This window comes from Lactuca serriola, chromosome 7 (genome assembly GCF_051521515.1).
Source record: "Lactuca serriola cultivar US96UC23 chromosome 7, Lser_US96UC23_V15, whole genome shotgun sequence".
In the NCBI taxonomy this organism is placed as follows: domain Eukaryota; kingdom Viridiplantae; phylum Streptophyta; class Magnoliopsida; order Asterales; family Asteraceae; genus Lactuca; species Lactuca serriola.
Window position 1 is genome coordinate 27,847,380 of NC_136414.1, and position 71,907 is coordinate 27,919,286.

The following is a 71,907-nucleotide window of genomic DNA, read 5'->3' on the forward strand; positions in this document are numbered from 1 at the left end:
CTGGCGTTTGCTCGTTGATTACCAACTTCCAAACAATTGTCTTAATGACTTAAGATCTTATGTCCAAACTTCAGATCCAATCATAATGGAATGTGTAAAGCCATAAAATTGCGAACTTTATGGCCATGGATGGCTACAGTGAGCCTAACACCAAGATCCTAACTCAAAATCAACTATAAGGCTCCAAAACTCTTGCATGGAAGATTCTTAAAACCCAAGATTACATTTTTATGATTCTAAACTCGCTATTATGCTTGAAAGGGTAGTTCAAACCTCTAGAGCATTCCAAACTCACAAAGATCAAGTCTTTGGGGCCAAAAAGAACATAAACTAGCCCTAAATCAAGATCTAACAAATAAGTCATTACGATTTGAACTTTATACCTCAAAATGATGCTCCAAGATGTCAAGAGTCCATATCCACAAGCTAGAGAGAAACCACAATACTCCAAAGATCTTCCTTCTCTTATCAAGAACACTAAATGATACCAAAAAGATGAACCAAGGCTTCAAACTCTCATATACACTTAGGGCTTTCGAAATGAGGATGGAGGTTAGAGGCTAGAGTGGTGAAGGGTTTTGAGGCCATAATGTTCTTTAAATAGGGTGAAAACCCTAAAATTAGGGTTTGGTCTCTGCGTGCAAACGCATGACGTCCATCATAGAACGTCGGGCGTTTGAACGCCTAGCATTCTATGACAAACGCCTGGCATTTGGACCAAAGGCATCGTCATCGGAATGTTACACTACCTTTCGATGCTACCATCGAAACCTAACTTTAACCGAACTCATGCACCCTAATGGCGAACAATTCATTGCTCCCTTAACTATCACTCCAGTACCTCACTGCTATATTTCTGAAACCCCCAAAACTTTTCCTGACCTCCACACAGGTAGGACCATCCTGAAACATAACCACTAGGACCCCACACTACAATCTGAACTGAGAACCGTCCTATTGGTCCTATATTATCCAACTGATATCCTTGAGAGACAAATTCCTTAACCAAAAAGTAATGATAAAACAATTCTTCAACTCTCAATGTGAGCCCCGCCCATTTTCTAACCTGATACATGACCCATATCTCGAAACCCAAAGATTTACACTTACATTTTATCTGAAATATTCTAATTACATGGCGACCTTCCACTAAACTGAAATATAAAATCCTCAATCTATTGTTGTAACTGATAGCCTCACACCTGATCCAATAACCAGGCTCCTACTGAGATTCTAACTGATAAAGGCTACCCTAGCTTATACATAACAGGAATACCAATCACTGGCCACAGAGTTGATTTATTCTAAACGTAATCCAAAACCTTGCCCAATCAATCTCCATCGGGTCCCACCCGTACTATCATAAGCATACGGGCCTCGCCCACGGGTCTCACCCAGACTGCATAATCGAACGGGCCTCGCCTAAGGATCTCACCCAATCGAGTGTTGTATAGGTGTAACCTCGCTTCGGTTCTGACGATCCTCATACCAACTAAGAGTAATCTTCCGACAATACTGTCTGCCTCGACCCGAGCATGCACTGATCATTCCCCAATCCCACGACCACTCCCACAGTAGCCTACCTCATTCTAGTGAATGTTATGATCCCATCGCGAACTAACAACACTTCCCTGACAGCCTATCATCTTTTGTATGCTACGACTACCCCGTAGTCTTACAACATTCCTACATTAACCCACCAACCTTGTGAATGTTACAGCTGCCCCGTAGTCTTACAACACTTCCATACTCCCATGGGCCCAACCCATGGTTTTACAGTCCATCTACCAAACCAAACATAATCATTATGAGTCGGACCCGCTTCTGACTATACCCACTCAAAGGTTCGGGTTATGCTTCGACTCCTAAAGCATTAATTTCACATAATCATGGAAAGAGACTCTAACATAAACCTCAACCTGGATCCATCCACATGCCCACCATGCATCACTACTGATGTTCAAGGAAACCCGAATATCCATCCTTGTGTAACCTTTAGGCCAAACGATTCTCCCTCACTTGGATTCGACTATGCTCTTCCAATCCACAAATAAACATTTCCTAAATTCCCAGTGAGCTTAATAATCTGAAGTACTTCCCATGATACAACTCCAAATCCTTAAGCCACCTCAGCTTGTGGCATAAAACAATAGCCCTTTACCAGAACGGACGGATCACCAACCCAACTACCCACTCACTGAAGGATCTTTGCATTCTAACCGTCTTCAACCAATATGATTCTAAAATTCCTTTGTTAATTCTGGTGCAAGTGACCATCATCATCCACTCGCCACCGCTCCTTCCCTAGTAACGGTAGCGCTCAGACCCAAGAGTCCTTCGATAAACAACTGCCAACCATATTGAGCGACACAAGTACTTCTAAGTCCTGACTTTGTTGTCCTTAAAAGGGATAACCAATTTCCATGCGATCTTTTCCTTGAAGATTCTTATGTGAGGACTACCCTTACAACCTGAGAATATCGACCCGACGGCAACTCACTTGCACTCAAAACCCATTTAATCCTTTGTATTCCAAATCTATCCTGAAATCCAAAAGGCAACAAACTTGCACTACAATTAGCTCTGCCCTAATGTTGGACCAATCATGCCAGCCCGACTATTGATAAATAATATCATTTGTTAACAGATGGAATGCAGAAGGACCTTTTAATCCATTAGACGTCTAGAATCCTAAAAAGGCTAGAATTTGTTCAATCTTTCTTTTTTAATTTACACTCCTTTCCTTTTAAAATTGAGTTTAAATCATAGAAAAGCATTGCAATTCAGTAGTGCCACCAATGGTTTAAAGAAAAAGGAAAAATAATAAAACTGGTTAAACTTCAATGTTGATCAAAATATAATGGTATATTTTATAATCTCCTCATATTTTTTGTAACATTCGTAATTTGTTAAGTTTCCTTTTAGCCCCCTAACGCAAAATCCTTTTCATTTTGGTCCATAGCTAATACGCAGGGGGTACTCTATGAGTACGCTTAGCGTACTAGCTCTTTTTTGGTCGCAGGCTTCATCCTCGTGCGCTGGGCGTATGTGGGAGTACGTTGGGCATACACAAGGATTGGGCAAACCTTAATTTTTAGTGTTTGAACCCTATTTAAACAACTTAAACCACTTTTGGACATTCTATTGATCAACCTCCATCACCCTATACCTTAAAAATGAAACCTTAAGTCCCTCTTGTGAGTTTTGAGCTTGAAAGTGAGATTTTGGAGGTGTTTTAGTGAAAGAAGAAGAAGAACTCTTGGTGGTTGCTTGGGAGTAGCTTGGGCTTGTAAATCCAGATTCATCGTCATCATTGCAAGCCATTGAGGTATAAAGTTCTCTATTTGATGGTTCATTATGCTAGATCTAGTTTTGGGACTTCGTTTATGCATTTTTGGGTATTTGAGCTAAAGATCTACTCCAGAAGCCATGGATGTTAGATCATAGCTCCGTGGAGGTCGTGTGTTCATAAAAATGCAATTTATGAAAGATATTGGTCCATGCAAGTGTTAAGAACCTTATTAAGCTTCTTTTTGAGTGTTGGGCCCCATTAAGTCATGCATGGGTGTAAAGTTGCCAACTTTACGTATTAAGTCACCCTTTAAGATCAGATCTGAGAGTTTGGCTAGAGGTCTCAACTGATTAAGTGCTTAACAGAGTGGACTGATATTATGGGGAGTATGTTGGGCATACCTAACTGGTATGTTGCGCGTACTGGCCTCGGAAGGAGTACGCTAAGCGTACAAGCTGAGTACGCCCTGCGTACTCAGCATGTGGATTTTCGGTGTAAGCCTTATCTTGGGCTTTTAGGGTTTGGGCCTTGTTGGGCCATTGAAATTTTGACTTTGGGCCGTGGATAAACTATGGATTTTCTTTGGATTAGGTCCATAATGATTTTTTGGCCCAATTTTAAAGTTGGGCCTTATTGGGCCTTGCAATGCCATTTAAGGAATTTGGGCCTTTTGAGTAGTCGGGGTTGGCCTTAGTTTTGGGCCAAGTAAGGAAAAGGGTAAAATGGTATTTTACCCTGGAAAATTGGTCAAGTAGCTTAGATTCTTGAATATGGGTTGAGATCCAATTATTAATTGGATATTATTTGATGATGTTAGCGCTGAGATTTTTTTAGACCAGCAGACAAAGATTTATTTTAGAGATTCAACAGCTATAGGTGAGTTTCCTCACTGTGTTTAGCGGGTCGAAGACACTAATGTCGACCCACGATTTGATATGTTAGGATGATAGTTGTCTGCGTGACTCTTGCATGTGTTATGTGTTTATATGTTTACCGGGCGGGGCCCGATGAGTAACCTATATGTTATTTGTCTTTGTGATTATTGCATGCGTTCATATGATTATATGTTTATTTGTTTGTTTGTATACCGGACAGGGCCTAATGACTGACATATATGTATACCGAGCAGGGCTCGATGACGGGTGGAGCCCATTATATGTTTGATATGTATGGTATATGGTATTTTAGAGAACTCACTAAGCTTTGTGATTACGATTTTCAGTTTATCTTTCATGTACTTCTGGTTCGAATGGGAAGAGCCCGGGATGATTGCAGTGCACACACCACATCGTTCCGCGTTTTTATATTACTCTAATGTTCTTGGATGTTATCGATACATTTTGATTTACCATGGTTTTATGATGTTGATTGGATAATGATTTTAATTAATTTAAAATTTGAAATTTTTAGTCTTGATTTTTGGGATGTTACATTTTGGTTTATTTGTTATGTGTTCTAATTTTATTAGAGTCGGAACTCGGATTCTTGAATTTCAGTTTTTGGCAAATTATATGACGGAGTTGACTTTGATTGACTATAACTTGCTATTTTCTCCTTCATATATATCTTTTTCTTCAACTTAATAAAAAGGCATAAATGGAATTTAACAATGTTTATTTTTTTAATTCCTTATTGAATGCCACAAGAACAAAGTACAAGCAAGATAAGGTAGCGAATGACAAACTCTTTTTGTCCTTTTTTTTAACTTGTTAACCATTAATCTGAAAAGTTGTTTTATTTTTTTATTGTGTTTAGAGTTCCAATGTGTTGCAAATTTGCATTCTCCTTAACTACCTGAAATGCAATTTTAGCAGACAAGAAAGTGAATTTAAGATTATGCCTATTTACCATATATGTTTTATTGCACACTATTCATATAACTATTCTTGAATTGACCATAAAAACACTTGAAGTCCCACTAAATTTACCAATACTCTTAGCCTTACACCCAAACTGATTAGTTAATTAGATGAATAAAATATACTTATAGATTTTCTTGATTTTCTCACTATAAAGGCTAATTAGTTAATAATAGAGTTTAAAGATCATCATATCATAAGGGGGACCATGTTAGCAATGTTTCTAAACACAAAGCCTCACCTGGTTCGGAGTCCAAGATAAGATGCATATATTGTTGTTAAGTAGGTGCCTTTTTAAAGGTTGCAACACCAATTCGCATGTGCCTGTTTAAACAATACATGCCATTTATTTTATTCACATCCCTTGTTCTTTCTTTTTCATTACCAAACCTAACAAATCCATACCATTTTGAACACGATTACTTTAAAATATAAATGTGTAATTTAGATTATATATAACCATGAAAAAGTTCGTGTCCTTAAGAATAGAAGAACTAAAATGGGTTATATTGCAATTTCCATTCTTTTTGGTGATGGAATGAAAAACAAATACCCTTGATAACCAGAGAAAATGATGAATTTAAGTGGTGATGATGGTGTTAAAGGTGGAGGAACATGTAAATGAAAGTGAACCCTTGTGCTACAAAAGCCATATATATCATCACACATTAGTATCAAGGAAGATATAAACTGCAAGAAGCATGGGATATGTCTGAAAATAGTTGAGAGGCCCTAAAAGGGTTAGGGATTAATTAATGATTTTGAGAAAAGGCATGTTGAGACAATTAAGTTCTAGTACTAGAATTGTGCAGTTAATGGAGAAAAGGCATGTTAAGACAATGAATTTTATTGGGGAGAATAGTAATGTTGTCGGACAATCTACTTTACTTTTTTTATATTACAATGTAATTTCATCTTATACCCACAATAGCATTGCAATTTTATTTCCTAACCAATAATAGAACAAACTTGGTTCTTTACTAAGAATAACAGCGTACTTAAAAATCGTTACACATAATAGAAAGTCATCCGGTAATAATATTGTTCCTTAATGTTTTAAAATACCCAAATTACCCTCCATGGGTCGTGCTTAGCACGGGTTTGAAAACATTCCTAGTATATATATATATATATATATATATATATACACACACACACACACAACGTACTTAAAAATCGTTACACATAATAGAAAGTCATCCGGTAATAATATTGTTCCTTAATGTTTTAAAATACCCAAATAACCCTCCATGGGTCGTGCTTAACACGGGCTTGAAAACATTCCTAATATATATATATATATATATATATATATATATATATATATATATATATATATATATATATGTGTGTGTGTGTGTGTGTGTGTCAAATTTTAAATAAATAATTGTATTATAGATATTACCCGCTTACTATAATTTTGCAACACATTAAAAAATTAAAGTGATGGACTAAACTAAGAAATAGTTTTTAAAGGACAAATTCTATAAATAAAGATTTAGTTGAAGGTCTCTTTATGTAATTAGGCTTTATCATGAACGCAAAGCTTGCATGCGTTCTTTCCAGGATTTGGAACTCAAGAACACAGGCGCGCAAACGTCATGCACAATATGGGGCTTTTTCTTGTACATTATTATTGAGAATTTCCCCAAAACTATACACGTATAGGAAAATTCGCTTCGATTTTCTGGACTCTTTCGATTTAACGAAGAGAGTCCAGAAAATGGGACGCACGATGATATATTTGTCAGTTGCATAATTGAAACAAGAATTAAAATTCTGAATTGTGTTCGATTTGAATGTTCCTTATCTTTTTCGATTTTTTATTTGGTATCTTTTTGCATTAATTCATTCAATTGTCAACCCTTAGGGTTCTTGTTCAACCTAAGTACTACTGAACCTAATGATTTGACCCAGAGTGATTACCAATTTCTGTTGCGATGCCGCAAAAGGATTCATCTAAGTCATGTGGATGCTTCGGCTCTCTTTTCGGAAAGAAACCTTCAGGATCCGGGGTAATATTCTTTAGGAGATCTTGTAATTATACATTTCAAATTCTCTTAGCTGCTTGACATATATATGCTCATAAAATTAGTTAATTTCTAAGTCGTCCCTGACCTTTTTTTTAATATTCCTGCTGATTAAATGCAATTTAGTATGATCAGATATAGATTATAACCTTTTTTGTTGTGAATTCCATAGTACTAATCTAATGCACATAAGGTGTTTGATTTAAAACCCAATGGGTTGATGGTTAAATTTGTACTAGTACTACTATTCACTCGGCTGATTGACTTGTTATTGATCTGAAAGAAAGGGAAAAATCCCTCGGGGAGGAGTAGAATCATTCGGGCAGCAAGTAATCACCTTTTGAGCAGTAGTAAGAAAAAGTCTGGATCACCAAAGAAGGCTCAACCTTCCACAAATGAGGTGGTGCAGAAGTCGGATGGTGTAGCTGACAAATTGATCACAACATCTGAGCTTCAAAATAAGATCATAAGCTTTAGAGAGTTGCTCAATTTGCCTCCTTGTATCAGTTCTTTAACCATTACAGAGGTATAATCATTTCTATGATTACATAGCTAAAAATGAAAATGAAAATGCAACCTATTTCTATCTCTTATTTGCAGTTGGTGAAAGACACGGTGAAAGAACTTCATAATTTACATCCTGATGTTGTGCAATGTGGTTCAGTGTCAATGTCAGATTCAGGAGCTATGCCTAAGGTTTGTTAATTGTTAAAATAGAATTGTGAATTTGTATAGAGTTGAAAGTTTTGGTTTATAATTAATTGACCTTGTAGGTAAACACACACAAAACTCTTTGCTAGCATTTCGTGCCATGTTTGATGCATAGTAATCAACCGGTTCTTTGAGTAGGCAATCAATGAGCTTTGTGAATCTATCAAGTCTCTTGGGAAGCATTGGATGCAAAGTGATGAATGGATGATTAGATCCAAGAATGATGATGAAGCTAATGGCGATTTGGAAAGACATGGTAAGTTAATTTTTTTTGTATTGAAATAAATGCAGCCTTATAGATTCTCCTCCTGTGATATGGTTTTTGTGGCAATGGGAATTTCTGTAGCACTAGATTTGCTTGATGACATAATTAATGTGGCACGAGTGAGAAGATTTAATAAAAAGGATACGGATGATGATGATGATGATAAAGAAATAAAAGGAGATGTTGACTCACCTTCTAGTTCATATGGAAAGTCTTTCAGAAGGTCGAATGTTGACAAAGAAAGATGTTCATCTTCACCAACAACCCCAACTTCAGTTCTTCCTGAGTTTCCAAATAACAAATCTGCAAAGGCATGCTCAAAAGTTACATATTCTCCACCTGTTCTCTTAGGCTACATTTGTTACACATGACATGTCTAGACAAACATTATAGGGCTATTTTCGATGATGAGTATGAGGAGGGCATTCACGTCTTTTACGCAGATAACATATCGAAGATAAATTCTTTGTCCTACCCATAAAGGTCGGACAGAGACTTGCTCTCGATTTGTTGTCTATGGAAAAAGACGAGAATGTCCTTCTCATCCCGGTCATTGTCCAGGTGTAACAAATGCAGCCTTATAGCTTAAGTTGAAGGTGTTGTGAAAGGAAAGGCTATTGATATATTTAAGTGTTTGTGATTGCAGATGGATCCTCATGTGGTACACGTAAACATGGTGTCTGAAGTAGATGAAGATGATGGAGATTGTGATAAAGATGAAGGGAAGAATAAAGATGGAAATGGAAATGGAAATTCTGATGGGCTTGTAAGAGCACATATGGAGATTTCTGTACCACCATCTGTGTTAAAATCAATTGTGGATGCTGAGAATATATTGATTCCTGCAGCAGCTTCACCATCATCACCTTCTGAAAGACCATCAATTTCAGCAGCAATCATATCGCCACCACAACAACTGTTGGTTTCAAAAGAAAGTCAGCCACCACCACAACCAAGTGGCAAGTTGGAGATTTCACCACCACCGCCACCGCCACCGCCTCCACCACCACCACCACTAGATCTCTCGGTGGGAGAAAATGATACAACAACACCAGAGTTGCCTCCGCCTCCACCATCAATGGCTACAAGTAATACAACATCACAATCAGATCCACCACCTCCGCCACATTCACCAACACCTCCACCACCACCACCGCCACCACTAGAGAAACCATCTATGGCTTCTTCTGATGATTCAACCCCACCTCAACAAGCTCCATTGACAACACCATCACCACGTTCACCTGCACTTTCATCACCGCCACATATGACTCCAGGACCACCACCTCCTCCACCAGCTCCCGTGGCATCTGGAAGCAATCCACCACCAGCTACATCAGCACTCCCACCACTACCACCATCGGCACCAGGCAATGCCATGCCTGCATCCCTAGGATCACATCCTCCTCTACCACCTCCCACAGCATCCGGAAACATTCCACCACCACCACCATCATCGTCTAAAGGATCAGTGCCAGCACCACCACCAGCAGCATCTGGAAGCCTTCCACCACCACCACCGCCATCGTCTGGAGGTTCAGTGCCAGCACCACTACCACCAGGACGACAAGGCAAAGGGGGTGGTGGTGGGGGTGCTCCACCACCACCACCTGCGGTTGGTGGTAGTGGAAAATTGCTACGTAAATCAGTTAGTAAACTGAAGAGATCATCTCAGATGGGATGCCTGTATCGTCAACTAAAAGCAAAGGTTGAAGGATCAAATTCAAAGGCTACAGGTAAATCACCACAAAAGAAAGGCAGTAAAGTCGGTGCTTCTGGTGGAAATGGAAAACAGGGATTGGGAATGGCTGATGCACTAGCAGAAATGACAAAAAGGTGAACCAAACCTTAAAAAAAACATTTATAATTTAATTTATAAACTTATGTTCTTTAACTTTTGTTGTTTTCAGATCATCTTACTTTCAGCAAATCGAAGAGGATGTAACAAAATATTCAGACGCCATTAAAGAAGTGAAAGTTGCCCTCGCATCTTTCCAAACATCAGACATGAACGAGCTCATAAAGTTCCACAAATACGTGGAATCCCATCTTGAGAAACTAACTGATGAAACACAGGTCTAGACTCTTACAATTAATTTAGGTCCCTTTACCCATAATTGCGTATAAGTTTCAGGTTTCATATTGCTTTAAAATTACAAGGTTTTGGCAAGGTTTGAAGATTTTCCTAGTAAAAAATTGGAAGGATTGAGAATGGCGGGAGCTCTATACTCAAAGCTAGATACGATTTATACAGATTTACAAAATTGGAAGATAGAGCCTCCTGTGAATGACCTTCTTGATAGAGTTGAGAATTACTTCAATAAGGTAACGTCTAATAATCTCATATTCTTGAAGAAACTAATTTTGGTTTATATTGCTAACATGTTGAGAGTTTTGCGTGAAGATCAAAGAAGAAATTGATGCACTAGACAGAACAAAGGACGATGAACTCAAGAAATTTAAAAGTCAAAAGATCCATTTTGATTTTGGTATACTTATTAGGATCAAAGAATCGATGGTGGATGTTTCCTCAGGCTGCATGGAATTGGCACTAAAGGTATTTCTCTCTTTTACATATTGTTGAGAAAAAGAAAACAAAAGAAAGAGAATGAGGGCCTGTTTCTTTTTTCCTATTAAGGGTTGTTTCTTTTTGACTTAATCCGGATGGAATGATTTAAAGAGTTAAGTGAAAAAAAAGTTGGTTTAATGTATAACACACATTAGTCACAAAGAAACAACATCAAAATTTTGTGTTTGATCATACTCAAACCAATGATGTCATTTGGTATTGGAATAGGAAAAAAGAGAGACAAGTTCATCCAAAAAGAATGAAAAAAAAGAGACAAGTTCATCAAAAAAGAATAGCAAAAAAACGGATTCGGGGAAAATCCTTTGGAAGGCATTTCAGTTTGCGTTTAGGGTCTACTCGTTTGCAGGCGGACAAGACGAGCGTGCTGAAAACTTAACAAAAGAGATCGCACAACAAATACAAGCCGAGACTTTGCACTAGTATTTATTATTACTCTATGGGAAACAAGCTTTAGTTGACATGTATATATATATATATATATATATATATATATATACATTGTAGCACAATATCGAGCCATTTGAGGTGCTTGATAACACTCACATAAGAGCTTTGGGGTTGAGCAATGTGTTATGCTAGGTTTATGTGCATTGTGTCCTATATGTAAACAAAATTTTGGACACTCTTGTGTATAAAATTAACTTTCATCATCATAATCTACACTTGATGCATTTGGTTGCGTCTATTTCCCATTTTTGGTGGTTTCTAACCTATCAATAACAATTAGGGGGTGTTTGGATGTGCATCTCAGTTTTCACTAGTGGTGTCCAAGAATATCTGAAACTAATATATATATATATATATATATATATATATATATATATATATATATATATACTAGGTAAGTCACAAGGTCCGTGCTCAGCACGAGCCGAGAAGGGCGATTTTGGTATTTAAAAAGATTAAAGTAGAAAGTTATAATTACATGGATTTTCAAAGTGCCATATCTTGATATCCCCATGGTCTCTCGACTCCCCAAGCTTAAAATGATCTGAAATGGAACCACAATCTTGGATCTACTGCTTCCCCTTTGATCCACCATCTTGCTATACTCTTCACTTGCTTGAAAAATGGCTTCACAACACCAAAATGCTCTCCAATGGCCTCCAAAGCTCTAAGAACACTCAAGGGAGGATTAGGGCTTTGTGGTGGCTGTCTAAAGATGAAAGGGAGGCTGATATCTAGGGTGTTATGTTCTTTATATAATGACATACCCTAAAAAGTAGGGTTTAGGGACTCTGAGTGTACGTTGGGCGTATGCCTCTTTGCACCCGCGTCCATTCGCCCTTATACGCTGGGCGTACCCTCACGCCTACCACCTTGCATGCATGGTACTTACTTGCCAAACATTTCCATTCAAGGACGAATTCTGCCAACAACTTCAAAGTACTATAACTTCCTCATTCTAAGTCCGCTTTCGACGAACTTTATATCCACAAAAAGGTGGCGGGAAACCCTATACTCCTAGCCACACCTCCAAGTCTAAAAATTTCCGAATAAACCCAAGACTCATAAAAGACCGACTCGCCCCTACCCTTTGGCCTCCGAGACCACAACCGAATACTTTCAAAATCGGGTGTTACACACACACACTCCAAACTATATATATCATTTATGTACCTAAGCTTAGGTATAGAACCTCTTAAACGACATAGTTTTAAACAAAACAAGTTCAATTTCATTTTTCTCTTAATTTTGCTTTAATATATTACCATTGTATTGAGTTAAACTATGGAATGAAAAAAATCAATTATATATATTTTTATTGCAAAAAAAAAATAATAATTGAGGTTTATAGGGAAAGTAAAAAAAATATATTTTAATGAATATAACTCAAACGTTTTTTTTCCTTTAATTTAAAAACGATATATAATGAGTTGTGAAAACCTTGACTAGTTATTGAATGTTCTTTTTTTTTTTTTTTTTAAATCTTCTATTGTATTTGTTTTTATTTAAATTTAGCAAGGTTGAATAAATGGTGTTGACTTTTAATGTTTTAAGTTCTTAGACACAATGAAGATAAAGTACATAAATTCGAACGGTTTAGAAAGTCACATGATTAAAGAAGAATAGCAAGCGAGATATCATAATTAGTTTAGACATAATTGATCAAAAATACATAGTTTGGAGGGTTCTATATATCAGTTTAGGTACATAACAACCACCCATTCTCTAACTATATATATATATATATATATATATATATATATATATATATATATATATATTAGATGTGCGCCCACGCAAAGCGGCGGATCAATCGTTTTTGTTTTCGAATAATTTCTTAGGGGAAATATCATTAGATTTTATTGTTGGTTATTATGTAATAAAAAGTTACCAATTTTAAATAAAATATTTATGTTTATACCTTATGTTTTTACATGTTTATACTATTGATGTAAATTAATTAATATTGATGTTTGGTTTAAGAAATGTAAATTAATTTATACATATGAATTTAATACTTTAAATTTTTCATTTTTCTTCAAAATGAATTTCTTAATTACTTTCCTTAATTCAAGTCTTCAAACTTTTGGCAAATATTAATGAATTATTTATGCATAATTGATTTGTACAAAAAGTTTTGTAACTTATACCTCTTAAAATTCAAGATATGACCAATATGCTTTATAATATAGTATATATATATATATATATATATATATATAGTTTTAATTTTATTTTATAATTATTCAGATTAAACAATTAAGGATACTAAATGGAGTTACATCTCAATGGTTCTTTCCCTTTTTATTGCCTCACATACAATATGTATTCCTTTTCATGGGTTTATAGTGGTTTCGGTTACAAACCCGATTTTGGCCTTTACCAAGTCTTGATGTTGTATTCTTTTGATTAGTTTCTTACCCATATCCTCAAATAAATATATTGATTCCTTGTAAGAAAAAACAAATACATATAAGGTGGTTCAAATTCAAGGTCTAGTAATCCCCAGTAAAATATAATGATATTTATTTAGTAGATATAACTAATATGCTATTAAGAGTTGTTTGATATGCCTCTTATTGAGTCTGGTAAGCGGTTGAACAAGATTTGGTTGAGTCGTTTGATACCACAATTAGAAGACTGATTTGATTCTGTAACATTAATGTGACTCTTACCACCGTTTGATACCACAATTAGATGACTTATTCGATTCTATAACATATGATGTGCTTCTTACTGGTTGGTAAGAAACTGAGTTTGCTTTATTTATGTTTTGATTCAATCAACAACTATCAAATAATCATAAGTTGTGTGTGAGATAAGAATTGTAGATTTATATATTGAACTTTTAGTATATATCTTAATACGTAACTGAATTTATTATGATAACGGCCGGTGGCACGTGTAAAGATAAACTAGAAAAATAAGAGGTGTCATGATATATCAAAATGCACAGAAATTTCTGTTTTTTTTAAACAATTGTTTATTATGTGTAAAAAGACATTGGTATATAGTATTTAAAATAAAAGATAGTAAATTTATAGTTGATTTACAAATTCCTTTTGAATTTGGTATATGAGTGAGTCTAGTCCGATTGGGAAGTTGTGAAAGACATTGTATCTAGAGCCCGGGCCGGCAGTGCACATACGGCTTACGTGACCGGTGAGTGGTGGCCCTACCCACACCAATTCGTAAAAGTTAAAACTCAAATTTCATCCCTTCCCCAACATTCCACCAAATCTCCCTCTTTCTCTCTTTCTTCCTTTTCAAATTGGGGAGAAAAACAATCCCGAAAACGTTCCTGTTCTTCTCCCCACACACTATCAGTTACAGACTTCGATTTGATCGTCTTCTGTATCTAGATACACACCCACACCAACACCAACACCAACACCCACACACATATACACATATTTATACATCTATATTAATCTATAATAATGTCGGAAGAAGAGAAGTTGTTGAAGGATGCCAAGAAGTTGCCATGGGAGGATCGATTGGTACACAAGAACTGGAAGGTTCGTAACGATGCCAACATTGACCTTGCCGCTCTCTGCGACTCTATCACCGATCCTAAAGATCCTCGCATCCGTGAATTGGGTTAGTCAGTTTCATTTCTTATTAGGGTTTTTAATTTTCAAATTATTTTCGTAAATTGTTTTTGTTTCTTCACTTTTTGGTTATGGTAGATCTAAGTTCTCACGCTTTTAACCTCGATCCGTGTAATGTGTGTCGAATATTGCTTTTTTTGTTGATTTTTTGGTGGGGGTTTGATCAGGGCATTTTTTTAAGAAGACGGTTGCTGATTCGAATGCGCCTGTACAAGATAAGGCGCTTGATGCCCTAATTGCTTACTTAAAAGCAGCAGATGCTGATGCTGGAAGGTTTTTACCCATTTCGTCTATACTTTTTTTTATTATTATAAGTTGTATTCCTACATCAACAACAGTTCATGCGCAATGAATATGATGCTCCTATATTAACGTCACTTCTTTAAGGACTCATTTTGTTAGTTTGTCTGAAGTATTTCCTACTGTTGTGTAGGTTTGCCAAGGAAGTTTGTGATGCAATTGTGGCAAAATGCCTTACTGGGCGGCCAAAGACAGTGGAGAAGGCACAGATGGTGTTTATGCTTTGGGTGGAGTTGGAGGCTATGGAGGCATTCTTGGTATGCTTAATGTAAAAGTATTGCATGTTTCTAATTTGTAAACGTTGTTATTTTCCTTATTGAAAAGTTTGTTGATAGGATGCAATGGAGAAAGCAATAAAAAACAAAGTTGCTAAAGCTGTTGTTCCTGCCATAGATGTCATGTTTCAAGCCTTGAGGTTTGCAATTGAGTTACATATAATTTCTGTTTAGGTTCTCTTGTGATTCACTGTTTCACTATACTGAAAATCTTGTTTCCCAATACCAGTGAATTTGGTTCAAAGGTTGTGCCACCAAAGAGAATATTGAAGATGCTTCCGGAACTTTTCGACCATCAAGATCAAAATGTTCGTGCTTCATCTAAAGGGTTAACACTTGAACTTTGTCGTTGGATTGGTAGAGACCCTGTTAAATCCATATTGTTTGAGAAAATGCGAGATACAATGGTATGATGATAAATTATTATTATTATTATAATTGCTTCCACTTAATGTTCAAATTTTTAAAAAACTCAATTTTCTTTTTCTTTTTTCTTAGAAAAAAGAGTTGGAGGCTGAACTTGCCAATGTCACTGGCACTGCAAGGCCTACTCGTAAAATAAGGTTTGTTATCCCTATACAAATATGAATTTAATAATTAATTTACTTTTAATATGACAACAATAGTTACAAATATATATTTTTAACTTCTTGTAAGATCTGAGCAAGACAAGGAACCAGAACAGGAAGTTGCAGCTGAGGCTGCAGGCTCTGGCCCTTCTGAAGAATCTGCTGCTGAGAGTATGTGATCAAAATAAACTATTTGTGATATTTGTACATTTTCCTGGTTATTCTTTTTTAAGCAAATTGAATGAAATAGCAAAACATTTTGCTCATGTTACCAATATAGACTACATGTTCTATTTTTTTACCAATAATAGCAACACAATTACGTTTTGTTAATGATAACAGCATTATGCAACCTATATTAGCAATGCACTTACATTTTTGACACATAACAACAATGTACTCTTTACTCATGATAGCAACATACTTACGTTTCATTACTTATAGTAGTAATTTGTAAAATATAAAGTTCACTGGTCATTTTGGTTAAAAAATTGAAGCATGTTGCTATTATGTGTAATGAATTTGTAGTCATGGTTGGTTTATAATTTCATTTAATTTTTTTTGCTGATGTGAAATTGTGTGCCAGTTCCTCAGGAAATAGATGAGTATGAACTTGTTGACCCTGTTGATATCTTAACACCTTTGGAGAAGTCAGGGTTTTGGAATGGAGTGGTCAGTGTTCCTTCTCTATGTTTTATAAAAAATTACTTGATTTATATATATTCATTTATTATTTTTATATTATTTCTAGAAAGCTACTAAGTGGTCTGAGCGAAAAGATGCTGTTGCTGAATTGACCAAGCTTGCTTCAACAAGGAGGATTGCTCCTGGAGATTTTTCAGAAATATGCCGTACACTTAAGAAGGTAATTTAAAAGTCAAAATAACCATAATGGAATAAAGTATTTATGAAAAATGGTTTTAATTATTTGCATGGTTTAATTCCTCTTCTTTTTGCAGCTTATTACGGATGTAAATATTGCTGTAGCAGTAGAAGCAGTCCAGGCCCTTGGGAATCTTGCATCGGGATTAAGAACAAATTTTTCTGCAAGTTCACGCTTTGTGTTGCCTGTTTTACTTGTAAGTGTACATTCTATCATGTTTTTAAATTGGATAAATTGCAGGAAATAGCAACATAGTATACTTTTTTTTTACCAGTATTGGCAATACGCATTTTTTTTAAAATATCTACAATAGCAATATACTTGCATTTATTTACCCATAACAGCTACATGTTTATTATTTTTCTACCGAAAAAAAGGAATATGTTTTGTTACATTTGAATCTGTTGCCTTTTGCTATCATTAACTTTGATTTTAATTTTAGTTAACAAGTTGTCTTTTATAGGAAAAATTGAAAGAGAAAAAGCCTACTATGACTGAGGCGCTTTCTAATACTCTCCAAGCTATGCACAAGGCAGGGTGTCTGACTCTTGCTGATATTGTTGAAGGTAGGCATTATACTTCATCAAAGTTGAAACCTTTTATGGAGAATATGCTTTATTCATCATACGTTTTCATTTCTCATCGTTTTATGTCTATGTTTCTACAACAGATGTTAAAGCAGCTGTTAAAAATAAAGTTCCACTTGTGCGTTCACTGACATTGAATTGGGTAACACATTGTGTTGAGACTAGCAACAAGGCTATCATTCTTAAAGTGCACAAGGATTATGTTCCCATTTGTATGGAGGTTAGTAGTTTTTTGACAACTTTATTTACGTTTTATTTCTTAGAAAAGGTTCTTTACTGAAACTTGTTTGTGTTTGTAGTGTCTGAATGACGGGACACCTGATGTGAGGGATGCTGCATTTTCAGTTTTGGCAGCAATAGCAAAGGTATAATATATTAATACCATCCATTCTTTTTTTTTACTACTGACAAATGACAATACTTCTTTTTACTGTTGGTGCAAATAATAATAAACTTATCTGTTTCCTCTTTTTAGATGGTTGGCATGCGGCCTTTGGAGAAGTCATTGGAGAAACTTGATGATGTCAGGCGAAAGAAGCTCTCAGAAATGATTGGTATTTCTGGAGGTGGTGCTTCAACCGCAGGAGGCTCAGGTTTTTAAATTGCTTAATTTTGAATTTTATTTATAACTAGATTCTTTTATGTTCCTTTTAAGAGTCGCCCTTCCTTTTTTGCAGCTATCCCATCATCAGGTGGAACTGCATCATCTGTGGAGGTGTGTATATTATGTCATTTCTTTAATCTTTATGTGCAATATATTAGTAACATGCTATTTACTTTTGTACGTGCAGGCTTCTGATGGAGGCTTTGTTAGAAGGTCAGCAGCAAGTATGCTTAGTGGGAAGAAACCCGTTGCAGCTGCTGTGAGTTTCATCAATTTTCCGTCACTTGAAGCATTTTATTTGCTTTCTTGGTTTTGATATATTTTTTTCTTTTGCTTTTAAGCCTGCTGCTAAAAAGGTGGCTTCTGCAAAGACGGGTGGTGGAAAGAAAGCTGATGGTCCAGCTCAGACCAAAAAAGCTGCTGAACCTGAAGATGTTGAGGTGAGTTATTTACTTCTTACTTGCACAAGTACAACACACATGTACATGTATATGTATAGTTGTATACATCATGTCTTTGTCTTAATTAAATACCACGGCTTGCTTGTTGCTTGCTGCAGCCATCTGAGATGACCCTTGAAGAGATAGAAAGCAGAATAGGATCTCTCATTCAAGTAGACACTGCTAAGTTGAAGAGTACTGCATGGAAAGAGCGACTTGAAGGTATCATGTTTGTGTAATTGTGATAAATAAGAAACAAGGATGTGATAAATGTCATGCACTTTCATTGATTTGTTTATCGTCACGTTCCTACTTTCATTGCTTCCTATTACAGGTTGTACTTAAAAAATCTGCCCAATTATAGCAATGTCATCCAAATAATGAAAGTAATATGCTATAATTGGGTATATTTTCCAATGTACGATTCTTTAATAAGAAAAGATTGGAAGTACAATGTTGTTATTGTAAGGAAAGAAAATGGGATTCTATAATATACAGATATATGAAAGTACATTGCTATTTCTTGCACCCAGCCCTTTCTCTTAATACTGAATATGGTAAAGCGGATTTGGATGTATTTCATGTTTACCATTTTTTCTGTGCACTTCACAAGTAGCAATATTTACGCTTTTTTTTCCCTGCAGAAATTACAAAATTAAAAGAAGACATTCAAGCACTCCAGGAACTTGACCAGTCAGTTGAGATTTTAACCCGGCTAGTCTGCACTGTTCCTGGTTGGAATGAGAAAAACGTGCAGGTACTCTACTTGTACCTTCATAAGATTTAAGAACATGAAATGACACACCTTGCTGTTTCTTCTGATCTGACCAAATTTATCAAATGTTGTTTTTCTATTGTAAATTGCAGGTCCAGCAACAGGTCATTGAGATTGTCACCCATATAGCTTCTACAGCATCAAAGTTCCCAAAAAAATGTGTTGTACTTTGCATATCAGGTAAAGTAAAAAGATGACAGATTTTATAAAAAAAATGATGGCTTTATGAATTTGTTTCACATCTGAACTTTACCTTTGCATGGTCTCAGGAATTTGTGAAAGAGTGGCTGATATTAAGACTCGAGTTCAAGCCATGAAATGCCTAACCACTTTCTCTGAGGCCGTGGGCCCAGGTTTTATCTTTGAAAGGGTAAGTAAGTGTATCAAATTGTATGTTCTCCCAGTTCAATAGTCTGACATAAAATCTGTTTAATTTATGTAGATGTTCAAGATAATGAAAGAGCACAAGAACCCTAAGGTTCTTAGTGAGGGTCTGCTGTGGATGGTGTCTGCAGTTGAAGACTTTGGTGTTACACATCTTAAATTAAAAGATTTAATTGATTTTTGCAAAGATACGGGTTTACAATCAAGTGCAGCTGCTACTAGGAATGCCACCATTAAACTTATTGGTGCATTACACAAGTTTGTTGGCCCTGATATCAAAGCATTCTTGTCAGATGTCAAGCCTGCCCTTCTTAGTGCAGTAGAGGCAGAGTGCGAAAAAAATCCATTTGAGGTTTGACCGTTTTGACAATGTTTTCTGTTTCTGCTCTTTATTTATTTATTTATAAAATAAAATGTTATTATTTCTTTCAGGGGGCGGCTGCAGCAAAGAAGACTGTCAAGGCATCAGATTGTGCACCATCTGGGTCTGGTGGTGGGTTGGATGGCTTGCCACGTGAGGACATTAGTGCAAAGATAACACCAGCTCTTTTGAAAGGATTGGAGAGTTCTGATTGGAAGGTGTGACGTCTTTATTTATTAATTTATTTAAGGACTAAATACAAGATATAACAACATACTTTGAAAAAAATCTAGCTGGACAGATTTTTCAAACTACACTGCTGTAATAGGAAGAAGCGAAAGTAGGATGCTTTAATTTTTAGTAAACAAATCAATTGAAGTATGTTGATATTTCCTTATTAAATAATGAAGAATGAAAAATCCACTTGACTTGAATCAAGTTAACACTGCTGTTGATTTTGTCCAGATGCGTTTGGAATCTATTGAAGCTGTAAATAAAATTGTGGAGGAAGCTAACAAGCGTATCCAGCCTACTGGAACCGGTAATAATTTGCATTGATGAGTTGAAACAAGATGCAAATTGTTTCATGTTTTTCACTGTGCTGTGCTGTGGTGTGTTGTTTTTTTCAGTGGAATTGTTTGGGGCTCTTAGAGCTCGGTTATATGACAGCAACAAGAATTTAATCATTACCACTTTGACCTGTATAAGTGGTCTTGCATCTGCTATGGGAGCTGCAGTTGAGAAGTCAAGCAAGGTCCATTTAATATGCCTTCCATCTACGCTTAAGTTTATAAGTATGCCCGGTCTCTTTAAAAGCAAGTGATCTTAATATGCCTTGATATTTCTTGCAGGGAATTTTGTCAGATGTTTTGAAATGCCTTGGTGACAACAAAAAGCACATGAGAGAATCTGCCTTGGCAGCTTTGGATTCTTGGGTTGCTGCTACTCACCTTGATAAGATGGTCAGTCTCTTTGTTTTTTTCTTCTATATTTTATATTAGGTAAAATTTCCGAAAACAGCAATGCACTTTGCTCTTTCCTGCGAATATAGGCAATGTATTATACCATAATAGCAATTATAATGGCAATGTACTGATGTTTTTTCACCAATAATAGCAATATGTAACAAAGTACAAAATTTTCTACCCCTAATAGCAAATAGCAACGCGCTTAAGTTTTTTTAATTTTTACCATGATAGCAATGTACTTCCGTATTTTTTAACTAATTGTAAACTCAAAAGAAATATGCCTGCATTTCCTTGCACATAATAGCAAGATAATTAAACTTCTCTACACGCGATAGCAACACCCTTGTTATGTATTTTAATAATCTAAGAATATATTGCTATTTTTGGTAGACATAAGTACATTGTTATTGTTAATGAGGTATAGTATGTTGGTATTCCTCGTTACTTGACATCTATGTTATTATCTTGGCTTTTGGTTGGGTCTTTTAGGTACCATATATTACTACATCTTTGACTGATGCTAAACTTGGTGCGGAAGGACGCAAGGACCTTTTTGATTGGTTGTCTAGACAACTTACTGGAGTAGCAGAGTTCCCTGATGCCATTCAGTTGCTCAGACCGGTTGCTGCTGCTATGACGGTATTTAATTATTAACAGATAAAAATATTCAATTATTGATATATTTAAACCTGATTATGTATTTTATGTTTGTTATCAGGATAAGTCGGTAGATGTTCGAAAAGCAGCAGAAACATTCTTTGGAGAAATCGTGAGAGTCTGTGGACCAGAAATGGTGTGTAAACTTTTTATGTTTTCATCTTTTTTGTTTTCCTTTTACCATTTCTAAAATCTGAACTGATGATGTTTTGTTTTCATTCACTTTATTTAGGTCATGAAGAATGTAAGAGATATCCAAGGACCTGCTTTGGCAATTGTTCTTGAACGAATGAAGTCACATGGTGCAGTTGCAGGTCTGACTTTATAGATAGTTTTTGGATTGGATGGGTTAAATGCAAAAAATAGCAACCTACTTTTGTCATGGCAATGTCATCCAAATACAAAACAGTTATTTCGGTAGATTTTTCATAAGAAAAGAGACTGAAAGTACAATGCTATAATTGGGTAGATTTTTCAAAGTACAAAAATGGAAAATGTAAAAGTATAATACTTTAATAAAGAAAATGAAAGTAGGATGCTATACTAGTTACTACACAAATGAATAAAAGCATGTTGCACATTTAGTGTGTTTTTGGATCTTGTCTGTCTTGGGTATGACTGTATGATTTCATTCTTCTTGAGGTTGATGAACATGAACTTATGTATATCATCCACATTCAGATGTACATGAAAGTGTAAAAACAACAGCCCCATCTTGGCAAGCAGCAAAAACAAAGGTTGGAAAGTCTAATGGTTATGGATCAAAACAAGGAGGCAGAGCTGTATCTTCGGTATAATATACATATAGCTTTTATACTTTATTCATTCTGATTTATAAAAATAGTTAATCATATTTATTGTTTTATTTCTGTGTTTAAGAGAGGAGTACCAGCAAAGGGCTCAAAACCAGAGCCTATAATGTCTGTTCAAGATATTAACATACAATCACAAGCATTGCTAAATGTCAAAGACTCTAATAAGGTATTTGCATACAGATTTTATGCCATTTGGCAGTTTAAGAAGGATCAAACATACCCTAGTTATAATAATAATAATAATAATAATATATAATCTACGTGCAGGATGAAAGAGAGAGAATTGTGGTTCGTAGGTTTAAATTTGAAGAGTTGCGATTGGAGCAGATTCAGGATCTTGAGGTTGCTAATTTGATATCTATATAATGACATTGTTTTGGTGGTGGTTGAGATTCTCAAAAAAGTAATTAAATTTCTTGAAACAGAATGATCTGATGAAGTACTTCAGGGAGGATTTGCACAGGCGGCTTTTGAGCACAGACTTCAAAAAACAAGTTGATGGAATCGAGATGCTTCAGAAGGTATGTTTTCCATTCCTTTTTTATTATATTTTCTAAGTTAAAACTGACTATGTGGGCCCACTCATCTAACTGAATTATTCAGGCACTTCCATCGATTGCCAAGGAAATTATTGAAGTCCTAGATATATTGTTGAAGTGGTTTGTTTTGCGGTTCTGCGAATCCAACACATCTTGCCTACTCAAGGTGAACCTTTTTTTTATTTATTTATTAAAGTTTGGTTGGTTTTCTTATGTAGTAAACTTACGTGTATATATATATTTTTTGAAATATGGTTATAGGTTTTGGAATTCCTCCCGGAGCTATTTGAGACATTGAAAAATGAAAACTACAGCATGAATGAAGCTGAAGCTTCCATCTTTCTTCCTTGCTTGGTTGAGAAGGTTAATACTGAGCCTAGATGTGCTTAAACTATACGGATGTATCATGTATTGTGTTTTACATAGAAAACTTATGTACTAATAACTATACTTTGGTGCATGCAGACTGGTCATAATATTGAGAAACTAAGAGAAAAATTGCGGGAACTAATGAAGCAGATCATACAAAGTTATTCGGCTGCTAAAACTTTCCCATATATTTTGGAAGGTCTGCGCTCTAGAAACAACAGGACAAAAATCGAGTGTACTGATCTTGTTGGTTTTTTGCTTGATAATCATTACACCGAGGTACATATGATAGTCCCTTCAGTTAATGTGTCACACTCACACCTTATAGGCTTATAACTGAAGGTTACTCATGCTTTCCATGATTATGGTGCAGATAAGTGGACAGCTGAAAAACCTGCAAATTGTTGCAAGTTTAACGGCAGAACGAGATGGTGAACTTAGAAAGGCTGCATTAAATTGTTTTGCTTCTGGTTATAAGATTCTCGGTATGTTTAAGCTTCCTTAAGGAACAGAAACATGTAGAAATGAATAATAGTTTTTTTTTTGTTGGAAATGTCGAATCTTATTGGAATTTTAATTTAAGGTGATGATATCTGGAAATACGTTGGGAAGGTGAATGAAGCCCAAAGGAGCATGCTAGATGAAAAGTTTAAGTGGAAGGTACAAAAAAAAGACTATTTGTGGAATAGGAGTAATTTATTTATATAATTACGTTGTTAATTCCGTATTTTTTTATAGTTTCGAGAAATGGAGAAAAGAAAGGAGGGGAAGCCAGGTGAAACAAGAGCTGCTTTAAGGCGTTCTGTTAGGGAAAATGGGTAAACATCCACTTTTTTTTTTTTTTTTTTTTTTTTTTTTTTTTTTTAACACCAACATAAATAACCATTTTTATTGCTTTTATTTTATATATATTTTATTGTGCAGTTCTGATGTTGCTGAGCAAAGTGGTGAAGTCACACGATCCATGTCTGGACCAGTTTTTAGCAGGTAGTGTTGTCCTTGTGTTTTATTTTAACTTTCTTCCTGTTCTGTTATTACTTTATATTTTTCCTGAGGTGCTTAATTTGTGGGGTTTAGGGAAATGTATGCTCCTCAAGAACCTCAAATGGAAAGACATCCACTTGCACGTCCATCTGGAGGTGTAATTGGCCCTACAGACTGGAATGAAGCTCTAGATATTATTACATACGGCTCCCCTGAGCAGGTTTTAAAATCTGTTTTCTTTACATATTTATAGTTTCTTTTTGAGATAATTAGATATATATATTGAAGTTTATAAAATGTTGATTTGCAGTCTGTTGAAGGCATGAAAGTTGTGTGCCATGAGTTGGCAGCTGCAAGCAATGACCCTGAGGGCGGTTTAATGGATGATTTAGTCAAAGATGCTGACAAACTTGTTTCTTGCTTAGCAGCTAAGGTAAATGTTCATAACTGGATTTATTGTACTAGACTTGAACCTCATGTTCTTCTTTTCTTGTGTATGCATATGAATATATATAAAGGTGGCAAAGACTTTTGACTTCAGCTTGATGGGTGCATCTTCTAGATCTTGTAAATATGTTCTCAACACACTCATGCAGGTATTTTATCTGATTCTTTCTTTTACAATAATAGGCTTTATAGATAACAGTTTAGGTAGAGTGTGTTAAGTCCTTTTTTTTTTTTTTGTTTTGTTTTTTTTGTTTTTGCAGACGTTTCAAAACAAACGACTTGCTCATGCTGTGAACGTGAGAACACTGGACAATCTGATCACAGAGCTTTTGCTTTGGCTTTTAGACGAAAGGGTTCCAAGGATGGATGATGGGAGTCAACTTCTGAAAGCCTTAAATGTTTTAATGCTTAAGATATTGGTGAGATATTTGGGTTGTAATTACTAGTTATATTTTCATTTGTAGTAATTTGTTTTGTTGTGTAAATGCAGGATAATGCAGAGAGGACATCGTCATTTGTGGTGCTAATAAGTCTCCTAAAACCATTAGACCCTTCTAGATGGCCAGCTCCACCATCAAATGAATCTTTTGCCACCAGAAATTCAAAGTTCTCTGAGTTGGTTGTCAAATGCTTGATCAAACTGACAAAGGTCCGTAGGCCATCTTTTTCTTACTTGTTTGCTTTCCGGATTAAGTCCATAAGTGCAAAAGAAACAACACAACATCTTCACTTACTCTTCACATGCAGGTTCTTCAAAATACGATATATGAGGTTGACCTTGATCGCATCCTCCAAAGCATTCATGTATATCTCCAAGACCTTGGGATGGAAGAAATCAGGAGGAGGTTTGTATTTAATATCTACTATGTCTCTATGATATGATATCTCAAAGCAAAATTGCCGAGCCTGAAAATATCAAACATGCATACATACTTTTTTCCTTGTATCAATTTACACAATAATGTAGTTTATCTTCGATGACTACCTACTTTAATGATGCAGTTACATTTTATTATCCATAATCACAACCAACTTGTAACCAAACCCATAATAGCAAGCAACCCATAACAATAGCAATGTACCTAGGAATGTAATTATGTTTTTACTATGGTCAGGTGTAAAAGATATAAGTAGGTTGCCCTTATTGGTAAAGAGAGAGATAGTAAATGAGCATATGTTGATATATTAGTAAAGTAGATTGATATAATTGGGGTTTGTTATTACTTATTAATATAAATAATATAGAGCGGGAGCGGATGACAAGCCTTTGCGGATGGTGAAAACGGTTCTTCATGAGCTTGTAAAGCTTCGTGGGACAGCAATAAAAGGTCATCTTTCCATGGTCCCAATTGACATGGAACCCCAACCCATAATCCTTGCCTACATTGATCTTAATCTTCAGGTATGTATTCTATTCTCTCTTTAATTTAATATCAGCATCTTAGTATTATTTATTATGTATTAATTGTAATTGTAATTGTTGTTAGACATTGGCTGCTGCCAGAATGTTGACCCCTGCTGGCCCTGTTGGTCAAACTCATTGGGGTGATTCCATGGCCAATAATCCAATGCCTGCCACGCATTCCGCAGATGCCCAATTGAAGGTCAGTTCCAGTTCCATCCCCTCTTCTGCCTTGCCTTGTTTATAATGAAATGAAATAAATAGCAACATAATTTCCTTTCCTTTCTTTTTATTATAACATCTACTTTAGTCTCAATTATCACAATTTCATCTGTACACAAACCAATGTTTTTCAAAGTACAATGCCCTAATAAGATATTTTTTAGTACAATACTATGTTTGGGAAGATTTATCAAAGTAGAACTAGGAATAAAACTGATGGTAGAATTGTGTAGGATAAGTAAATTGAACGATTTTTTTTTTCTTTCTTGTAAATAAATTCATATTTGTATTTTTGTGTGTGTGTGTGTTGTGTTGGCAGCAAGAACTTTCTGCGATATTCAAGAAAATTGGAGACAAGCAAACATGCAGTATCGGTCTATACGAACTATACCGTATAACGCAATTGTACCCACAGGTTTGGTTTGATCTCTCTCTCTCTCTCTCTCTCGTCATTTTAGTTTTTGTCGAATCCAAATGTTTTGTTGGTTTGGTTTAATAATGGTTGTTGACACATGACAGGTTGACATATTTTCTCAACTTCAAAATGCAAGTGAAGCTTTCCGGACATATATCAGAGAAGGTCTAGCCCAGGTCGGTCCGCATCACATGAGTTAATTTGTTTTAGGTCTATTAACTTGACAGAAAAGCCAAAAGCAGTGTATGTAAATGAAATATGTATGTAAATTTTACAGATGGAAAAGAATGCAGCAGCAGCCGGGGGAAGAACTCCTGCCAGTGTTCCTATGATGCCAACACCACCACCTTCTGCCTTAAATCTTTCATCTCCAAAATTAGGACATCTTTCACCTGTAAATACAAATCATAATAATACTTTAAATGAGGGAAGAGCTTCTGTTGTTGTTAATACAAATTTCACCCTCCCCCCAACATCATATGCTGAAGACGACCAACGCAATATTGACAGATTCCAATCCGGAGGTTCCTTCCCTCTCTCTCTCTCTCTGCCATACCATTCAATTCAATTTTATTTATTTGTTAAATATATACAACTTAACTTGAGTTGATTTGATTTGATTTGATGCAGTAGGAGTGAGTAGTGGGATAGACGCAATAAGAGAAAGGATGAAGAACATGCAGTTGACAACAACTGAAGCTCATATACAACAAACAAACGGGAGTTTGAATTCGGAGCATCAGTCTAGTAATCCAGCAGTGGATGAGGTAGATATTAGTAGCACCACAGCCAATAATCCTCCTCCACCTCCTCCCCCTCCTGTTCCCCCGGTTCATAGTGGAGTGCTTCCCATGGATGAAAAGGCATTATCTGGGCTTCAAGCACGAATGGAAAGGCTCAAAAGCGGATCCATTGACCCTCCTCCTATTTGAGAAAAACTAAACGAAACGAAACGAATCCAATCTATTTTCTTTTTTTATGGTATCATGCATTCAATGATACAAAGCAACCACTTGCGGCCAGGTCAGGTCAGGTCAGGTGGGGTGGGTTTTAAAGGTGCTACTGCTACTGCTACATATTTTGGGGTTGTATTAAAATTTTCAAGTGGAGGTCCAAAGATATATGTGTAAATTCTTTTCTTGATACCCAAGTTGAAAGTCCAAAAATTTAGGTTTTGTCTTTTGTTTGTGTGTTTCTTCATCAATCAATGACTTGTTTTAGGTTGGTTAGTGTGAGAGTATGTATGTTTGCATTATTATATTATATTTGCTGTCTAAAACATCTTCTTTTCTCTTGTCTTGTCTTGTTTCTACTTTCTACTTTGTATGGGAGAAGTGAAATTCGATTCTGTAGCATCTTGTCTGTCTTGTAGTATATGTTAATATTTAATCCTCGGAGTTTCAAAAGTTATTGGTGCTCATTTTAATCTTCGCCTCATTATTTCACTATATCTTAAACATTCCATATAAGTTCCTGAATTTTACTTGCCCAAAATATGCATATTTCTGGGCTGCTTTATCAACTTCTCATTTCTGATTTGTCTTATGGACTTTGTAACTTTTGTCTCAATATGTTAAATTCACCAGCTCATAATAAACTATCTTAACCATCAGTGACTGTTGTTTTGTCGTCCTTATCAATTTTATGGCTACTTGTGTGTATATATATACACTAATTATATACCATGTTTTTGGCTATTCAACACTCCATATGCAAGTTTAGTACGTTTCTTCATGTTTTTGTGCCTAAGATCTCAATGTGCCATCTTGTGGATTACTATTTTATTCCTGCCTTGAAAGTTGAGTGACCATTACATACCAACAAAATACATATTTACAGAAGTGAACTTTATATTTATATGATCCACAACAATTTTGAGGAACAAGGATTATCATCATGCTATTCACTTTCTCCTGTTTCTTTAAATTTACTACAAACATTTAGATCTTAGGCACTAAGATTGAACATTTATTACAAACTCTAAGATTGAGCAACACACTTTAACTTGACACTTTTTTTAAACAAAATTTCGTTAAAGATAACACTAATCCTGGTACTCTAATGTACTTATCAATCTATTTATAGAAGAGTAGTAAATGAAAGTTGTCATTTTTAAGAATAAAAATAAGTTATTATAAAAAATGAATACAATACTATTTTGATCATTTATTTACTTTCCAAATCCTTTGTAATTTATACAACCCCAAAAACATTAAGGATAACACACCCTAATGTAGACTCACGGACGGCAGGGCACATACTCCTTACGTGTTACCATGCACACACCAATTCCTAAAAACTCAAATATCATCCTTTCCCATAAATCTCCCTCCTCAATATATGTTTATTCCTTTTCAAATTTGGGGACATAAACAACCCCAAAAACGTTATTGTTCTTCTTCCCACACACTACAAGTTACAGACTTCGATTTCATCATCCTTTGTATCTAGATACACACACACACACACACACACACACACACATATATATATATATATATATATATATATATATATATATATATATATATATATATATATATATATATATATATATATATATATATATATAAATCTGTAATAATGTCGGAAGAGGAGAAGTTGTTGAAGGATGCCAGGAAGTTGCCATGGGAGGATCGATTGGTACACAAGAACTTGAAAGTTCGTAAAGATGCCAACATTGACTTAACCAACCTCTGCGACTCCATCACCAATCCTAAAGATCCTCGCATCCGTGAATTGGGTTAGCCAGTTACATTTTTTTTCATCACTTTTTGGTTATTGACTTATTGTAGATTTTATGCTCGCATGTTTGAAACCTATATCCATGCAATGTATATTGAATATTCCTTGTTTTGTTGATTTATGGTGGGGTTTTGATCAGTTGCCCTAATTGCTTTCCTAAAAGCAGCAGACGCTGATGCTGGAAGATTTTACCCATTTTGTTTCCATCTATGATTTTGATTGTACTAATTCCTAAGTTAACAATAGTCCTTTAACAACAAATATTGATTATGATGCTTTTATATTAACGATTCTTCTTTAAGGACTCATTTCTTACATGAAGATGCATAGTATTTGAAGATGTTATTAGGTATTTTGTAGGTTTTCCTAAGAAACTTGTGATGCAATTATGGCAAAATGCCTTATGGTGTTCATGCTTTGGGTGGAGTCGGAGAACGTGGATGTATTCCTGCTATGTTTCGTGTAGAGATCATATTGCATATTTTGAAATTCAGTTAGCAGCAATAAAATCTATCTATCTTATTGTTGTGCAGTTTTGATGTTACTGATGTTGAGCAAAGTAGTGAAGTCTCACAATCCATGCCTGGATTAGTTTTTAGCAGGTCCTTAATTATGTTTTCCTTTTCTACTTTTTTCCTTTTCTATTTCTACTTTTTCATTTTCTCATTGCAATTAGTCTATGCTCTTATTCCTTACTGCTGTAAAACCATTATTTGATTAAGTAGTTGGCTTTGTAGTTTGTTATATCTTTTACTTGACACATGTAATCTGCTTAATTTGTGGGTCTAGGGAAAATTATGCTCCTTTAGAGCCTCATATGGAAAGGCATCCACTCGTGCCACCATTTGGAGGTGTAATTAATGAAGCTTTAGATATCATTACATATGGTTCTCCTGATCAGGTGTGAGTTCATCTGATCTTCTTCACATCTTAGTTTGTTCATTTTGATTTGTAAGCAAATTAATTTTATTGTTTTCTATTTTGTGTTCAAGCGAGAGGCTCCAGCAAAGGGATTGAGACCAAAGGCTTTAATGTCTGTTCAAAATGTTAACATCCAGTCACAAGCTTTGCTAAATGTCAAGGACTCTAATAAGGTATCTTTAAAGTTGCATAAATATTTCATTTTGTTTGACAAATTAAAGGATCAATGCATATTTTTGTTATCATGACATTTTATCTACTTGCAGGATGAAAGACAGAGAATTGTGTATTGTAGGTTTAAATTTGAAGAGTTGCAGTTGGAGCAGATTAAGGATCTTGAGGTTGCTATATATTTATAATGACATTGTTTTGGTTGTCTTTGAGAAATTTAAAAAAGTAATTAAATGTCTTAAAACATAATGATATGAAGAAGTACTATGGTCCCAATTGACATGGAATCCCAACCTATAATACTTGCCTACATCGATCTTAATCTTCAGGTATGTACCTATTCTATTCTCTCTTTAATGCATCTTAATTAGTAAACACTTGCGTGTATTAATTCTTTTCTTTTTAAAAACTGTTAAGACATTGGGTACTGCCAGAATATTGACTGCAGTTGGCCCGGTTGGTCAAACAAATTGGGGTGATTCAAGAGGTCCAATGTTGATTCCATCACAAGTTGATGGCCAATGGAATGACAGATTCATGTTGTATACTGATTAATTTAGAACGAAAAGATTGTATTAAGAGCTGATTAAACTGTTGACTAGTAACATGAATTCGAAAGGGAAAATTTTTTGTTGTTGGGATAAAATCCTTTGTTTGTGATCTTTGATTTCTTTTGGTTCGTATTAATTTCTATAAATGTACTAAATATACTTTTATTTATTTATTTGTTTATTTATTATAGGCTTATAGCAGCTTTGTATTATTGGTTCTTTCTATTACAAGATTATTAATTGAAAAATCTACCCAGTTGTAGCTTTCTCATCCAAATACAAATAAATTTTCTTTCAAAGTAAATTTCTCTAATCATAAAAAAATGAAACCATAATGCGCCTTAACAAGAAAAAAATTAAAGTATAAAGCCACAATTTGATAAAATTTCAAATTATTGTAATATGATGTAATGTTGTAATATGATGTTATGGGAGTATAATGTTATCTTAAAATGTATTTGTATTTTATAAAATTTGAAAATTTTAAGATATGATGAGATGAATAAAAAACATCCATTAGTAGGTCAATTGACCCATCTTGTTCTTATTAAAGATTTATTATATTGATGTAGTCTTTATTTTTCCCCAAACTTTTATTGAAAATGCAAAATCTTATATATGATGATCATCTTTTGTATGTATTTCCTTGATAATGACTTTTGAGGGGAACGGACTCTCGTGTTTGTACACCATTACCATTGAACTTATTTTTGATGTTCAAATAATATCATTATGACTAGCAATTGAGAATATCTAAGGTTAGCTTTTCAAGAATAAGTAATGATGACAATCATAGCCACTCAATCAAACCACCAAAATCAATTCAAATAAAAAAACCCAAAGTTTCATTAATTCAAAATCTAGGGTTCCTAAGACCTAAAATCCAAAGTTAATGGTATATAAACCCACAATACAAAGTCAAAGAGTTTAATAACTCATAATCCAAAACAAACGGTCTAATGACCTATAATCTAAAATACCAATAGAATCCATAAAGCCAACAAAGGTTAGCTAAGAAATATCAAACATTTCTCAAGATCTCAATAGTTCAAATGGGATAATTCTACCACAAACAACAATAATGCATATGCATCTATACCACAATCCAATCAATTTATATAGGTTCAAACTCAATGATGTTTAATTAATTGAGCTCATCAATCACTACCACATAACATGTCTATCCAATTACTGCTCGTTCCAAAAGGAATTAGAACTAATGAAACCATCATACTAGTCTACATAAGGGATAGCTAGTCCATACATGCACCTGCTAAGGGAATATCTCGACCCATCTTTAGGAATATGTTAAGAGCTCGTTTTAGGTAAACCCATGAAGGGAATATCTCAACCCACAAAGGGAATATTTCAAGTAAATTTGGGTACTCGGGTCTCAATCCCATCCTAAGTGAATGCACATTTAGGAGGCTCCAAAACTCTTTCAAAACAAGCACATGATTTTCTTAATACAAAATGATAACTCTAAACCAATTTTCATGAATGAAAATAATACATGTAGTATACCCATTGCACACAAGGATATAACATGTGATATCATATGAAAATCCAAAGTATCAAATCAAGATAAGGACATGTACTCCATGTAACCTCACATTAAGCAAATGCCAAGCTTCCTTACTCTTCCTAGGAAATCCTCACCTATAAAATACCATTATGTCATTAAAAAATTAACTAAATACCCTACCAAAGGTGATTAACTTATTTTTACAAATTTCTTATTATTTTTCAAACATATGTAAAATTTATGGAAGTAACTAGAGGTCAAACAAATGAAAGGTTAATGAGATATGAATTATTTTTGTTTTGGACAGTGAGTAAACTTGTTCAGGATTACTAACAAAGGGCTTGATCCACCGAGGTTTGGCCCAACTATGGAAGAAACTTTAGTCTTTATGTACGTAAACCTCCCTTAACTCTTCCAAATGATCTAATGGATAAACTAAGTCTTTGAACTAACTTTGATATTCCACTACATCAAATTTTAATTAAGACTTAATAGATTAAGGTCTTAATGCTTCACAAGTTCCTTGAAACACTTGTTAAAATATCAACTATTCATTAAGGTATAAGTTTTCAAATAACCACATAGATGTTTATAATTTATTTTCTCATGACTAATTGATCATCTATGATCAATCCAAACATGATCTGAACATCATTTCAATTCTACTTATATTCTCATTTTATGGTTTTGTTCCTCATTACATGATTCCAAGCTTATCAATGGAATTGAGAGATTTAGATCCAACTATAATAGTTATAAGCTCACATCAACACTTAGTTCCTTTTAAACCTTCCAAAAACTTATAGTTTACATCCATTGAATTATTTGATTGTATCAAAAAATTTATGTGAATAAACTGAACTTATAAAATCATGGCATTCCATTCCAATGGTGTATCACCATTGGAATCATCATTTGAGCTAAAGATTACTTAAGATCTAATGGAATCATATAAGAATCAATTCATAGACACATAAATACTATCTTATTAACCTAGAATGATATATTTGACTTCAAACTCATGAAACTAAGATTATATACAACTTATAAAATCTAGAGTACAATTTCTCATCAAGTTAGGGCTCTGAATTCCCAATTACACCATTGGAGGTGAAATCAACCATTTCAAAGCGGAAATAGTGATGTCTTGATGATCTACTGTAAGTTTCTAGCGTAAAATCATACTAAAATCAAGGATAGAGCTTAAAATTTAGGATTTGGTTTTTACTCCAAACCCTAGCTCAAACTATAGAGAAGAAAATAATGAGATACCCTATGATACTCGACACTTTAATCCTAGTTTGTCCTTCTCCAGTCTCCTCCCAAATCACTCTCTAATCTTTAAAATCTAACAAAATCACCACAGGAGGACCTTTTCCAATTCTAGTCTAATTTTCTCTCTAATTATGGAGAATAACTAGTTGTTTTAAGAAAAAAATAAAAATAATTTAATAAAGGATAAAAAAGTCATTTCATGTAGCTCAGAGACCATTGGTGGAATTGGTGGAAGTTTTAGAAAGACAAAATGCAAAAATTGTCCCTATGGTATGCATTTTTTTGAGGTTTCAGTCCAAACTTCGATTTTTTTTTGATTCATGGTCCTTTTGACCTAGTTTGTACGTAGAATTGGTCCCCCCCGACTTAACTTCCGTTAAGTTGTTGCTGTTAACCCCCTCATCTGCCTCCCACATGAGGGTATATTTGTCTTTTCTGTAACACTGTAAACTTTCAAACAAAATTTTCATTTTTAAAAAAATCACGTATTCTCATAACATAGTTCGCAAAACCCCAAATGACAATGTTAACTCCCTCATCTGCCTCCCACATGAGGGTATATTTGTCTTTTCTGTAACACTGTAAATTTTCAAACAAAATTTTCATTTTTAAAAAAATCACGTATTCTTATAACATAGTTCGCAAAACCCTAAATGACAATGTTTTCAAAAAAACATATTCAGAAAATGTTATAAACACAATCGAGGATCCACAAAATGTAACTCCGCCTCGTGTGTACAATCAAGTCAGCACCTTCCTATGATCCTGAGAAGTACCTAAAACACATAACACATAACACGGTAAGCACGAAGCTTAGCGAGTTCCCCAAAATTCCACACATATATCATTAGCCTCTCATGGCTATACTCAAATAAGACCCTCCGGTCAGTGTGTCTCAGTGGAACCCTCCGGTCCCACAACTCGGGTGGACCCTCTGGTCCTAACTCGGTAAGCTTAGAATAATACATAGCATAAATTACAAAGACATAATGCAACATATCACAATACTCAATATAAGCCCACAAGACCTTCCGGTCACACAAAATTACCACTCAAGGTAAGTATAGTGAGAAGACTCACCTCGTAAGCAAAGCAAGGAAATTGAATACCCCTCGAACAGTCTAATCCCCGCCTACATGTAATAAGCATCTCTAATTAACACTTAAAGATCACAATCCTAAATAAACTCATGATAGTCCCTATTTAACTCTTGGGACGGGTAAGAGACCATTTTACCCCTCCATGACCTCCATCCCTCAAGTTTGACCAAACCCTAAAGTCAATAGAAGTCAACACTCGAGTCAACAGTCCATGTTGACCCAACTCGTCGAGTGCATCTATGCGACTCGTTGAGTCCCTTCGGTTCCTCAGAACCCTCATGAAAGTCCAACCCAACTCACCGAGTTGACCCGTCAACTTGCCGAGTTACCGCGTGTTCAGTCTCATCGGGACAAACTCTAACCGACTCGTCAAGTCAGCTCATCGACTCGTCGAGTCCCTTAAGTCGAATTCTCATTCAGACGTTTTAAGGAAGATCTGATACCCCATACTCTGGATCTATCTTCCTAAGGCTCGAATATCACGTAAAGCTGCAAGCTTTACGTGCATGCATGGCATATTAGGCTCATAATGTCAATACATGCTCCAACAAGGGTTAGATGCACAAGAGCTTGCCTCCAGCTCAATAAAGCTCCTGTCTTTGGACTCACAAGGCTCCCTACAGTCCAGATCTGAGGTTTCAACCTCAAGCCATGCTCAAATGACTCAATGACACCAGATGGACGGGAGAAAACCCTAAAAAATCCCTAACCAAGATCCCATAAGGAAATGATCAAGTTAGCATTTTTTTTACCTCCAACTGAAGCAAATCTCTGAGGAATATCTGGATCCAAAAGCCTCATCTTGATCCAAGCTTTGATGCTCTCCAATTCTCCTCCAAAAGATCACAAAATGCCCAAGATTAACTCTCTTTTCTCTCTTGGCTTACTCTAGGCGATTAGGGTTTCACACAAGGGGGTTGGGTGGCCGGTGAGGAAGAAATGAGGGCTTAAGGCCCTTTAAATAGGACACAAACCCAGAGATTTTGGGTTTCCTCGCACAACGCTTACTCGGCGAGTCGGCTCTCTGACTCGTCGAGTTGGTCATTAAACCTACGTGATCAATCCGACTCTACTCGACGAGTCGGACATACAACTCGTCGAGTTACTCATTCAATCCCAAAAATAAATAAATAAATATATAAATATTATAGCTGAGAGTCGGGATGTTAGATTTTCACTTCTAAGAGACCATTTTTGCACCTGAAAAAAATATATCCCCCTTTTAAAAAAAAATTAATGCCTATTTATTTATTTTAATAATTAAAAAAATAAAAGAGGTTTCTTTCTTTCTCTCTCTCTCTCTCTCTCTCTCTCTCTCTCTCTCGTCTTCCTCGCTCTATCTTCCTTTTTCTTCTTCCCAAACACCATTGTTGAAGAAGGATCACCCAAAACTCCTGTCGAGCGTCAAACAAACAAACACACCCTTGGATGGCTGTTTTCGGCGAGATCAAGAGGAGCTACAACCCTCTCAACTACTGAAATCGATGTTCAACACCTCTGCAACCCTACTACAGTCGAAAAATCACAACCCCAAACACCCCACCTCAATCGTTGTCGCTGTAGCTACTCTGATTCCCTTCCGAATCGTTGCTATCGATGATGAGAAAGAAACCACGATGAGGCTCGCCGAGGAGCAGCCTCGCCACCTCCTTTATTTGTTCATCACATCTTCCCCCCATTCGCACCTTTCCTTACCGAAGTTGCTGTCACAACTTACCTGTTTCCCTCAGATCTTCCTTCATTCTTCTGCGCAAATCAATGCTTAAGCAGCCCCTGCTGCTTCCGATCTTATTCTTCCTTTTATGGTCCGATTGAGCACCTGTGACACTTCCTTTGATCGGCGACTGCAACTGCCTCCCTCCTATTTGTGTTTTGATGTCGGATCGGGAAAAGGAATAGTAAAGGAGGGCTCGTCGGAGATCGACACCACCCCTCCTCACCATCGCCATCCACTGCCGGAGACTCTAATCGTCCTCCTCGCTCGTTTATTTTCTTACTCGATCTGGAAACCACATTTATTACAAATCTAAAAACCAGGGTTGGAGATGGTGGTTGAAAGGTGGTGCATGGCGGTGGTTTGTGTGATATGCTTGAAAGATGAAGACGTTGAAGATGATGAAAATGGACTTGAAGGTTTGTGGCAGGGAAATGGTGTGTAATGTGTGCGTTTCTTCAGGTTTACCACAAAACAAGAAAGAGAGAGAGAGAGAGAGAGAGAACTCTTTTATTTTTTAATTATTAAAATAAATAAATACGTATTAATTTTTTTTTAAAAAGAGGGATATATTTTTTTAGGTGCAAAAATGGTCCTTTAGAAGTGAAAAAACAAATATATCCTCATGTGGGAGGCACATGAGGGGGTTAACAACAACAACTTAACGAAAGTTAAGTCGGGGGACTAATTCTACGTATAAACTAGGTCAAAAGGACCATGAATCCAAAAAAGTCGAGGCTTGGACTGAAACCCCAAAAAAATACATACTATAGGGACCATTTTTGCATTTTTGTCTTTTAGAAACCACATCGACTATTCATGCAAGTTTAGAAACCATAACAACCATTCGTATAAAAAAAATTAATAGGGATTAAAATTGTGACTTTTGGTAAACCTTAGGGACCATTATGTAATTTTGTCTATTATTTATGTGGAATGAATATTTAAAAAAATTGTTATTGTTGTTGTATGTATATTCATTGTTGTAAAACTAAAATTATTTAAATTTAAGTATTGAAAAACTATTTAAAGTTAAAAAAATCAATATTAAGTTTAGTCTGCAAACATTAAAAAACAAACAATCTTCTTCTTAAATATTGCAAAAAGTTAATTCACCTTTTTTCTTTAAAATATGGTTAGGAGACTGCATATTTTTTACCTGTTAAAATCATACAACACATATCTAATGGTACACCACCAAAATAGTTACATATTTTTACCCGTACATATCTTGTAATCTAGATGGCGTGGGTTTTTCCACAGATTGTATCGAAAGAGATTGATATTAATCACATAATTAATCCAACCAAAATCGGATATTATAATTAAAGAAATTATTTAATTTATGATATTCAAAGATTTGACCGAACTTAAGAACAAGGATTTGATTACTTAAAATAAAAATCTGTGGGCTCTACCATTCACATGCCTTTCATCTTTTTCTAGTGGAGAATATTTGTTGTGCACATGTTCATATCATTCCATCAAGGGGGCTAGCTAACCGAATTCTAATCATTCCATTATGCTTAGGGTCATCAATCTTTAGATTAACAATATTTAAAAATACACAAAGGTATAATTTCAATTATTATATGTCTTTATAATGAAAACATGGAAACTTTTGTTTAAACATCGAAACCATGACACGTTAAAGTTAAGAAAACAAAAGAAAATGTGAATGTTGTTTTTCTGGTTTTGAAACCTCGATTAATCGAAAGAAAATATACTTTTGGATTTTAACTTTTCAAAACGGAAATAATATACGATCACAAGGAATGTACTTTCAATCGTTTTTAAGGAACACACTTTAAAAAAAATTATTGCTTAGTTACCAAATAAGTAATCGTTTACAAACAAGTCAATAATTATTTTCTAAAAATTAATCACTTATTTATCAAACAGCATATCACCTAACGGTATTAGAAGGTAGAAATATTTTTTTGGTCAGTCGAGGGTTAGTATTTTTTGAAACAAAATTTGAATTTAAAAGCATTATTTAGGTGCAATTTGTTCAAAACAAAAATCATATAAAAATTCTAAATAAAATAATGTGCTACTCATGCATGACAACCACTAATTGTACCATTTTATAAATTAACAATAAAACAATGGTCACAATGGTCATTGCTCAACAAGTACACATGAACTACTAATGACAAAAATATCCGACCAATATTCCTTGGTATATTTTAGGCGTTATCTTTTATACATTTTTTATGTAGAGAATGTTTTTGTTGATTTTAATGTTAACAAAGATATCAATTTTTAAAGTTTTCAATGAGCTATGATAATTAAATAATGCCAAAAAAGATATAAAATCAATAAATGAAAACTTAAAAGTTAAAAATGTGAGATAAAATCAAAAGATAAGGATCTAAAACAATAATATATTTAGTTTGAAAAATTAAACACGATTTAGAACAGGTTTAGTCTCGATCCAATCCATATCGTTTTGGGTTAACGCGCGGGATAAATCATATAAATAATTTATCATAAGAATATGATTGTTAATCATGTATATGTATCTTTAATAATGTTATTTTTTATTTTATTTTAAATATTTGCTTCTATCACGCTCATGTATTATGTGTGGAAGGTCGGCCATTCTTCTGAACAGGGCATACCCTTCCAGAAGATAAATTTTTTGCACTGTTTATACACTATAAACGTATAGACATGAACACTTTACATAAATTCCATAAATAAAAAAGAAAACAAAAATGGGAAAATCCAAAAGAATCTTTCTTTCTCTATCTTGAGATATATCAACTCAAAACCATTGAGCTGTAAACAAGACCCCCGATGTCTCTTCACATGCACATCACTCCAAATGTAATCACAATTATCTCATGGAACCCCACTTACATAATATTCTTTCATCAGTTCATGTATCATAAAAAAAAGTATAACATCATTTTATTAATTTATTAATTTATGTTACATATTTTTCTGATTTTTAATGTACCAAATCATTCATATCATTTTATCAAATAATGTAAATGTTATTCGATTAACTTTGTCAAAATGCTATTAACTTATCTATGGTTGTCTCTTAAAATTCATTGACATTCCTACACCAAAGAATCGATTTTGCCTCGGGCTTTTAGCCTCATATATAGTGGAGGTTTCCTGTTGATGCTGATTTGGTGGTTGCTGTTTTTTTTTGGTGATGTTGCTATCGTATAAGTTGTTTGCCTCATATCATGTTTGATGCGTCATGTTGTTTCTATAATTTTATCTTTGGTTTTTCTATATTCCTTATAACCTTTTTGTACAAGCCAGTTTCCCTGGTCTTTCTAATTTATTTATAAAATCTCAGCCGTTCTAAATAAAATATTTTATACTTTCTTTGGTCACGTACCACTTTTAAAAGCGTTTTTGAAAAAAAAATTTACCTTCATCTTTGTGAAATATTTTATAAATTCTTTCATTTAATTGTTATTTTTGAACATGTTTAGTATTTATAAAATTAAAAATAATAAAATTAAATAATATCGATGTATTACTAATATTAAAAATAACAAACGACAGAAATATCATACGACCATTATCAATTTAGTACTCAATATTAATTGAAATCAAATTGAAAATAAAAAAATAAAAAATAAAACTTTAAAAGTTAAATATAATAAGAGGAGTAAACAAAATGTGTTAATACTTAATTGTACAAAACATGAAACTAAAAAAATGATTGATATTATTGATCAAAAAACAACTCATTCTAATGGTAAAAAAAATTAGATTACTAATATTTGACCTCTAAAAAAATCTTTTATTGGAAATACTCTAATTATGTTCACAGTTTATATAAAATAGCAATTTCGCATAATTTGTTTAAAAATTATATGTTACATGAATGAATACAATGGTAAAAGAAAATATTTCATATATAGTTGATGAATTAACCAACAAAAACCCATAATTAAACCAATGAAGCTGATCAATACTAAAAGAAACCACAGCTTCAAGAACAGTATACAACTATACATCCACACACCGGCCCATTAATTACTTACAAAAAACCCTGAAACAAAATCGTCTAAATTAATTTGGTTAATTTTAATCTCAATCTCACCTCCATTTACTGTTAAACTTGTGGATCTTCAAAGGGCTTGTTAAGATCAGATTCATCAACAATTGAATCAATGTCATTCCAGTTCCAGTAATTTGATTCCAAGAAATTGCTGGTGGTTGGAGCCTGCATCCATGGCTGCGAAACTGTTGCAGAATTTTGCACCATCATTCTTGCTGTGGTGAGGGTTGAATCGTCTTTAAAACCAGATAACAATGGCGAAAAAGAAGTTGGAATGATCGGAATAGAGGTTGTATCCATGGAGGTCATGTTTGACAGCATCGAAAACCCTAAACTTTGACGCGGAGTTGGTTGCATACTGGTGGTGGAACCGGTGAATCCGCCATTAAAATCCCAAGAAACTTGATCGAATTCGCTGTCATTTGGTTTAAAGAACAAGCCTTTATCATCTGGGAACATGTATTTGTGACCATTAAATCCTAAACTGTGATCCACAGTGGTTGTGGCGGCAGTTGTGGTGGTGTTAGGTCGTTTGCTCCGCTTGTTTTTCCGACCACCACCAACGGGGACATTACGAAGAGTGCCACCTTTGGTCCAATGCCTCTTGCAAGCTTTACAAAAATGTCTTGGCTGCGTTTTGTTGTAGTTATTGTAGTAGCAAAACTTTGTGTTTGTTGAATCACATCGTGGACACTTTACAAGATCGGATTGTTGTGTTGGTAGCGATCTTTTCAATGTTGTTGAACGAGGGTTTGATGAAGACTGTATGGTGTCTGATGTTAGCATGTTTTGAGTCCAGTTGAGCTCAATATGATCACCAGAAACTTGTTTGCTACTCAACCCCATTTGTTTCTATGTATTTATAATATATATAATGAAACTTGAGGTGGGAATTTGATGAAAGGGAGAACTGAGGAGAAGGGTATGGGAAAAGAAGTTGTATTTGGTTGAGAAAAAAACAAAGTGTGAAGTGAGAGGATATAAGGGAAGAAATAGGGGGTGGGGGGTGTTGAAGAATCAAGAATGTATAGGAAGGTGATGAGAATTGACAAGTAAGCATGTGTCAAGAATCTCTCTTGCTAGCTATTTGGACATAGGTCAAAATAGGGGTGTTTAGATTTTGGTTTGGATACGAAAAATCTGATATTCAAATCAAATCAAACTCAATGTATATTGGATTTTGACTTGCTAGTGTAATGGAAGAAATTTCTTTGGTTGAAAGAACCATTTCTAAATGACAGAATGAAGTTAAGAAATGAAATGGTATTTTGGATCAAAATAGAAACTTATGTCTTGTTTCCCATTGTAATTTTGACGGGTGATTTTAAAATATTACACTTTTGGACCCCATGGTTTACACCTGTACGTTGATTTAGTCCTGATTTTGAAAAAATTGTGCCAATAATCTTTATGGTTTCAAAATTCATTAAGCTTGGTCATTTCCACTACACTAGTAGAAATTTTTTAAACTGCAAAAATAGCCGGTGTGGTATGCATTATTTTTGAAGAATTTGGTCAAAACCACAATTCTTTTGGATTTGTGGTCCTTTTGATCATGTATGTATGTGGAAAATGTCTATTCCCAAATTGAAAAGACTAGAATACCATTAATATATATATATATATATATATATATATATATATATATATATATATATATATATATATATATATATATATATATATATATATATATTATTTTTTTTTTCTTTTGACAAAATTGCAAAAATGGTCCCTATGGTATGCAAATTTTTGGGGTTTTAGTCCAAACCCCAAGTTTTTTGGATTCATGGTCCTTTTAGAGTGGTTTGTATGTGGAATTGGTCCCTGGACTTAACTGCCGTTAAAAAGGATCTGTTAACCCCCTCATGTGCCTTGCACGTGAGGGTAAATCCGTCATTTCATATATAAGGGACCATTTTTGCATAACCATTTTTGGGCTTAATTCCTTTTAAATATCCTCGCTGCCTGCTATCTTCTTCCCTAACGTCCCCAACGTCTCTTTTTTCTACTATTTTTCTTCTTGAGCTCTGTTACAACAATGGTTCTATGTTTTTGTGGAATCACATCCTCAGCGAACTCATTTTTTTGAAATCTCATTTGCTTGTTCATCTGCGGCATAAGCATCAATCTGCTATGCCATTTTTTAGGTCGATATGGTGGATCTGTGGTTTATTGCTATGAGCTTGATATTCACGGAAGCTGTTCTCATTTTTCTTCTACCTAGTTTTAGCACATTGAGGGATCTAATCTCCTTAGATGTTCATCATTTGAAACGTTATGCTCCGCTTCACAACATTTACAGGTCAACAAGGGCGTGCAGTGTCTTGACCACACATAACCTATTTGTTTCCTTAGAGCTCTGTAAATCTCCTTGGTTTGAATGGAGAATGTTTGTTTGTTACTAAGTATTGAAATCCATGGCTTCTACTCGAATCAATCTGAAGTTGTTTGAGACAAGGCATGGAATATGCATTTGCTATCTCTTCAATTTTTATCATCCTCAACATTTCGTTTCTACTCATTTGGAGATTTGAGAAATGCTAACACATGTATCAGAATCTTCTCAGTTGAAGGCATATTTGAATCGTGCTTATCTTGTTATGTTATGACTCATATGTTTCACATGATTGTCTTGGAAGCCTGAATATGCAGCAAGCCGACAACTCAACTAGACTTGGCTTCTCTTTGAAAGCAGTTCGTTTATGCTTTAGATCCTCAGTGATTAGTGTCTTGTTCCAAACGCTTCATCTTTGATTTACAATGCCATTTCTTTTAGTGTGGATTATCCATAAGAGTTCAGGAGTCTTGTCAGCTTTTGCATTTCTTGGCCCCAAATACTTAATATATAATCCATTTTGCATTAATTTCTTTGTTGGCTCATCTAATAATGTATTTCTATGATGCTTTACAGGCTGTGGATTGAGTACCTTGGGTTTTCAAAGCTTTACAGACATCGCTATCTTCAAAGGCAAACAATGAGGGGCCACATCTAATGGTGGGAGTTGCAATCACTCAAAACATTCCATTACCACACTTTTGATGTTACAACATTTTGATGGAGGTAATTATTTATGGACTTGTAGATTCATTTGTGTACCTGCACTGGGGGTTCAACCTCTACTAACACATCAAGCAAAAGGCGTAATGGAACACTATCCTGCAGAAATTGTGGTGGAAGATCATCAATTAATGGAAAAAGCTCTTCAAGTTGTCTTCTTAGCACAGTTTTGGAACTTACTAGCTTAATCAATTAAGAATTTACTTGGACAAAAGTTTCAAAGGGTTGTAGGATTTCATCAAGAGACCTCAAAGTTCAAACACAATTAACTTAACTAAGGATTCAAAAGTTCTAAATATGCATGTTTCTAAATCAGAAAATGTAATGTTTCGATGTTCACTATAATCATACTCTTTTTGCAGAAACTTATTAGTTGTAAGTTGCAACCTAAACACTCTTTTACTAAAATTGAAGTTGGGAGTCTTTGTTCTTGGGTGTCACTCCAGTGAGAAGGCAGAACACACTCCAATCAAGAAAAGGAGGTTCTTATTCCGAGCATCATCTCCACCACATAATCCATCACTGGAGAGTCCCAAAGCTTATAATAATGAGCTAAAATCAACCTGAATGCAGCTTGTCTACCTGAATCAGTTACTGGAACATTAGCGAACTTTGGGGAAGAAGTGAAGATATTTAAAAGGAATTAAGCTAAAAAATGGTTATGCAAAAATGATCCCTTACATATGAAATGACGGATTTACCCTCACGTGCGAGGCACATGAGGGGGTTAACGGATCCTTTTTAACGGCAGTTAAGTCTAGGGACCAATTCTACATACAAACCACTCCAAAAGGACCATGAATCCAAAAAACTCGGGGTTTGGACTAAAACCCCAAAAATGTGCATACCATAAGGACCATTTTTGTAATTTTGTCTTTTCTTTTTTAACTTTTTTTATAATAAATAAATAAACGAAAGGTCTCTCTCTCTCTCTCTCTCTCTCTCTCTCGTACAAAGATACCCCTGGTTCATCATCTCCAACCAAACCCACACCTGCTTGCAGCCCCAAGACATTAATTATGTTCTTTAAACCAAAAATGATGAACACCCAAATCGAATCGATCAAATGAATCCAATTTTTTAGCTGGGTACTCGACTCAATCCCCCCTTCAAACTATTTGATCTCAAATCCATGTTTTTTTTGATTTGTTCATTAGATTACGACAACATGCAGGAGGAAGCGGCTCAAGTTCTCAGTTACAAAATCATCACATGCTGTAACATCTAATTTTTCAGGTATTCTCTTTTAACCCTTGAATTATGTTTTGTTTGCAAGATTGGTTCCCAATGGCATTTCCGTAATTTTGGCCTTGTGTCGTACACTGGACGTATGTAGCTAGGGTGAAAATCTTAATTATTAGGGTTTGGACCCTATTTAAGCATCTTTATGGCCTCATGCACCCTCTTATCTTCAACCCCTTCCTTATTTCGAAATCCTAAAGTGTGTGAGTGCCTTGTGAAGCTTGGAGAGCCTTTTGGTGTCATTTTGGAGCTTTTGGAGAAGAAGGAAGAACCTTGAGGTTGTGGTGTTTCACTCAAGGCCTTGGATCCAACATCTACTTACCTTTGTGCATCTTTTGGAGATATAAAGCTCCAACCCTGATGAGTATTTCATTTGGATATAGTTTTAGCTTAAAGTTGACACCTTTTTGTCCCAATCTTGAATTCTTGATCTTTGTGAGTATGGAATACTCCAAAACACTTGAGTTGTCCTTTCAGATGTTTTAGGGTATGTTATGTCATAAAAATGTGATCTTGGACATTGGTTTCTTCCAAGGTTCTAAATAATGTAAGGCGTAACTTGACGACAATGTCAAGCCTCAAGCTTTTCCAAGCCTTGGCAAACCATGTTGTTTGTAAGGCGTGACTTAAGGCGAAAATTTTGTATATATAATTAATATTTTTATATGCAGTTTCAACTATTATTCATTTTTATACACATATATGAGTTAAGACAACATTTCGGTAAAGCTTGGCGGCATGTACAAGCCTTGGAGCCATGACGAGTTTTTTAGAATCTTGGTTTCTTCCCATGCATGGTCTAGGTTGTCTTAATGGGTCAAGAAGCTAGGGTTTTTATTATTAAGGTCTTAATAGCCATGCAAAACCATAAAGTTGGAAACTTTATGGTTAGGATCACCTTTTAAGGTCTAGATCCGAATTTTGGACGTAAGTGCTTAAGGATTAAGCACTTAATGGATAAAGTTGAGAGCAGCCGCGTATGCTAGGCGTACCAAGGGGTACGTTGCGCGTACGTGGTCAACTCCCCGATTCTGTTCAGCCAAGTATTACGCCTCACATTCATTTTATGTACACCAAACGTACTCACCGAGTCAACTCGGTTGACTCAATTGTCTTTGACCTGGATTTTGACTAGGGTTTGACCTAGGGGTATTTTAGGTATTTTGATTTGTATACTGAGATTGTATCACTGAATTCATTAAGTTTACTGGTAGAGTTGATCTCGGAGCGGCGTGCTATTCAGTTTGCTTATCTGTCTGTGAGGTGAGTTTTCTCACTATATCTGTGGGTCGAAGGCACCAATGCCGACCCATTACTTTGTTATGTAGAATGCTAATTGTATCTATGATACTTGCATGAAAGACCATGATCTGTCCCTTGGCAATTGTATGAAAGACTAGGATCTGGCCCCTGACAATTGTATGTAAGACTGGGATTCGACCCTCGACATTGCAAGGAAAGACCATGAGGGTAGCCTATGACACTTGTATGTTTTGGTATGTGGTACTTTGGGGAACTCACTAAGATTTGTTCTTACAGTTTATGTCTATGGTTTCAAGTACTTCTGGTTCGAAAGGGAAGAGTCGGACGTGATGGCACAACATCCTTCCCTCATGATTTCTACATTCTGAATAATTGTACTCTGATGTTTTGAATATTATAACTGGGTGTTTGATTTTTAATGATTTGTGTATGATTTGATAAACTTCCAAATGAAAAAGTTTATCACTGTTTTCGGGACGTTACAAGTTGGTACCAGGGCCTTGGTTTGAGGGATTCGGGCATGCTCTCGGGTGTGCAGAAATCAAATTAAGGAAATGATAATCTTTTTCTAAAAAAAGAAAAAAAAGAAATTGGATTATGAAAAAATTTTTATTAAGTAAAAAGGGGTGTGCGATGTGTGCAATCAGCCAAGCTCAAATTAAGGAAATTATAAGTAGTATGCTTGATATGAGAATTACATGCTAGATTAGGGCTAGGGATACCTTTAGGAATCATATGATATAGTTGCTTGATATGCGTGATGCCTTATAGCCGAGTGAAACTTGATGCTATGTATTACTTGGAATTGATATTGGCTCAGTTAATTGCTAAGTACACGCTTTCAAAGTTGTATACAATTAGGATTGTGAAACCCCAGAATGATCCATTTAATCTCATTTCATGTTCCTTGTTTGGTTGTGGACTTAAGGTAGAATTATTATTTGATAGTCTATGTGATCCTCTTTTGTGGATAACTTGCATGAATAAGGCAACCACCGGTGTTGATTGAGGTTTTTTGTATTGCAGGCGGTGAGAGTTGAGATTTCCTAGGAGAGTCTAGGATATGTATGTTATTTAACATGAGATTGTTATATGGTTAGTGGTAACATAGAGGAATCAGGCCTACCCTTGAAGAAAGTACAGGTAGGTGTGAAAGGTAGTATTGGGCCCGTACTACTGCAAGCACAAGATCTATACCTGAGATGACGACAAGCCTGGGAACTCTAAGAAGGCCTTTGTAGTGAAAATCCCCTCGAGTCATATGCTGATTATTTATATGTTGTGTTTCAATTTGAGGATGGTTATGATTACTCGAGGAGGTTTTTGGATCTGGTTTTGGTTCAGGTTCTGGCTCAGGCACATAATGATGGGTTTTAGCCATAAGAACTTTCCTATGTGCGCATGCAAAACCCTAATGCTTGGATATAGGCTTTCTAATTAAACATGCTTTGAATCCAAGACTTCTTACAACTAATTAGGTATAAGAAATATACTAAATCAGATCTAGAATCATACCTTTGAATCTCTTGCTTGATCTTGTTGTCTTGAAGATCTAGAGTCACAATTGTCACTCCTCTAATGGCTTACAAACACCAAATAGCAAGGAGGATGATTTGGGAGAGAGAGGCTAAGAGGAAATCGGCCAGAGGTTCTCTATTCTTAATGAAGTGCCAATTTCCCTTTGCCATAGGGTCTATTTATACTTGTAGACTCCTTAAGGGTTACAACTTAAACCCTAGTTGGATAATCTTCTCTTAAAGCAATCCATATCCTTACCATAGATAGCCTTGGACGATTTTAAGCTATCCCTAGCTTCTAGAATTCGTCCAACCCCTATCCATTAAGGATTTACAGTCTAAAGTTTAACTATCAAACAATTGACAGTTTATACCCTTTTTATTTAATTAATCTCTTTAAGTCACCAAATTAATTTAATTAATTTATGACTTATATTAATTAAATAAAAATATTATTATTCTTTATATTATACTTATAATATATATTAATAATATTTATTCTCTCATAATAAATCATCCTGTCAAGTTGCTATGGTGAAGGCAACCCCAAAGGACCATGCACAACCGGGTCAAATACTTGCCTAATATAGTTGCAGCCTTAGACACTATTCCAACAGTCTCCCACTTGGATAAGTCTAGTAACTATATGCACAAGTACAATTCGATTTGCAATCGTAGCTCTCTAAGACGCTGTCAAACTCTGATCTAATCAATCTTGTCCTTTAGATAAGGGATCGTACAGTCCTCTGTTAGATATCATGCTGACAATACTATGGAATGATTAGTCAAGCATTTAGGTTTCTCGATCTCCAATTTATTCGACATAGAACTTAATCGAACACATCAATTCATTTCTGACCGGGCCTGGCACATAAGTCAAATCAAATCATCGAGCGGCTGAGATATCGCTTTTACTCTCTCGGAATAAAAGTTACAGATAAACTTCGACTTATATACATTTACTTATTCATTAACCAACTATACACAACAATGCGTTTTATAACACCGAGTTACTGATGCGTTTTCGCATTATCAATGTACAATCAATTAACAAATAACAAACCATATATCTAGGTTTTAAGACCATATGATATTATCGTCTTGCGATCACCCTTTTATATCATATTCCATAAGGTGATTCCAGCAAGCGCGGGTTTGTTCCAATGCTCAAAACCAGTTCATAAGCACTCATGAATGTTGCAGCAACCCTTTGCTATGTCTAACACCATTTAGACAATCTACATACCAATTCATGACAATCTTCATTCATATCTACTTCCAACACATGAACGATTGTGGACAATTTGAATAATTCGATTAGTCTTAATAAACTCAATTATTCTAGAAGTCAAAACATGCAAAATGAAACAATAGTTAAACAATTAACATAAGATAGTAACATTACTCATAAATAAAACTCCTTTATTTAATCATCAAATGTTAATTACATTTATCTATTACACGTTTCTAATACTATCTAATCTATGCTAATATCATGCTTCAGCCCAATACTCCTAGTATGCTGCAAGTGCTTAACACTACTCAGTCCCTTCGTAAGCGGATCTGCTGGGTTATCTTCTGATGATATCCTCTTCACTAGGAGTTGTCCTTCTTCTACACGATGTCTGATAAAATGATATTTTCTGTCGATATGTCGTGATCTACCATGATCCCTCGGTTCCTTGGTCAAGGCAACTGCTCCTTCATTATCACAGAAAATCTCCATGGGCTCCTTTATGGCAGGTACAACTCCAAGGTCACCAATGAAGTTCTTCAGCCATATTGCCTCCTTTGATGCTTCACTTGCTGCAATGTACTCTGATTCGCACGTTGAATCAGCTACGGTTTCCTGCTTGGAACTTTTCCAAGTCACTGCTCCTCCATTCAGGGTAAAGACGCAGCCCGACTGCGAACGGTAGTTGTCCCTGTCGGTCTGAAAGCTGGCGTCACTGTACCCTCGCACCTTCAAGTCATCACTCCCTCCGAGGACTAAGAACCATTCCTTTGTCCTCCGAAGGTACTTAAGGATATTCTTCACCGCAATCCAACGGGCTCTGCCAGGATTCCCTTGATATCTGCTAACCATGCTCAAAGCAAAGGCTACATCAGGGCGAGTACAAGTCATAACATACATGATTGAGCCAACTGCGGAAGCGTATGGTACTCGGCTCATTTCTGCTATTTCAGCTTCGGTACTCGGACTTTGAGTCTTACTTAACTTGGCATTACTTTGCATCGGTAATTCTCCCTTCTTCGAGTTTTCCATACTAAAACGTTTTAGTACCTTCTCTAAGTAAGTGTTCTGACTAAGTCCTATTAGTCTCTTACTTCTTTCTCTTACTATCCTTATTCCCAAAATATAAGAAGCCTCTCCCGAGCCAGGACTTAACTTCCTGCAGAGTCGGGATGTCGTTTCCTATGAGTAATATGTCATCGACATATAGAACGAGGAAGCTAACTATACTCCCACTGGCTTTGACATATACACATGATTCATCTTCGCTTCGTACAAATCCAAACTCTTTGACTTTCTCATCGAAGCAAAGATTCCATCTGCGAGACGCTTGCTTAAGTCCATAAATGGACTTCTCAAGCTTACACACTCTATTCGGATGCTTCGGATCCACAAACCCCTCTGGCTGAGCCATGTAAACATCCTCAACCAACTTTCCGTTAAGGAAAGCGGTCTTGACATCCATTTGCCAAATCTCATAATCATGAAATGCGGCAATCGCTAGCATCACTCTAATAGATTTTATCTTTGCAACTGGTGAGAAGGTCTCATCATAGTCAACTCCGGGAGTTTGAGTAAAGCCCTTCGCAACCAATCGCGCTTTATATGTGTGTACGTTTCCATCCACGTCGGTCTTCTTCTTGAAGATCCACTTGCACCCAACAGTCTTACGTCCGGGCACATTATGAACCAAATTCCAAACTTGGTTATCATACATGGATTGGATCTCGCTATCTATTGCCTCTTTCCATTTCGCAGACTTCGGGCCTGCCATGGCTTCCTTATAGCTATTAGGTTCATCAAGGTTTATTAGTGTACCATCACTAATATACGTGTCCCCCTCGGTAGTAATATGAAAACCATAAAACTGGGGTTGAACTTTAACTCTATCGGAACATCTAAGAGGTAAGAATTCGTCAATCGGTTCAACCGTAGTTTCCTCCTCGGGTTGAGTGCTAGCGGTAGAGGTTCCTTCATCTATCGAATCTTGAATCTCTTCAAGCTCGATTTGCCTCCCATTGTCTCCTTGGCGTATGAGTTCTCGCTCTCGGAAAACTCCTCTCCTCGCAACAAAGACAACATTATCCTTCGGTCTATAGAAGAGACATCCAAAGGATTTCTGCGGGTAGCCGATGAAAATACATCGCTCACTTTGAGGTTCGAGCTTGTCGTGAGTATCTCATCTTACGAAAGCCTCGCAACCCCAAACCTTGATATGTGCCAACGAGGGAGCTTTCCCTGTCCACATCTCGTGAGGTGTTTTGGTAACCTTCTTAGTAGGGACTCGGTTAAAGATATGGGTGGCAGTCTTTAAGGCATACCCCCAAAAAGAGATAAGTAGTGAAGCACGACTCATCATAGAGCAAACCATATCCACTAAGGTTCGATTACGCCTTTTTGCCACACCATTCAATTGTGGTGTCCTTGGTGGCGTCAATTGTGAAACTATTCCACACTCCTTGAGATAATCGTGGAATTCAAGACTTAGGTATTCTCCTCCTCGATCGGATCGAAGCATCTTGATTTTCCTGCCTAATTGATTCTCCACTTCATTCTTGAACTCTTTGAACTTTTCAAAAGTTTCTGACTTTTGCTTGATTAAGTAGATATACCCATATCTACTATAATCATCGGTAAAAGTCACGTAGAAGCGGTTCCCATCCTTCGTGGTTGATCTAAACGGTCCACATACATCGGTATGTATTAGGTCCAATAGACCATCACCCCTCTCACACGTACTCGTGAAGGGTGACTTAGTCATCTTTCCAAGCAAACAAGACTCGCATGTGTCATCTTCCCTAAGGTTGAATGACTCCAACACTCCATCCTTTTGGAGTTGGGCTATGCATTTCTTGTTGACATGTCCAAGACGACAATGCCACAAGGATGCTCTATCCATACTATTGGAAGAATCTATGTTTAAAACATCATTTCCTAAGTTATCAACAATCATAACAGTTTCATAAATTCCATTACATGGTATAGCTTCAAAATAAAAGACACCATTTAGATAAGCCAAAATAGAACCATTCTCATTATTAAAAGAAAATCTAAAACCTTGTCTAAACAAACAATGAAATGAAATGATGTTTCTAGCCATTTCTGGCGAATAGCAACAATTGTTCAAATCTAAACATAAATTATTCCTAAGCACTAAAGAATACACTCCAATCTTGGTCACAGGCAACGATCTTCTGTTCCCCATGATTAGATTGATCCTTCCTTGCTCCACATCCCTACTTCTTCTTAGTCCCTGCACATTAGAACAAATGTGATAACCACAACCGGTATCAAGAATCCAAGAAATAGCATGATTAGAATCGTTAGATTTAATTGTGTATATACCTGCGAAAGACGGCTTGATCTTTCCTTCCTTAATGGATTGTAGGTACTCGGGGCAGCTTCTCTTCCAATGTCCTATCTTGTGGCAGTGGTGACACTCTGCCTCCTTAGGTTTAGGGCAGGGCTTAGCAGGATCAACTTTGGTCCCACTAGAAGAGGCACCATCTCGGGCTTTAACCTTGCGATAGTTCTTAGACGAAGCTTTCCTCTTCTTTCCCTTTCCTTGACCAATAGCCAAGACAGGAGCAGCGGGTGGATTAGGAGTTGGTGCAGCAGACTTGTCTTTGAAGTTGCTCTCAGCGACCCTCAAGAGACCTTGGAGTTTGCTTAGGGTGACCTCCTCTTTGTTCATGTGGTAGGTCATCCTAAATTGATTGTAGCTCGGAGGCAAAGAGTGAAGCACCATGTCGATCGCCAAGTCTTCCCCAAAGTCAACATTTAGCTTGCGAAGGCGGTCGACATACCTTTGCATCTTTTGCAGGTGCACGGTAAGAGACTCTCCATGACCCATCTTAGCGGAAATCATGTTAGTGAAAATCTCATAACGCTCTTGTCTCGTGTTCTGGTGGTATCTCTCCAATAAGTCTTGATGAATTTCGTACGGGTACATGTCCTCATAGGACTTTTTGGAATTCGGAGTTCATGGTGGCTATCATGATGCAATGTACCTTCGTTGCATCGCGCTCATGAGTTTCAAAAGCGGTCATTTCAGCCGGAGTAGCGATTTCAGGGTTAATCTTCTCGAGCTTCTCATCGAGGACATACTCCTTATCCTCATAGCGAGCAATGGTGCGAATATATCTTATCCATTCGCTAAAGTTCGTTTCATCAAAGGTGACCTTTTGGCAAAGGCTCATCAATGTGAAGGAACTAGCAGCAGCGTTGTTTGCGTTCGACATCTACAAATAGAAAGGACAAAGATAGATTAGAATATGAATCCCTAATTATCACCCAATAAGAAAAATTAGGGCTAGGATCCAACAACAATATTTACATATTAGAAAAGGGATGCCGTAATCCAACATGCAAATAATATGAAGGTAAGTGAATGACGATTCACTAATTCTCCACCACAAAACCTAACTATTAGTCCTAAATGTATTGATAATTCCTAGGTTCGGATGAGATTCATTGAAACTATTCAATGGCATGTTTAAATCTCGATATGCCCCTCTTGTTTGTGACTGGGATACCGAGGATCACAAAGCGGGTGTGAATTACCATGCAAATTCACACGGTGCCTTCATTGTAACGATCACCTATTCGATGTGCTGGTAAACCACACACGCTCCATCGAACTATGATAAACAATGAATCACCCTTTGCCACCTTTGCTTAGAACCAATTAGTGTGCCGGTAAACCACACACGCTCCACTAACTTCTTAGCAAGGGTGCAAAGTGTAATTTCATGGGATTGCATCAATTCACTTTTCCTAAAGTAACTAAGATTGGGAAATTAAAAATACGTGTAGTTACTTTGTATTTTATATTATAGTTTTAATGAGAGGATGTGGTTGCCCTATCCTACCCGTTCGGCTAACGACCCTCCACCGATCAAGCAAGCGGTGGGTGTGAGTGTACACCCATTAAGCGCCATTTTATAGGCCGCAACCTTATATCCACCTTATAGATCGGCTTCGTGAATGAGGCCTACTAACGGTAAGACTAGCATTTTAGTTGTACACATATATATTAATCTTGTAATATTATACTAGTATAGGGTTGTATTTTAAACTTTTAAAATCTAGGGTTTGAAATTTAAATTGTCTAAATTAAAACTTTTAATCACAAAACATAAATTTCAAAACTTGAGGACAAGTTTTAAAACATGGAGGATCAAATAACAAATAATTTCAGTTAACAATTAATTTCCTAATTATCTATATTTGATTTATTCAAGATTTCATGCAAGATAATTACCAAATTAATCAAAATAATTAATTAATTATCATATAAGGAAATTAAATATTTTATTATTTGATAAATATCTTTAATTAGATCAAGATTATATTCATATATATCAAAAAATCGGATTAGGGTTGATCTAATATGATTAAGGTAAGTTTCCATAAGATAATCATGAAGAAATCCCGAATCTGGCCATTCCTGACGCTTGGACTCGCCGAGTGCACCAAGGGACTCGCCGAGTCAGGCCAACTCGTCGAGTGCACTATGGAACTCGCCGAGTCCATGACTCAGAAACACAAAATCGAATTTTGCAGTTAAGTTTCGATCAAATAATCAACAATTTAATAGAAACCAAGCTAGGCTCTGATACCACTGATGGGTTTTAGCCATAAGAACTTTCCAATGTGCGCATGCAAAACCGTAATGCTTGGATCTAGGCTTTCTAATTAAACATGCTTTGAATCCAAGACTTCTAACAACTAATTAGGTATAAGAACTATACTAAATCAGATCTAGAATCATACCTTTGAATCTCTTGCTTGATCTTGTTGTCTTGGAGCTCTAGAGTCACAATTGTCACTCCTCTAATGGCTTACAAACACCAAATAGCAAGGAGGATGATTTGGGAGAGAGAGGCTAAGAGGAAATCGGCCAGAGGTTCTCTATTCTTAATGAAGTGCCGATTTCCCTTTGCCATAGGGTCTATTTATACTTGTAGACTCCTTAAGGGTTATAACTTAAACCCTAGTTGGATAATCTTCTCTTAAAGCAATCCATATCCTTACCATAGATAGCCTTGGACGATTTTAAGCTATCCCTAGCTTCTAGAATTCGTCCAACCCCTATCCAATAAGGATTTACAGTCTAAAGTTTAACTATCAAACAATTGACAGTTTATACCCTTTTTATTTAATTAATCTCTTTAAGTCACCAAATTAATTTAATTAATTTATGACTTATATTAATCAAATAACAATATTATTATTCTTTATATTATACTTATAATATATATTAATAATATTTATTCTCTCATAATAACTCATTCTGTCAAGTTGCTATGGTGAAGGCAACCCAAAAGGACCATGCACAACCGGGTCAAATACTTGCCTAATATAGTTGCAGCCTTAGACACTATTCCAACACATAAAAGATTGATGAGCGACGACGCGAGGTCATTCCGGCTGAGGTTACTCGCAACATCTTAGATGATACTCATGTGTTATTCGATACCATTAAGAAGGGGATTATGGAGCTGATGGATGAGAGGCTCAGGACTTTTCGAGCTGAGATTGTTGAGGGTCAGATAGGAGCTCGAGCTCCCTTATTTCGGGAGTTCAATGCGTGTGGAGCTCTTGAGTTCTTTGGGGATAAGGAACCCATCACTAGTTGATGCTGGATTGCTGACAAGGAGAATACTCGGTGGACGAGTTTTTTTTCCAGAGGGGGCAAAGGTGGGATTTGCATCCTGCTTGCTGAAGGACCGAGCACACGACTAGTGGGAGGAGGTTACTCGAACTGTAGGGTCAGTGGCAGTGACAATCATGACATGGGAGGATTTTGTTCAGAGTTTCCATAGGGAGTTTGCACTGGCTATTGAGGTGCAGCAGCTGGTGAGGGAGTTCCAGGACCTTTGCCAGACTACTAAGACAGTGGCGGAGATTACTGCCGAATTCAGGGAGAGGGATTTTTTGATATTGTAGTATGCTGAGGACGAGGAGATGAGGAAGACGAGATACCATGAAATGTTGAGAGAGTATATTAGGGAGTTTGTGAGCTTTTCAGGGTGCAAAACTCTAAATGACATGATCGATAAGCCCCCTGAGCAAGATATTAAGTTGGAGCTTCGGACGAAGAGAAAGCCAAAGTAGGTGCAGGCAATTGTGGGCCGGGCCAAGAAGCCCAAGACCTTTGATGCACGCACCAGAGGCCAACAGGGTCGGGGCCGTTACGGCAAGCCGCACAGTAGGGCATGTCAAGCGGCGGGTTCAGGTTGTTATAGTTGTGGCCAATCGGGCCACAAGAGTAGGGACTGCCCCGGGAGTGATTTGATTTGCTTTCATTGCAATCAGACCGGCCATAAAAAGCCAATTGTCCGAGATTATCTTAGGAAGTAGGGGCGCTTGCGCCAACCACCTTGAGGATTACTGATGGCCGCCAAGGCAAGGCAGAGGCTCCTCTGGTGAAGAGCAGCACATTTCAGCTGGCCACCAATGAGGCTCGTGCAGTGCCGAATGTGGTTAAATGTATATGACGTATCTCTATATTTTATTTCTTCCTTTATTTATGCTTATGTCTATTCTGATCTTGTATAGGGACCTTTTCGGTCAATGGTATGATTGCTCATGTTCTGTTTGATTTAGGTGCTACCCGATCTTTTGTATCACTTGCATTTAGCAAGAAGTTTTGTGATGCTCCCAAGACTTTGGATTTTCCACTGGAGGTTGAGATTTTGGATGACCGTACCGTGAGTGCTTCAAGGGTTCATTGCGGGTGTCTACTGAATCTATTTAGTGAGAGATACTCTATTGGTTTGGTGCCAATTCCTTTGAGAGGATCGAAGGTTATTATCGGGATGGACTGGTTAGGATCCAATAGGGACATGATCGACTGTGAGCGGCAGTTAGTGAGGGTTCGAATTGGTTATTCCTGGTGAGGGAGCCTCGCATGCACCGACTCTCTGTTCAGCTGTGAGGGCCAGAAGATATCTTCAACAGAGTTGTTTTGGGTTCCCAGCTTATGTTGCAGATACTCAAGTTGAGGGCTCGACGGGGTTGAGTGGGGTACCCATCAGGATTTTCCTGCTGTATTTCCTAAGGATTTGCGAGGAGTGCCTCCCGTGAGGCAGGTCGAGTTTTGAATTGATCTGCTTCCTGATGCGGCTTTGATAACCAAGGAACTATATTGTCTGGCACCACCTGAGATGTAGGAGTTATCTACGCAGCTTCAGGAGCTGTTAGAAAAGGGTTTTATTCATCCGATCAGTTCTCCGTGGGGAGCACCGATTCTATTTATAAGGAAGAAGGATGGTTCACACATAATGCACATTGATTACTGGGAGTTGTATAAGCTAACAATGAAGAACCTTCACCGACTTCCAAGGATTGACGGTTTGTTTGATCAACTTCAACGTGCATCTTGGTTTTCCAAGATTGATTTGCGATCAGGGTACCATCAGATAAGATGATTTCTAATGAGAAAAGAAATATTATTAATAGTGTCTAAGGCTCCAACTATATTTGGCAAGTATTTGACCCGGTTGTGCATGGTCCTTTTGGGTTGCCTTCACCATAGCAACTTGATAGGATGATTTGTAATGAGAGAAGAAATATTATTAATATATTATGAGAATAATATAATGAATAATAATATTTTTATTTGATTAATATAAGTCATAAATTAATTAGGAATTAATTTGGTGACTTAAAGAGATTAATTGAATAAAGGGGCATAAACTGTCAATTGTATGATAGTTGTACTTTGGGATATTATCCCTTATGGATAAGGGGTGGACGGTTTTCAGGCTTAGGATAGGCCTAGAATTCGTCCAAAGCTTATCATGAGGGGATTGTATTGCTTAGGGCCTAAGTTATCCATTTAGGGTTTAAGGGTGAAACCCTAGGAGCCTTACTAGTATAAATAGACCCTAGGGGTTAAGGAAAATCGGCACCCTTGTCTCTAAAGAAACCCTGGCCGATTTCTTCCTCCCCTCTCCCCTCTCTATAATCATCCTCTTGCTAGTTGGTGTTTGTAAGCCATTAGAGGAGTGACACTTGTGACTCTAAAGCTCCAAGGACAAGAAGATTCAAGCAAGTGATTCAAGGTAATCTTCTAGATCTGTTTGCTTGTGTTATTATACTAGATCTATAATCAAAAGTCTTGGATACAATGCATGTTCAATTAGAGAAACCTAGATCCGAGCATTAGGGTTTGTATGTGCACATAGGAATGTTCGTATGGCTTAAACACATCAGGTCAGAAATGAGGATGTGCAGAAGACACCCTTCAAGACTCGATATGGTCATTATGAGTTCGTGGTGATGCCCTTCGTGCTCACAAATGCACTAAAAACATTCATGGATATCATGAACTGGGTTTGCAGGATGATGCTAGATCAGTATGTGATAGTATTTATTGATGATATTATGGTCTACTCCAAGACCAAGGAGCAACATGAAGAGAATTTATGCAAGGTGTTAGAGACCCTTAGGAGGGAGAGGCTTTATGTAACGCCTGTGTTTCCGGGCTTGCCACTTTTAGCAATGTAATAGTCTAGGTTAACCTTTGTAACCCGTTTTGAAATAATAAGATTGTACTATTTGAGTATTATGTGTTTTGTGCTTAATTGCTTAATTATGTGGTTTGATTAATTAAGAATAAGAATAAGCGTCAAAATTTAAGTGTAAAATAAACTTAATAACTTTGATTTATGTTGTAGTAGTTGAAACGAGGTTTCCGAATATATATAGAGCACCCAAATCTGACTTCGTATGAGGAAGTTATGATTTATCGAAGTTTCGGCTTAGCAGTATGCAACCTGTTTTACTCGATTTGAGATCGAGGGGTTTTTAGCCGAAGCAATCTAAATGAGAATCGAAGATCTCATTGTTGGTGTCGAAGCGATAAAAAGTTAGGCGAGAACGGACGTCAAACGAAGAAGTTATGAATTTATAACGAAGTTTGTCTGTCGCGGCCTATTAAAATCAAATAATAAAAATAGATTCAAAATTAGCCGACGAAGTCTAAACGAAAGTCGTAGAGCGTAGTCTCACCTTTCCGTGGATATAAAGAACGTCGAAAACGGAGTTCGTATGAAGAAGTTATGAATTTCCGAAGTTTATTAATCATTTTGTATTTAAATTTAAATCAAAATTCGGAAGCATTATCCGAAGCCCAGTCACCGGTCCGATCCGACTTACCCCCCGCGTAAGCGAGTATGCCCCGCGTACTCCGAGGGATGTCGACACTCGCACTCGAGTCTTCGGATACGTAAGCAGTGACGTATTCGGACCAGTACGCCCCGCGTACGTGTGAGGCTCAACCTCTATAAAAGGGATCCAAAGGCAGCCAAGAGTTTTGTTCATTTCTTCTCTTCTCTCTCCCGTTTCGCATCGTTTTGCATGCCAGAAATATCCCGAAGCCCCGGTATTGTTCCCAAGCCCCGAGGCAAGTCCCGAGATCCCGAAGATCCTAAGAAGTGCGGTTTCCGAGTCGAAGCTCTGCCCGCGAGAAGTTCGATTTTCGAGGAGATCTTCCAGATCTGCTGAGGATTACTACTTCTGCAAGTCGTAGTGCTGTCCGATCATCTTCTGATCAAGTGAGTGTATACTAACTTTCATAAACACGATAATAATACAAGTTTGGTTCAAGTGTATTAAGTATATTGTTGTTTATAAGTGTGAGTGAGTAGTTACCTTCTTCTAACACATAAATATTAAGTATTTTCTATAAAATACGTGCTATGTGTATAGTATATTGTTGTTTAAATGTGTGAATGTGTATTCACTCTCTTCTATCTCATAGATATGATTTATTCTCTATGAGATATGTGCTATGTGTGTGTGTGTGCCTCATCTGTTATGTGGATTATATGTTGATTAAAGCATGCTATACAAGTTTTTAAACTATGTATAAAAATGTATATTTTTATCTACTAATATGTTGGGTAGAACATGGGTAGATAGTTGGTGTGTAATAAACAGATGAGAGGCCTCGTTGTTGTTTGATTTAGTCATCTAGCGGAGTTTAGATGACGACCACATACTTTTCTAGATAGTCTTGTGGAAACATTAGCAGGTTCGCCACCTGTAGGTGTTAATGAACTTGGGTGTTCATTCGCTGCACTCCATCCCCCTCATGGTTGCCTTATTTGACTTATATTGCTGAGGTACCCCCGAAGCATGTGTTGTCGCCCCGATGAAATATTCTTAGACTAGGTCCCTTGTGTTAGTTGTTTTAGGGACATAAAGTGAGAATAACGGGAATGGGTAATTGGGTTATTGTTGGTTGGTGAAAATTAAATATGATATTTATTGTGGGTTGAAAACCCTATATGCTCACCAGGCTCCCAAGCCTGACCCTCTCAGTTTTAAATTGTATTACAGGAAGTGGCGGAAGGGCATGAGATGGATGAACCATCAAGTTGTTTTGTTTACAAGTCTGCATATGTTTATATTTGTTAAATGACTTGTAATGTATTCGTTTATGCTTATTGGTCTGTATCGGAACATGACACCCCGAGTTTTGATTATGATGAAAATACATTTCTTTTATGAAATGCTTTGGTAAACATTGTTTTATCATGTTTTGTTTTTGGGAACAAATTCCGCAACTCTTTCAAATCAAAAGGATTTACTCTGAAAATATTTAAAAGCATAAATGAAAATCAGTCTTTTCTGGCCGAGATTTTGGGGATGTCATACTTTATGCCAAATTCACCAAATGTGAGTTCTGATTGCGAGAAGTGCAATTCTTGGGGCACATCGTCAACCGGAGGAGTATATTGGTTGACTCGGCCAAGATCGAGGTCGTAATGCGATGGGAGGTTTTGAGGACCCCGTCTGAGATTTGAAGCTTCCTAGGCTATTATCGTAGATTTATACAGGACTTCTCCAAGATTGCAATACCTTTGACTTGCTTGACGAAGAAGAATGTGGTTTTTCGATAGGGGCCCGATCAGCAGTTGGCTTTTGAGACTCTGAGAGTCTGAGGCAAATATTGTGCGAGGCCCTGATCCTCGTGCTTCTTGTGGGTTTGGATGATTTTGTGGTTTAATGTGATGCCTCTATTTCGGGTTTGGGAGTTGTCCTTATGTAGAGGGGTCACATGATTGTTTACGCTTCGATGTAACTAAAGCCTCATGAGGCGAATTATCCTACGCATGATTTGGAGTTGGGACAGTGGTTTTTGCCCTCAAGATTTGGAGGCACTATCTGTATGGCGGTAGGTGTATTGTTTACACTGACCACAAGAGTTTGAGATACTTGATGGATCAACTGAATTTGAATATGCGGCAGCGGAGTTGACTTGATGTGGTAAAGGATTACGATTACGAGATCCTGTACCACCCTGGGAAGGCCAATGTGGTGGCTAATGCTTTGAGCTGTAAGGTCGTAAGTTCTCCTATTGGGGATATCCTTGAGGATGGTTTTCACTTCTCCTTTGTTGGATTTGATATGATTTAGGTAAAAACAAATAAACTTAAAACCCTTAAGTTCACATGCAACCTAAGTATCTATGTTTTCACTATTGAACCTATAACTAAGAACATCAGATAAGAAACCCTAGAAACCCTAGGTATATTTCGAAAATCGTAAAGGGTTTAGGTTTACATACCTTGTTGTTATTATAGTAAATAACAACAATTCATTTACTTGTAGTTCTCTTGGAAGTAAGCAACACAATTGCTGTGCCTCTAATGGTTCACACCCAAGCTAGCGAAAAGGAAGACTATAGAGAGAGGAGAGGAAAGAGGAGAATTTTGGCTATCCCTTTTGAAGAATGAGTGTCCGAAAATGCAAGGCGTAGGGGTCTTTATATAGTGCAACTTGGAAGCCCTAGATAACCCTAAAACTAATATAATAATATTATCTTGAATCGGTAATTATCCAGTTTCCTGATTATCCTTCAAGGATAATTCTATAACCCTAAAACTCCTACTAAAACCGTCCAAGGCTCTAGGAAGGTTCTAGAATGCTTTTTGTTCAACTATTGAATAATTACACTTTAACCTATGTACTTTTAATTAATCCAATTAATCCCAAAATTAATTCTGATTAACTTCTGATTAATTCTTAATTAAAAATTACTTTTTAGAATTAATATAATACATTAATAAACCTTTATTTTAATTTACTAATCACATAATAAATTGATATCTCTGTCTAAAAGTCATCCTGTCCAATTGCTAGGTTTGAGGGCAACCCAAAAGGATTGTGCTACTATAATTCAAGTATATACCAATTATATTTATGGTCTTAGACACCTAATCCAACAAGATTTGATCAAGAAGACTCAGGTAGAGGGATTGAAAAAGGAGACATTCGGGGGTTGTTGACCCAGTGTGGTAGGTTCAGGGTTCCGACAACAGGTGGTGTGAGGCAGACAGTTCTGGAGGAGGCACATAAGTCAAAGTTTTCTATCCATCCACGGGGCATGAAGATGTATAGGGATATGAAGTTAAGTTATTGGTAGCCTTGTATGAAAATCGAGATAGTCTGGTTTGTTGAGCGGTGTCTGACTTGCAGGAAAGTCAAGGTTGAACATCAGAGGCCCTACACAAGATGCAACCTTTACCCATTCCCATGTGGAAGTGGGAAGAGATTACCATGGATTTTATCGCATAGCTGCCAAGGACGGCAAGCAGAGTTGATTCTATCTGGGTCATTGTTGATATATTGAAAAAGAGTGTGCATTTCATACTGATTGTCGATAGCATATCTGTGGGAGAATTGTTACACTTGAGTCCTGGTAAACTTCTCCTTCTAACCCTTTAATTTTCGATTTTTCAACTTTGGACCTTACGCGGGGCGTACCTGGATGGTACGCTGGGCGTAAGGGGGATTTAACAAAGTGACGTCGTTTTGGGGGAGTACACTGGGCGTACTCGGAGTACGCGGGGCGTACTCCACCTGGACTTAAACCATAATCTTTAGGGTTTGGACTCTATATAATGAACCTTAAGTCCCATTTTCTCATCCCATTTCTAGCCTCCATCACTTCAAATGTTGCCCCTTGTGAACGCTAGACCCACTGCTGCATTTTGACGCTTGAGAGTGTGTTTTGTGTGTTTCAAAGGAAGAAGAAGGTGGTGGTGAAGCTTGGAAGCTAGAAGCAAGCTTGGATCTGGAAGTCTTGTATCATCCTCAATCTCCAGAAGGTATAAAGTTCATACCTTGGTGATTAACTTGATAGATCTTGTTTGTATGTTGATATTATGAACTTTTGTCCCCAAATATGGCCTTCTTGTGCATGGCATGCTATAGAGAAAATGGGTTGTCCTTTTGGACATTTTTCTAGGCTTAGCGTGATAAAATATGTTCTTGACCCTTAGTTCTTCCCTATGCAAGAGTTTGGTTGTCTTAATGTCTTAAGATGTTGGGATTTTTAGTGTTAATAAAATTAAACCTGACATCGTATCCCGATCAAACATCCGGTCACCTTGACCATTTCCGATCACCACAGTTTCCGGCAGCAACATGGGTTGCTATTCTTGAAACCAACGTCGATATGCACTGTAACTTCCTTATATCTCGATTCCTATACTTTCCTTCACTCACATCTGTTTCTCTACCGCAACTAAAATATCAATAAACACTCTAATTTTAGTTTTCTTGGTCGTGGATTGTGGTGGAGAAGAAATGGTTTTGGATGACTATGTGCCTCTTCTAGGTCAGATAGAAGGAGTGGCGAATGAGATAAATGTTTTTTGTATTTATTTGCCACATAGATAAAGTTTTAATTGTTAATTTCTAAAAAAATAGAAAAAAAAACCATGTGGACTAAGAGTTACCGGTGAAACCGGAATTAATATGGATGATTCCCCTCTTTAATAAGTAAATTAATATTTTAAGGACCTATTGTGCAAAAAAAAAACTCTCCGATGACCAATCCGAGACAAACCTGAAAATTGATTGTGTTACATTGTCAATTATTTATATACACACACACGACAAACTAATCTACTCCTAAATTACCATCTTTACATACACAAACACATACGACAAACTAATCTACTCTTAGATTACCACCTATGACTCCAACCAAACTTGAACCCATGATCTCTTAATTGAAAAAGTCACTTCTTACTGTTAGGTCAAAGACTCTTTGGTTTTGTTTGTTGTTGGTGAATATGTTCTATTGCAATAAGTTTTTATTCAGTAAAAAAAAAGGAAAAGAGAGAAAAAAACACACAACAATTGTGTTGTGTTAATGGTGATTTTGAATTTGATTTATTAGTTGTACAATTGATAATCAAACGACCTGGATATATGCCGTAGATAAATGGAAGTATGTTAAACCATATACATGTGTTTAATATCAATAGTATTTAATGTTCATAAATACTTTATCGTCGAACCGACCATATCCTTTACGTCTATCACCATGAATTTTTGTATTTTATCAAATATCAATTACCGTTATTTTTTTAAAAATTCACAACTAATTTTATTTAAACATTTAGAAAAAAATCCAAGAAATTAGTCTTTAGTGTGCCTTCAAAGTTTCATTGAATTTATTAGGAGTGCACAAAATAACTGAAACCGAACCAAAAACCGAAATAACCAAAAAACTGAACCGTTTGAAAAACCAACGGTTTGGTTTTTAATGTTGTAAAAATCCCGATTAGGACCCGGTTAATCTCCGATTAATCCCTAGACGCTACTCGACCGATTAGAGAGCGCCTAACGATTAATCCATGCATACAAAATGATTCAAACAGTAGAACCTGATGAAATTTTAACACTTTGAAGAAGATGTATCTCAATAGAAACTATTTGAGGTATGATTAGTGTTGTATTTATCATATTAACCTATTTTGTTAATGCTATTAGTGGTACTTATGAACCTTTATATGATATTAGTCCTATTTAATTTTTTAAAATCTAATAAATTAGCAATTAGTGGTCCCCGATTAATCGCCCGATTAATCTCCGCTTAACCGATTAATCCCTTAACCCCAGTCCACCGACCAGCTAATGTCGAACGATTTTTACAACCTTAGTTTTTGCTATTTATAAAAATCGATTTTTTTCGATTCGATTTGGGTTTTTAAATATAAAAACCGAAAAACACTAAACCGAATCGAACTACCACAGAGATTGGTTCGATTTTATAACTCTATGAAAATCTTTTTGCACAAATATTTGTAAAATAACAATAAAAATAAAAATGGAGGTTTTGGTCTTTTGAAATACTTGAAATAAAACTAGATATAAATTAAGATTTAAGTAGACAATTCATCAAAAACAAGAGTTTAATGTAAAATTAATAAGAGAAAGATGATTTACTTAAGGTTTCCTCACTTGAACAATTGATGAATATATCATTAGAATCCAATGGTGTAATACTTGTTTTATATCTATAACTTGGCTATAGCAATCCAAGAAGCTTGAGATTACCTAGACTTTTCTTAGTTATTAAAATAGTTAGAGAAACTCATAACAATTTCATTAGTTAAAATCACAATTTCCATCAAGCATGTAAGTAGTGAAAATTAACTAGCATTAAGAATCAAAAAGTCGCCAAATCCAAGAGGAATCAAATGTTTTCACTTCCATGTTGGAGAAAATGTTTTTGTGATTGTGTGAAGTGAAAACTAATAGAAAAACCACTTGTTGCTTGCTAATATGAGGATCCATTACTTAATAAAAAATTAGTCAACTAATCACCACAAATACATTTAAACTCATGAATAAAAACATACAAATAACAAGAAGATGTTAAAACATAAAACATTCTCATAAAGATTCACAAACAAGTTCACGGAGATCTTCAACATTCAACCAGCATTCAAGTGATTTCACCAAAGTCAACAGATATTAGTTTAGTCTAGCATGGCTAAACCCAAAAAAACAAAACAAAGGTTAAAAGTACCCAACATGTAGCAAGAATCAAGAGCAACATACGATGTTTTTGATGTTTTTCAAGTGCTCCAAAAGCTCCCAAAACTCCAAAGAAATCACCAATTTTTGGATGTGCAAAAATCCCCAGAAGAGTCCCACCAAACTTCCTCAAATAGAAGCCAATCGCAAAATCATGAAAATACCCCTGTAGGAACTGCACTGCTTTAGCCCACTGATCCAATTCTTCTTCATTAGATTGTACCCCACAAATCTTCAAGTTTTCTTCTGTTTGAGTCCAATTTGTCTTTTTCAAATCCTCCAAAGCCCGAATACTCGATCGATCAATCACATCCATAATTTTAAATGTTGTTTTCCATTTTCTTTTAAGATCAACCCCATATTGATTGCCAATAAAATGCCTCCAATCTAGCCCATATCTTAAGCCCATGTTTCTTCAATTCTTCATTTATCCAACAAGCTAAAGGATTGTATCATCTCCATAAGTCTTTTAGCCCATGATTCTTCATTTTCCTCAACGCTCATTCGAATCCCACAATCCCGAACATCTCCGCTCCATGTTAGTCTTCTAAAAATCTGCAATCATACTCAAAGACTAGAAAGAACCCAGTTAAAGATAAAAAATAATAAAAAGAGGAAATATGCATAAAGACTAACTAAAATGATATGATTTATTCTAAAATAAACTAGAAAAAGAAGTAAATAAAATGATACTATCAAATCACCCCAAGATTAAACCTTACTTGTCCTCAAGTAAGACAAGACTAAAATGAACTTGAGATGAATTATCCTAAAAATAAAAAAGAATGGACAGAAACACAGAACCCGGTCAAGATCGGTCAACATGGTCAGAGTTAGCCTTCCATGGACCCTACTTGTCCTTCGAGTGTTCCCCACTTTAGAACCATAATCCACATTCCCGAACCACTTGATGGACAGATAGATTTCGTCTGGATGTGGCAACCATCTGAATGTGCTAGACAAAGGAAACAGGGATGCGCCCAGTGGGGGCACTTTAAATCACCAATGCAGACCATAATGCATGAAGGAAAGATGCCCCCATACATGATGATTGCTACATTTGTCAGGCTAAAGTGTATAATAACGAAATAGTTTTATTATTATTATTATTATTTTGCAGCAACGGCCTCTGGGAAAACATCCAGTTTCGAAGGTTTCTTTGTTGTATTGTCCTTTACGATCTACCGTCTCACATTCATAGCCTTTTCTCACAAAAAAATCAGAAATAAAATAAAACAAAATAAAAATGACTCAATCTAATAATTAGACATAAGACAACCTAATTCTTCAATCTTAAACTTCTTCTGTCGGTCTTCAGTCTTTTGTCGCCCTTTTTAATTTTTTTTTCTGTTTTTCTAAACACGAGCTTAAATCTTCACTTGATCTCTTATTCTTCTTTTGTGCTGCTCCTTTTCTTCAATTTTCTTGTTTTTTTGCTATCTCTACGAATCTTCTTTTATTGCTTCTTTTTTGTGCTTTGCTTTCCAATTTTTCTTCATTTGCGTGTTCTCTTCATAGCTTAAAGATTGCGCCATAGGTAGAGGCTAAAAATGAATACCTAATGATCATTGATAGTGTGTCAAGATCTACTAAAAGGGTGGGGAATGACTCAAGAATGAGTGTTACAAAAAAAAACTGTGGTCCCAAAAATGTGAATTGGGGGACCTATCTCAAAGTTCATCAACGTAAGGTGCGATGAACAAACTTAACTATCTATCTATTCTGGACCCCCTAAAAAAATTTCCTACCCTAAAAAGGTGGTGAGAAACTAATGAAGTAAGGCTCGGGCGAGACTTAGGGGTACTAAGGAGTACTTCCCCCAAGACCGAGACACAAGTATTCAAGATCTTCATAATACCTTACCAGGATAATCTTTGTATGCACATATCTTTTTGGTTGACCACTTCCATCCCCACCTAGATCCAATCAAGCTACCTGCATCTGAACCCCACACAAGCAGTTCAAAAAGTGGTATTTTTAGGATCAAAATGTGTCCCACTTGTCGGACACAAGGAATTCCACAACAAAACCCATGACCAATCTATGATTCAATACTTATGACCCTGTTCCATGGCATCCAAGAGATGAGAATAAACGGATAACAAAAATACATGTATGCTAATGTCCTAAGCTAAATGTTATGCAAAAATAAGAAAAAGAAAAGAAGAAAATAAAATATTTTTGGAATTTTATAAAATAAAAAAATGAATGCAAATTAAGGCTAATATGATATGCAACCTAGTTAAAATGCATGAGAAAACAAAAAGAAAAAGGAATACCCCACCCTAGGCTTAAAAATAAGCATTGTCCTCAATGTTTGGGGAAGGGCGAGTGTACCCATTTTTTCATAACTAGAATGGATTGTGAAAGCAGAATTAGAGTCACCAATGACATTTCTCCAAAGCACACCCCAAGATTATGTGTTTACCCCGAGTTTAACTTCTAAATTGCTGGAACAGACCCAAAAACGTGCTTCAAAAAGGTTTTTCGACGATTGGACTGGGGCACTTAAAATACGACGACAACTTTTAGTGAGCTCTTGAATGAAGATTAGTATGGTTGGGAAGCCATTGGGAAGAGGAACAAAACGTTGTGCTTAGAAGTTCCAAAAATGGTCGCAAAACGGCTAGAAAGGTGCCGATGGGTGGTTGCGGTGCTGACAGTTCCGACAACGAATCAGGGAACAAATTGTATGGGGTTTGTAGAGGAGGAAAAGTGGTGAAGAATGGTGGTGGTCTCGCGAGATTTCGACCAGTAGATCTCCGGGAAATCGAGTTTTTGTGTGGGGCTTTAATGGAGTTTTAAGAAAGAAATGGGTGTAGGGAAGAAGAAGGATCGATGGGGTTCTAAGGAAGAAGGTTGAACTGGACATTTTATTCATTTGGTCAAGATAGTCAACATCAATCAACGTTGGTTAATTGAAGTCAAACCCTAAAAATACGATCAACACGGTGCATGTGGGCGGGGCGCGAGCCGGATGAAGGCCACGTCTAGTTCTTCTTTTTTGTTATTAGTTCACAGAGAAGTATAGAAGAAATTGTCTTGACCTGTGCGGGCCGCGCAATGGCCGCACATATTGAAGCTCAAAAAACGGTTAAGTGTTGAAAACATCTATGCGGGTCGCATGGTGCCCGCACGCTGGTCGCACGAGCTGAACAGGGTTGGAGGCTATCTTCTATGCGGGAAAAGAATGGGCCGCACAATAGCCGCACTGACACCTCACGCGGGACGCATGGGCTCTAGGCCAAAATATTGAGTGGGCCGCACATACTTCCTGCACTTCAAAATTTGAAAGTTTTTAAAAAACTCGATTTTTGGCCAAAAAGATTCCCACAAAGTTCTTGTTTCGAAAATTTGACAAAAGTTTGGAACAAAAACGGGAATGAAGGATGAAAATTTTCAAAAATAATATTTTCAAAATCTCAAAAACGCTTTTTAAAATAATTTATTGGATTTGGAAAAGATGAAAGCACAATGCTTTCCAAAAATGTCATTCTTTAACGTCTTTGGCGAGACGTCCTCCAATCTTTGCTTCCACACCTCAAGACATCAAAATGGATGATGTCTAGGGCATTTGAATTGAAACATTCATAGAATGGTTTCTAACAGTGCCCATTGACCTTGAAAATTTGTCTCATTTCTTTGCTTTGAATCTCCACCGCTCCATGGTCAAAGGTCTTGATCACAACAAAAGGCCCTATCCATCTTGATCTCAACTTTCTCGGAAATAACTTCAATTGTGAATGGTAAAGCAAAACCCTATGTCCCGGTTCAAAATGCTTCCGGGTGATGGACTTGTCATGGAAAAGCTTCATTTTCTCTTTGTTAATTTTGGAGTTTTCATAAGAATCATTCCTCAATTCTTCTAACTCTTGAAGTTGAAGTTTCCTATGTATTCCTGCCTCATCGACATTGAAATTTCATTGCTTGACCGCCCAAAATGCACGGTGCTCTAGTTTCACGGGAAGATGACATGGCTTTCCAAAAACCAATCTAAATAGTGACATGCATATCGGTGTCTTGTAAGCAGTTCGGTAGGCCCATAAGGCATTATCTAGCCTTAAACTCCAATCCTTTCTCGTTGGGTTCACCGTTTTCTCAAGGATAGACTTGACTTATCGATTTGAAACCTCCGCTTGACCATTCGTTTAAGGGTGGTAGGCGGTAGAGACGCGATGGGTTATATCGTAGTTCTTCAATAAAGCCTCCATCATCTTGTTGCAAAAATGCATTGCTCTATCACTAATCAAGGACCTAGGCACACCAAATCTCACAAAAATATTAGACTTAAAAAACTTGATAACAATTTTGGCATCATCCGATCTTGTGGCTTTGACCTCAACCCATTTAGAAACATAATCAACCACAAGATTTGACCCCAACCCATTTAGACACATAATCAAACGCAATTAAGATGTAAACGTTGCCAAATGACACAGGAAATGGGCCCATAAAATGAATCCCCCATAAGTCAAAAAAAACTTCACAAACAAGGATTGAATTTTGTGGCATTTTATTCTTTTGATAAGTATTCCCCGTTCTTTCGCACCGTTCACAACTTTTACAAAATAAATAAAAATCTCTTGTCATGGTTGGTCAAAATAATCCACACTCAAGAAATTTTCTCAAAGTTCGGTTAGGTCTGAAGTGTCCCCCACACGCGAATTCATGAAGAAATTGCAAAATAGATTAATGCTCTTGTTGGGGCACACATCTCCTAATGATTTGATCGAGACAATGTTTCCACAAATAAGATTCATCCCACACATAGTATTTTGCATCACTTTTCAATTTATCTTTTTGATCACGTGTGAATGTGTCGGGATACCTCTTTGTGACCAAAAATTTAACGATATCGGCATACAAAGGAATAGATTGAGTAAGGGAAAAAAGATCCTCATTCGGAAACTCGTCCCACAATAAGATAGGAGTTTCATTTGAAGTGATCCGACTTAGATGGTCGGCAACAAGGTTTTCACATTCGCTCTTGTTCTGAAATTCCAAATCAAATTCTTGCTATAGTAAGATCCACCGGATGAGTCTTGGATTTGCATCTTTCTTTTTAATCAAGTACTTGAGAGCCACATGGTCCGAATACACAATGACTTTGGTGCCAAGTAGATATTGCCTAAACTTCTCCAAAGCGAACACTATGGCTAATAGCTCCTTCTTTGTGGTAGAGTAGTTGCTTTGAGAATTTTATAGTGTTCTTGATGCATAATAGATCACATGGGAGGTTCTTCCATTCTTTTGACCCAAAACGGCACCTATAGCATAGTTCCTTGTATCACACATGATCTCAAAGGGAAGATCCCAATTTGGTGCTTGTATGATGGGGAAGGATGTAAGCAACTCCTTGAGCTTGTCAAAATCCTCTTTGCACGCCTCATTGAACTCGAAATCAACTTCATTTTGCAAGAGTTGGCACATTGGTCTTGTTATCTTCGAAAAGACTTTGATGAACCTTTGATAGAAACCCGTATGAACTAAAAAAAATGAACTTCCCGAACACAAGTCGGGTAAGGTAAGCTTTGAATAACATCGATTTTAGCCTTATCTACCTCGATCTTTCTTTGACACAATATGAACCAAAATAAGACCTTGACTCACCATAAAATGATATTTTTCAAAATTCAAAACTAAAATTTTTTCAATGCATCTTTTCAAAATCTTTGTGAGGTTAGTCAAACACTCTTGAAAGGCGTTTCCATATACTGTAAAATCATCGATAAAAACTTCAATTATGTTTTCAATATATTCCGAGAAAATACTAACCATACAACGTTGGAAAGTGGCCGGGGCATTACACAATCTAAATGACATTCTCGGGTATGAAAAAGTGCCAAATGGACATGTAAAAGTTGTATTTTCTTGGTCTTTCGATGCCACCAGGATTTGGTGAA

General features: G+C 36.3%; 5 protein-coding genes across 6 annotated transcripts; 4 read left to right on the plus strand and 1 right to left on the minus strand.

Moving 5' to 3' along the window:
- Positions 1–6,734: 6,734 nt before the first annotated feature.
- Positions 6,735–8,528, plus strand: LOC145063817 (uncharacterized). Its single transcript, XM_079011396.1, has 5 exons — positions 6,735–7,166; positions 7,465–7,707; positions 7,782–7,877; positions 8,031–8,148; positions 8,239–8,528. The coding sequence occupies exons 1-5, from the start codon at positions 7,092–7,094 to the stop codon at positions 8,526–8,528; spliced, it is 822 nt and encodes a 273-aa protein (XP_078867522.1). The 5' UTR covers positions 6,735–7,091.
- A 279-nt stretch (positions 8,529–8,807) lies between these two features.
- On the plus strand, positions 8,808–11,327 carry LOC145062533 (uncharacterized). Its single transcript, XM_079010124.1, has 5 exons — positions 8,808–9,993; positions 10,068–10,233; positions 10,318–10,482; positions 10,562–10,714; positions 10,955–11,327. Exons 1-5 carry the CDS (start codon positions 8,831–8,833, stop codon positions 11,165–11,167), a joined length of 1,860 nt encoding a protein of 619 aa, XP_078866250.1. The 5' UTR covers positions 8,808–8,830; the 3' UTR covers positions 11,168–11,327.
- Positions 11,328–14,411: 3,084 nt separating this feature from the next.
- Positions 14,412–28,095, plus strand: MOR1 (ARM repeat superfamily protein). 2 transcript variants are annotated; one of them, XM_079010038.1, is made up of 52 exons: positions 14,412–14,794; positions 14,973–15,078; positions 15,239–15,362; positions 15,441–15,520; positions 15,610–15,787; positions 15,879–15,943; positions 16,038–16,120; positions 16,536–16,621; positions 16,701–16,814; positions 16,909–17,028; positions 17,296–17,398; positions 17,503–17,639; positions 17,719–17,784; positions 17,895–18,012; positions 18,097–18,134; positions 18,211–18,282; positions 18,365–18,463; positions 18,583–18,685; positions 19,108–19,220; positions 19,331–19,418; positions 19,508–19,608; positions 19,681–19,974; positions 20,055–20,201; positions 20,449–20,524; positions 20,613–20,737; positions 20,835–20,945; positions 21,441–21,590; positions 21,670–21,744; positions 21,841–21,922; positions 22,290–22,399; positions 22,488–22,589; positions 22,691–22,765; positions 22,849–22,944; positions 23,027–23,128; positions 23,224–23,325; positions 23,428–23,610; positions 23,705–23,816; positions 23,915–23,991; positions 24,070–24,149; positions 24,256–24,318; positions 24,409–24,535; positions 24,626–24,748; positions 24,834–24,911; positions 25,023–25,181; positions 25,253–25,411; positions 25,510–25,607; positions 26,008–26,164; positions 26,250–26,366; positions 26,706–26,801; positions 26,906–26,977; positions 27,079–27,325; positions 27,432–28,095. In XM_079010038.1, exons 1-52 carry the CDS (start codon positions 14,635–14,637, stop codon positions 27,731–27,733), a joined length of 6,051 nt encoding a protein of 2,016 aa, XP_078866164.1. In that variant the 5' UTR covers positions 14,412–14,634; the 3' UTR covers positions 27,734–28,095. The 2 variants fall into 2 exon arrangements, with proteins under 2 accessions (XP_078866164.1, XP_078866165.1); XM_079010039.1 differs by having other exon boundaries at positions 27,435–28,095.
- A 1,306-nt stretch (positions 28,096–29,401) lies between these two features.
- On the plus strand, positions 29,402–31,288 carry LOC145063125 (protein MOR1-like). The gene is made up of 6 exons (XM_079010719.1): positions 29,402–29,552; positions 30,080–30,148; positions 30,336–30,447; positions 30,539–30,640; positions 30,734–30,967; positions 31,056–31,288. The coding sequence occupies exons 2-5, from the start codon at positions 30,126–30,128 to the stop codon at positions 30,824–30,826; spliced, it is 330 nt and encodes a 109-aa protein (XP_078866845.1). The 5' UTR covers positions 29,402–29,552; positions 30,080–30,125; the 3' UTR covers positions 30,827–30,967; positions 31,056–31,288.
- A 9,379-nt stretch (positions 31,289–40,667) lies between these two features.
- LOC145063574 (uncharacterized) lies at positions 40,668–42,039 on the minus strand. Its single transcript, XM_079011170.1, has one exon. It carries the CDS (start codon positions 41,680–41,682, stop codon positions 40,891–40,893), a length of 792 nt encoding a protein of 263 aa, XP_078867296.1. The 5' UTR covers positions 41,683–42,039; the 3' UTR covers positions 40,668–40,890.
- Between the last annotated feature and the right edge of the window lie 29,868 nt (positions 42,040–71,907).

What these genes read in the sequence shown, in the direction of transcription:
- LOC145063817 (XM_079011396.1), top strand. Translation starts at nt 7,092, where the DNA reads ATGCCGCAAAAGGATTCATCTAAGTCATGTGGATGCTTCGGCTCTCTT. An exon ending in AGAAACCTTCAGGATCCGGG is followed by an intron (nt 7,167 to 7,464) that starts GTAATATTCTTT and finishes TTGATCTGAAAG; the next exon opens with AAAGGGAAAAATCCCTCGGG. An exon ending in TGGCGATTTGGAAAGACATG is followed by an intron (nt 8,149 to 8,238) that starts GTAAGTTAATTT and finishes GAATTTCTGTAG; the next exon opens with CACTAGATTTGCTTGATGAC.
- LOC145062533 (XM_079010124.1), top strand. Translation starts at nt 8,831, where the DNA reads ATGGTGTCTGAAGTAGATGAAGATGATGGAGATTGTGATAAAGATGAA. An exon ending in TTGAGAATTACTTCAATAAG is followed by an intron (nt 10,483 to 10,561) that starts GTAACGTCTAAT and finishes TTTTGCGTGAAG; the next exon opens with ATCAAAGAAGAAATTGATGC. An exon ending in GCATGGAATTGGCACTAAAG is followed by an intron (nt 10,715 to 10,954) that starts GTATTTCTCTCT and finishes GTATTGGAATAG; the next exon opens with GAAAAAAGAGAGACAAGTTC.
- MOR1 (XM_079010038.1), top strand. Translation starts at nt 14,635, where the DNA reads ATGTCGGAAGAAGAGAAGTTGTTGAAGGATGCCAAGAAGTTGCCATGG. An exon ending in GAGGCAGAGCTGTATCTTCG is followed by an intron (nt 22,400 to 22,487) that starts GTATAATATACA and finishes TCTGTGTTTAAG; the next exon opens with AGAGGAGTACCAGCAAAGGG. An exon ending in CATACGGCTCCCCTGAGCAG is followed by an intron (nt 24,536 to 24,625) that starts GTTTTAAAATCT and finishes GTTGATTTGCAG; the next exon opens with TCTGTTGAAGGCATGAAAGT.
- LOC145063574 (XM_079011170.1), bottom strand. Translation starts at nt 41,682, where the DNA reads ATGGGGTTGAGTAGCAAACAAGTTTCTGGTGATCATATTGAGCTCAAC.
- LOC145063125 (XM_079010719.1), top strand. Translation starts at nt 30,126, where the DNA reads ATGCCTGGATTAGTTTTTAGCAG. An exon ending in CCTGGATTAGTTTTTAGCAG is followed by an intron (nt 30,149 to 30,335) that starts GTCCTTAATTAT and finishes TTGTGGGTCTAG; the next exon opens with GGAAAATTATGCTCCTTTAG. An exon ending in ATGTCAAGGACTCTAATAAG is followed by an intron (nt 30,641 to 30,733) that starts GTATCTTTAAAG and finishes ATCTACTTGCAG; the next exon opens with GATGAAAGACAGAGAATTGT.